Raw genomic sequence first — 72,089 nt, 5'->3', positions numbered from 1 at the left:
CAGTCATTCAGCCAGTCCTTTGACAAATTTATACTGAATACCCAGTATACTTACTGTGAGCTAAGCATTATTCCAGGCCTGAGGATACAAGAGTGACACAGGTTGGTTCTGCCCTAGAGAATTTCTTGTGGATTAACCAACTGTATCATTTCATTCTTGCACTGGTATAAAGAAATACCTGAGACTGAGTAATTTATTTAAAAAAAAAAAGAGGTTTAATTGGTTGCCTGTTCTGCTGGCTGTACAGGAAGCATGATGTTGGCATCTTCTTGGCGTCTGGGGAGGCCTCAGAAAACTTACAGTCATGGTGGAAGTCAAAGAGCCAGAACTTTTCAACAAACAGATCTCGAAAGAACTTACTCACTATTTCGAGGACAGCACCAAGGAAGATGGTGTTAAACCATTCATGAGAAACCATCCCCGTGATCCAATCACCTCCCACCAGGCCCCACCTCCAACATTGGCGATTACAATTCGGCATGAGATTTGGGCGGGGTCACAGATCCGAAGCTCATCACCAACTATGGTTTCCTGCTGGCTGGAATCTCATGAATTCTGGAGATCCTGGCCTGATGTGAATACAGTGTTTGATGAATGAAGGGAACACAACGGTTGTGGAGTTTGGGCTGCTTGGGGAAGGTGCCAGTGAAGGGGTTTGGTTCTTATTTCAAAAGTAGCTGTAGTGGCCAGGATTGCACTGGAGAATAATTTACCATTTTTACATCAACCAGTGCCTTTGGCCATGTAGAAATGCCCATGTCAGAAGTATCAGGATGGGCAATCATGGGCTGCAATAAAGATGTTCTGTTGTTAGGAGTTTAAATCAGGACTCGTATTTGCAACTACTGCTTATTTTTTCTGCAGCATCTCAATATATTTGACAGTTCTTTATCAACTGATATTGAAGGTTTCTCCATATAATCGGCTGCTCAAGAGGACGACTATTTCTTTGGGATCCCCTGTAACCACCCAGGTGAATATTGTGTGTGCCACATAGTGTGTATCTTAAGTTTGGGCATCCTGAATATATTTTCTAATTTAGAGAAAATCGATGCAGGCACATCACATCACGTGGGAACAAATGGGCAGAATGGTATGTTACAGAGATTTACTGTGGAGGGCTTCTGCTTTGTGCTACCTATTTTTCTTTGTTTCTAATTCATCCTTTCCCCATTAACTCCTTTCCTCTCTTCTCCCGCTTTCACTCTCCCTCAAATGCACAGTGATCTTTGATTTTCTGGATCGTTAAAGAATAGGGCATTCATTTAATAATAATAAAATTCTTTACTAAAGTTTTATCATTAGATTTCCATTATCATTCAAGACAAAAGAGTTTTGCTTTGAATTGAGAAATAATTTACTTCCAAAACAACAGTACAAGTTCCACATAGATGTTCAACCCTCTACTGGGCCATCAGCGATTTCTTTCTGTGAGTGGAAACACAGATGGAAAGTGACATTCTTGTTTTCTGGGAGTTTCACTGATACATTTCGTTGAAGAAGGAAAACTCCCGAGAAGTTGCTGTCCTCTCGTTAGTTTCATTTTCCACCTGACTACTTCCATCATGTTCCACAGTTTGCTGTCTCATGACATTCTGTGGCGAGTTCAGTATCTTCCTCAATGCGGGTAGTGATATAATGGGGTCCCTCCCTTAATACGTGTAGCTTACCTGATTTTTCCAGCCATGTACCTTATTTAATTGGAAACCAGGAACCTTTGAGTGATCTAATGGCATCATATGACTTTTATTCATTTCTGCCTGTTTGCTTAGCTGCCCATTTCTAAACTTGTTCTAAACATTGATGAGGAAAGTAAATGCTGAGCGGGCAGGTACCAACAATGTATTTAAGCAAGAAATGACATACTGGATGAAAACAAATGAAAGAATGAAATCAGCAATAAATGAAATCCACAAAAATATAAAGTCTGGTACTGAAGACCATCTCTCCTGAACGCCAACAATGCTTTTCTTTGAAACTGGAAAAGATTCCTGGGCTCTGTGTGGCATCCGGCAGAAGGGATAGGGAGACCCTGGTGCAGTGAGTGGCTCAGGAAACAGGCACACAGAGTTCTGGCCAGCCACATATCTGGGGCCAGTTATCCAGGTTTATGGGGTTTCCCTTCCCTTAATTATATGAAAGGAGTCAAAATTAATTCCTCTCTTTTAGGGCTGTGCTGGGCTTAAATGAGATAATTCATGGGACGTGCTTAGCACAGTGCCAGGCTCATAGGGAACACTCACTCAATAAAGGAAGGATAAATGCCTTTCTAATAACTAGACCCATTTAAAGATGGCACGGGCTTCCTTGGGGATGGGATGGTGAGTTCCCTGCCACAGGAAGTGCTTAAGAGGAGATAACAGGGTTTTCAGAGTTTCACATGCAGGAGCAGATGAATCACCTGAGGAGAGCATCAGTAGATTCTGATTTAAATAGGTTCTGGGTGGGGCCTGAGATTCTACATCTCTAATAAACCCAGGTTATGCCGTTGCTGCCAATTGGCCATATATGAGTAGCAAGGAACTAGATGGTTCCTTGAGGGATGTTGAAGAAGATCTGTGATCATCCATCAGATGGAGTGATGTGTTAGACCTCTGTTGTCCCATGCAGTGGCCACTCACCACAGGTGACACGGAGCATTTGAAAGGATGCTAATTGAATCCAAAAGGAGAAATTCTGTGAGTGTGAAATGCACACTTAATATAACAAAAAGAATGTAAAATAATCCAATAATTTTTATAGTGATGACATGCTGAAATGATAGTATTTTGGATATGTTAAATTGCTGTTTTTCTTTTTTTGCTGTGACTTCTACGGAATTTAAAACGATGTATGTGGCTTATATTTTCTTTCTGGTGGACAGTGATGAACGGGGTCATCTCCCGGGTCCCTTCTGAATGTGAGCACCCCGTGCACACTCTAAGCTGACATACAAGCTTGCCCACGTGTGCATCTCCTGTGGAATGTTTGTAGTTTATTTCCTCCCATAGCTAAAGGTAGTGAGCAGAGAGAGAGGGAGAGAGGCGCTAAGCTTTCCTTAGCTTCCTTTCTGCCTGGAGCGGGGGTGAAGCGTGAGAAGGGAGCTTGCCTGTTTGTCTTGGCTTCTTTCTCCCCTCTTTCTTTCTCAAAATTAATGGGTGACAAAATGCTTTGTCACTTTAGGGATATTCAATTTTTACCTCGAAACGGCCTTTCTGGACAGAGGCAAACCTTGTCTTCAGCACAGAGCTCCTTGCTAAGGGAATTGGAATTTTTACATCACCGTCCAAAATAAAGATGACTGCCCGGAGGAGGCGTTTCCTTTGAGAGTTAAGTGGTTAGGAACGTGGCGGGTAGAGGGCCTGGCAATGCCCATGGACGCAATGCTGTCACCTAGAAAGTCGTCTGGTGGACCAGGCTGTAATGTGCTTGAAGGATTGGGGAACAGACCTGTAACCCTGCAAACCATGAGGCAATCGGAGTCGTGGGACAGGCAGCTGCTAGTTCAGGTCCCACCGCTGCAAACTTAGCATCATCTCTTTTTTTTTTTTTTTTTTTGAGACGGAGTCTCGCTCTGTCGCCCAGGCTGGAGTGCAGTGGCCGGATCTCAGCTTACTGCAAGCTCCGCCTCCCGGGTTTACGCCATTCTCCTGCCTCAGCCTCCCGAGTAGCTGGGACTACAGGCGCCCGTCACCTCACCCGGCTAGTTTTTTGTATTTTTTAGTAGAGACGAGGTTTCACCATGTTCGCCAGGATGGTCTCGATCTCCTGACCTCGTGATCCGCCCGTCTCGGCCTCCCAAAGTGCTGGGATTACAGGCTTGAGCCACAGCGCCCGGCCACTTCGCATCATCTCTAACCTCTGCTACCCACGTCCAGCTCCTCATTGTCTGTGAAATGCATATTTTTGCAATGTGTGCTTTTTGCATGCATAAAAGTGAAGCTAAAGATAAGCTGCTAATGCCGTCTCCGCCATTTCCATTTTCCCTTTTTTTTGTCCGTAATGACAACTGGATATGAGTTTCTGATCTTTGCACAAGTAATAGGCTAAGAACCTTCTCATATGGCTTTGCGTGAGACCCTGCAGAGTGAGCCCTTAGGAGCCTGAATCCAGTCCTTATTGCTTTCTAGCTGGATGACTTCAGATAAGTGATACAAACTCTTTGTGCCTTGATTTTCTTATCTGTTAAATAATGATGACAGTTATATACACCTCATGGAGTTGTGATAATTAATGAGTTAATATGGTAAAGGGTCGAGAATAGTTCCCAGCACAAGGTAAGGCTAGACATGTGCTGCCTGTTAATCTGAGATAATAAGAGCTCCCTGAATGGCAGCCTCTTTTTTTTGGCTAGCAAATTATTCAGAAACCACCCCCGCCACCGCCCCCCGCCTAAATTGCACACTTGTTTGAGTAAGAGTTAGGTTCTGTGTGGCGATGATGTAACGTACCTATTTTTGGCAGACTTGGCAATTCAGGGAGTGACCCATTTTCCTGTGCTTCGTGGAGGTCATTGCAATGGGTTTCATCAACCGGTAGGCTTGGAAATGAGCCATAGGGTTAGAAGGAGGTTTTTCTACCACTCTCAACTGCTTTCAGGGTGGTGCAACTTATGTCAGGATTGTGGAGAGGATGAAAGGATGCTTCCATGATGACACCATGTTCAGAATGATGGCCATGGAGATGGGTGGAGCGGTGGAACACACGTTCTTCACCCGACTCCCCAGGGGACATTGGCTGCATCACAGGAGGCACAAGTGTTTTTGTTTGTTTGCTTAGTTTTTGTCTTGGTCAATGAAAGCTTGAGTTTCTAGGTGTCCATAGGACCTTTGGAAGATTCATGACAGCAACACGGTGTTGTGAAGCTCCTTCTCTGGTGAGGCCCCCAGCTCCCAACAGAGGATCAGAAGGTTCCAAGTATCCCCAGGACAAGAAGTGAACTGTGTGGTTAGGGACCCTTATCTGCAAGAACTTCTTAAAGAGTCTGAACTTCTATCTTGAGAAGACATTGTCATAGGATTTCTGTATCACCCATCTAGTTGGAGTAGGGGACTCTGTTTGAAGGAGACTCTGGTAAATACAGGAAATCTTGGGGGGGGGGTGCGGTGTTCAAACCATTTTTGGAATGAGACCAAGTATGAGTAATAATGTTTAGACAACGAGCTAATTAACTAACTGATCCAGTGTAAATTGTATGGTGAGTATTGGTAGCTGATGAATCAATCAAGGGTCAAATCAAATAAGGTCAATGCTAAGAGCACAGGCTTGGGGCCAGATGTTCCTTGATTCAGATCTCGCTTCATTGTTCTTGGCTGTGTGTTCTTGATCAAGTCAGTTAACCACTCTGAGCCCCCGTGTGCATGTCTGTGCAGTAAAGGATAACGCCAACCTGGCAGGGCTATTAGAGAGGGTAGATAGGAGGCAGCCCAGGCCTCCTGAACTGCCCAGTGGAGACCCAGGCTCTGCTGGTCCCACCCGGCCTTCAGATCCCTGATTCTTCGTTCTCATCCTTCTGGTTTCAGCTAAATTGTCAGCTCTTCTGATAGACCCTCCCTGACCATCCACATAATGCACCATGGCTTCTCTTCCCACCTCCAATTACTTTCCCATCTCTTTCTGTAGTTTGGTTCTTTCCCAAAATGTGACACCATCTGTGGTTCTCTTGTTTGTTTTTGTTGGTTGTTCTTTCTTGTTTGTTGACGACTGGCCATCTTGGGTCATGAGACGGAAGTTACTGAAGGCAGGGGCTCGATGGGGGTTATTCAGGGATCTAGAGTACCTTGAACAGTGCATGGCTCACAGCAGGTGTTTGAATGAATATCTGTGTAATAGGAGCAAGCTTCTGACCCTGGTGAGTTCTCAGCTTTTCCTTCTCTTTAAGGAAAAGTTCCTGTAAAGGGTTGTGGTAAGGATTCACTGAGATACAGTGTGGAGTTCACTGAGTACAGGAAGTGAGTGACCCAGAGTGGGCATAGAATCAATAGTGTTCATATCATGAGATGGCATATGGAATAGTGGGTGTCTCCCAAATAATAAATATTTTGATTTTTTTCTCTGCTCTTTTATTCTGTGTATGGAATTTATATTTCTTTTTTACAAATACAAGTTACATGGAATGCAAAGTTTGGAGTAACAGATATAGCTCTGAAAAATGAGAACAGGAAAAACAAGAGTTTTCAATTTCTGAGTTTACAAAACCAATGATTTCATTTATAATGTCAGTGGAAGTGGCCAGTGGGTGAGTTCACACATTAACGTGCAAATTGGCCGAATGAGTCAGTCTAGATGGGAAAGTTAGCATCTTTGGTCTTGCTGGCATCTTTCCTCAGGAAAGGGGCACAGTTCCTCTCCTCTGTGAGGTTACATAAGAACATTTCTTTGTGAAGTAATCTCTCCGAAAAAGAATGGATGTTTCCTCATCAATGAAAGCTATGGGACATAGTGGGTTTCTCTTTTTACTCAAGTGGCAGGAAGCTCAAAATTAATTTCAACATTTAATAATAATAATATTATTAAATAATAATAATAGGCTGCAGTCGCAGTTGCTCTTAGTAGCTCTCCTATTTATCTCTGTTTTGAAAAGAAGCAGGATATAAGTGAATAAGTACATTTTGGAAATGTGATTTGCTTACAAAAATCCTGTGTCTGAGCTGTCTGGATGGACCACCAATACTGAAACTTCTGAAGTTTATCACTGGACCTTGCCAGGAACATCTCTGTGACCCTGAGCATGCCCTCCCTTGGTCTGGTCTGCAATTTCTGAGCTATTAAAGGAGGTGTTTAGACCGAGGTGGGTTGTTCGGAACACTTGCGGATTTTTCAATGCTTTCACTCTTACAGTGAATGCTTTCACTGTTTCCAATGAGCATGAAGCCTTCTGTTCTCATTCAGCTCCATCTAAGCATTGAAGCAGGGATTCCCCCTCCACGCCACCCCCAGACTTTTATTTTAAACCACATTATCCTTGTCCAAAATAAACCTGATGGGGAATCTAAGTGCATGAAAGAAAACATTGCAAACAACTGGTTAAAGTGAGGGATGGGGTTGTGGGCCTAGAATCCTCACCTCTTCTTCTCCTTCTTTCCAGAGCCCCCAAAGCACCTCTGAGGCATCCCTAGAATTCCAGAGAACAGTTTGAAACCAAAGCATTGTAGGACTGCTCAGCATCTGCAGAATTAAATTTACTTTCTAAAATTTCCCTGTCCTAAACCAAACCTGGATTGTAAACTTTTCGAGAGCAAGCAGTACTGCTACCTGTTGAAAACACAAGTGTCTGTCCAGTGAATGAAAGAGCTAAACAGTTTATTTTATTTCGGGGATCGGGCTTCTCCAGCCCCCGAGCACACCACGCTGTAATCCTTCATCATCTTATAAGGCAACAGTCCACAACTGCTTGGGGACTACAGAGCTTGTGTTTTCATTCCCTTTGTTTCAGGATGGTTTGTGACTTCTCAGGTGGATCTGCTGGTGATAAAACTAACATTTCAAAATTTTGCAACTGTGAATTTAATTTCTTTTGAACATTAGGGCATGTTTAAAAAGTAGCATGGGTATTAAATTTGTACTTTATGGGAGTTGGGAGGAGGAACAGGGAAAGTAGGAGCGGAGAATTTCCCAAAACCATATGAAAGAAGGATGGAAAACACTGTTGAGTTTTTGCTAGGAAAACTACTTTTTTCCCCCCAATTGAAATATTGCTTTAAAGCATTGGCAGGCTTACAGAAATGAAATGAAAAACAAATCCCACAAAAATCCTGGAGTACCATAAAAATAATGAATAAAGTAGTGCAAAAGGCTTTGATTTCAGTAATATTTTTCAATAAAGTTGGTGCATTCCAAACGATTGTGTTTATCTTAAAGGAGGCCCTCTGCATAGTGGCTTAAGAGTTTATAACAACTTTTTGGTGGTCTTGGTTGTAATATGATATTAGAAAATGCTCTTGTAGTAAACAAAGTCATGGGCTTTGAAAGTGGGCTGACCTAGGTTCAAATCCCTTTTTCCTCTGCATTCCCTGGGTTTCTTTAAGTAAGTGGTCATCCTTTCTGGGCAGTTTCTCTTTATCTGTAAAAATAAAGAGTAATGTCAACATCAATGGGCTATTGTGAAGTTTACATGAGCAAATTTAAGTGGAAGGTGCTGGTAGAGTGTGTAAGCACCAGAGCGGAGTTTTTCTGGGTAAAAATAGTGATTCCGTATTTGTGTCCAGGGTTCTTTGCAAGATGTCTCTAAGATTACACAAGGTACAATATTCCAGCAGCATGGAAAACTGTAACTGTTTTCCCTTGTTTTCGTTTTCATTTTCCTGGCTTTTTTCCAATTATAAAATGAATATATATTTACTGAAGAATGCTTAAAAACTGAAGATTTATATTAAGAAAGAAAGCAGAAGTAATCCACAATTTCAGGATTGGTGTGCTTTTCTATATATATAAATATGTAATTTTTCTTTAGCCAATTTATTTTTCCTTCCAAGAACACAGCTTTATTCACTGAGATTTTCAAATGTATTAGGATGCGGTTGTATGTGCTATTTTCTTATAATTTCTTAAAATATTATTTTTATTAGTATAAGAGTAATACATGTTCATTGTTAAACATGTAGAAAAAGTGAAGGCCCAAAAAGAAGGAATGAAAACATCATTGGTATAATTACACAAAGATAGTCGCTGCTGACATTCTGTTTCATGTCTTACCATTTTTTCTCAATTAATATATACATAAATTAAAAAGCTTTAACTGGGATCTTGTTGAATGACCACTATTGTAGTCTACTTTCTTTTGCCAAATATTATATTGAGAATACTTTCCTATATAATTAATTTTTCTTTTATGCCATAATTTTTAATAGTTGACATTATTTCATTGTTACATACCACAGTTTATCTTATTAATTCCCTTTAAATAGGTAGATTTCAGTATTTTATTATCATAGACAATTTTTCAGTGAACATTTTAATAGTGAAATCTGTGCTACATCAATGATGAATTCTTGGCTGGGTTCAGTGGCTCATCCCTGTAATACCAGCACTTGGGAGACTGAGGCAGGTGGATCACTTGAGGTCAGGAGCTTGAGACCAGCCTGGCCAACATGGAGAAACCCTGTCTCTACTAGAAATACAAAAATTAGCTAGGCATGGTGGCATGTGCCTGTAGTCCCAGCTACTTGGGAGGCTGAGGCACGAGAATTGCTTGAACCTGGAAGGCAGAGGTTGCAGTGAGCTGAGATTGTGCCACTGCACTCCAGCCTGGGCGACAGAGTGAGATTCTGCTTCAATCAATCAATCAATAATGGATTCTTTAAAATAAATTCCTGGAAGTAAAATTTTGAATGAACTTACACATATATTTTTAAGTACTTTGCCAACTTGCCCTCTAGTAAGGTATACCAGTTTATGCTTCCACTAATACATAAAAGTACTGTGTCCTTCTACCCTACAGTTATTATACTGATAATGTTATCAATAAAGGAAAATTTTGTTAATTTGACAAAAGGTTTAACTTATTGTAATTTCTATTTTTATTAGTAGTGTATTTCTTTTATTTTGAATTGTCTGTTCATATAAATCAAATGCTTTCTTTTGCATACTGGCGTATTATGGTAAAACAAACATACAGAAAGTGAATAAAGTGTACTAATTAAGATTACAGATTAATTAGTTTTGACAACTGTATATATCTGTGTAAACAACACCCAGATTAAGATTTAAAACATTTCTAACTCTCCAGAATAGAGTAGAATAAAATTTCCATTGGTCTGTGTGTCTATCCTTATGCCACTACCACATGTAAAAAATGTAATATGTAATATAAATTTATATATTATATAAATACAATTATAAATTATATATTTATATTATAATTATAAATCACATATTTATATAATATATAAATATTATAAATTATATATATTATATAAATATAATTATAAATTATATAATATTTCTATAACAGATAAATATTTTTGTTAGAGTCAATCTAACAAAAATGTGTAAAATCTCTACTGTGAGAACTGCAACACATATTGGAATAAATTAAAGAAGACATAAATAAATGGAAGGATATGCTATGTTCATGGATTGGAAGACCATATTGTAAACATGTCGATTCTCCAAAAATTCATTCATAGATTAAATACCATCCAAAATAAATTCTAGCAAGACTTTTTCTGTGGGGTCAACAGGCTGATTGTAAAACTTATACAGAAATTCACAGGCCAAGAAAAGCAAAGGCAATCTTGAAGAGGAAACCTAGAAGTGAATGACTTACATTATCAGAAATCTAGACTTATAAAACTATAGTAATTTAGGCAAAGGAGCATTAAGGGTGAAAAATTTGAACAGACACTTCAAAAGGAGGATATTCAAGTGGCCAATAGACATGTAAAATCATTCTGAGCTTCATTAGTCGTCAGGGGAATACAAATTAAAACCACAATGTGATATAACTACACAGTTTCCAGAATGACTAAAATTCAGGACAGACATAACAAGTATTGGAGGAAAATATTGGAGCAACTGGAACCTTCGTATATTGCTGAAAGGAATATAAATTGGTTTAATCACTTTAAAAAATTGCTTGGCAGCATCTATTAAATTTAAACATATGTCTACCCATGATGCAGCAATTTCAATTTTAGGGATATACCCTGCAGAAATGCATATACATGTTCACCAAAGACATATTTATATAATAATGGCCATTATAGTACCACTTGAAGCTAATGTGGATTAGCTGGAACGTCCACCAGTAGAATGGATAATTGTAGTTTAGTCATACAATGGGATACTGTATGGCAATGAGAACGAATAAATCACAACTACATGCAAAAACACAACGTTCAAAAAAAGAAGCCGGACACAAAAGACTATACACAGTATGATTCCTATACAAAGTTCAAAAATAGGCTAAACTATCCTACTGTAGGGGCATGAGAGGTGTCCCAAGCTGATGGTCGTGTTCTGTTTCTTAACTTGGTGCTAATTATGTGGGTGTTTTCAAAAATTCATTGAGCTGTACTCTTATTATTTGTGTGCTTTTTATTTTGTACATTATTTCTCACTTTTTTCCAAGAAGAAAAAAATAATCTCAATGGTCAGTGCTAAATTTCCTTTTACTTTATATTTCTGAGAATCTTGAGGTCAGACACATTGTCTTTCTTGGGTAGAATTATAGGATTTTCTCTTACCTAAAATTAAAATTTAACTACCAGAATATTACTACGTATTGGCTATTTTAGTTAATACTGCCTGATCTTCATGAGACCCTTTGGATCTAAAGACATTTTTTAGTTTTATGAAGTTTTCTATTACTTGTTAGATTGTTGTATTTTCCATCTTTTTGCCTATCTCCATTGACATTCCTAATAGATAATAATTGAGTCTATTAAATCATTAAAAATTATTTTAAAACATCTCCTTGCTCTGGGAAAATTTCTTGACTTTATTTTGTATTTTATTGATTTAAAATTTTATAAGTATTCAAGCTGCTATTCTTTGCTTTCAATTCAGTAATTGTACTTCTCATCATTTTATAAAATTTCCCAATCTCAGATGTTCTTTTTATGCTCTTGATATGGTGTTGATACAAATTAGACAATTCCTAAAAGCTTCTCCTGCTTCTTGTAGTACCAGTTTTTCCAGAAAGCATATTCTCTGATTCATCAGCATGGTCCTCTCTTCACACATCAGAAATTTTTCTCCTCTAGCTTCTTTTCTCCATCTGCACATCCTTGCTGAGATGCTCAGAAATGGAAGCTAAGATGGGTTTATCTATACCGAGTGTGTTCTATTTGTCATTCGTGTTTCTAGATTCTAAAGATAGAGTAGTGGACTCTCTAGAAACCATCCCTGTTGCCATGATGCTTACTCTTTAACAGGGAAGACTGATATTGAACAAGTGATTTCAGATATAGCAAATTCTGTGAAGGAAAAGAGGAGGGTCTTACAACAGAGGGTTTTCATCTAGTCTAGATGGATGGCACATGGAGTGATCTGGAAACACTCCCCAAGGAGGTGATGCTTTAAGCTGAAATCCAAAAGTGAATGGCAAGTGGGGAGGGGGGGGGGGTTGCATGAAAAAAAAAAAACAACTCCCATGTACAAAAGAACTCAATAGCTGGTGTGATTTCCTGAGCTACAATAGGGTGTTTGACCCTTCCTACATTTTAATGTAAATGTGTGTGTCACATATATGCACCTCTAAGGCAAACAATTCATGAGCTAGGATGCTCTCCTGACAATGAAAATATTAGCTGTCTCAGATTGTGGGTACAATTTGAAGTCCTCTCCCATTATCATTTGTCAAAAACCTCTGAGGGTGGTCAATAGTACATTGTATAACAGTGGCCAGAATTCCAGCTGCTCTCCAACCAGACAGGGGACCTGGGACCCTGACATCTTGACAGGTATCTTCCTCCAGCATTGTCCACTTTTCTGTGAGGGGACAGATGCCTTCCCTGGGAACTATGCTTGCAGGAGGAGATTCCATTGTGTGCAGAATGTGCAAAATGCAGAGTGAGCAGCTGGGAGGTAGGCTTGTGACTGAGTTAGTCACATAGCTGAACCACATAATGGGTTAAGTAGGCTGCTATGGGCTGGCCTGAGACCTTCAAAACCATTCAAAATACATTTCTTTTAGAAAATAGATCCTGTGGTTCAGACAAACCTTGGGAAGATAGTACACTTGGGATCTGGACACTTCCTGTGAAGCAGGGATGGTTTTCATACTGAAAATCATGTTTTCAAATATTATGTGAAAGACCATACACAAAAATATTGTATGAGGATGCTGGGATTATGGATGGTTTTCTTCCACTATTTTACAGGCAGATGGTTCTAAATTATGTTTAGAATACAAATATAAGAAAAGTTAGCTTTAGCACTGAGGCATCATTACCTTTTCTGTTTCTTTTAGCCCCTTTTAGGCCAGAGAAGCTTTTCCAGTTTCTTGAGCTAGATCTTCCTGTTTCTGTGGGGAATTGCCGGCATTCTCAGGGGGAACGACTCACATGTGCCCAAGCAATAGGATAAAGACATATTCTAGAGTTCCAGTAGAGGGAACATCTGAACTGACCCCTTCTCCATTATTGCAACCCATTGAGAGCTGATGGAATTTTAGAAGGGTGGCAATGTGGGTCTTAATCCTTGCAAATGCCAGTTATGAAAAATGTTAACTCTCAGTGGTTATAATTAGGAAACTCACTGTTCAATTCATAGACCCAGACTTCAGTAACTACTGGGCCAGTGTCATCCTGAAGAATACATTTTGGTCCCATGGCTCAGTCAATACTGAAGGACAGCCCATCAGTGTTGTTAGGGTTAGCAGAAAAAGAAATTCTTTCCATTCCTATTCCTTAGGGAAACATTGCTGAAAAAAAATCAGCAAATGGGAAAGGGGAAAATTAAGAATCACCATACATGATGCCTACATCCTAAGTCTACCTATTGGTTCATTTTGCAACTCATTTGCTTTGGAGAGCTCTCAGGAAGTTAATTGCCCAAATGTAGACATGGGGACATTACTGAGATACAGGTATGACTGAGGTGGGGCTTGGTTTCCACATGCTTTATGACACTTGACCAAAATTAGTATCCATGTTAGATGGTGGGCTTGTTGAATGTGTACTGCTTATCTGCCTGGAACCAAACTCACATTCTAAGGATACTCCGTCCCTGTTGTCGGCTCTCCCATGCTCACCTCTAAACAGATGTAAGATGACTCCACTTTCAGGAATGTGTTTTAGTCAGGGCCTCAGGTATCACAGGAGGATATTGGTGGGTCTTCTTTCTGCTAATCTGTTAGTTAAAGCCCCTATCTTGGACCCAACTGTCAATCTGGAATAGTGGGTACCTGGCAGGGAATAAAAGCTCAAGCTGATGGCTACTCACTGTCAAAAATTATACCAAGGGACATCATACTTAGAGCAAACTATCTGACGGGTGTGCAATTTATCATTCGGACCCTAAAACAGTGCTGTCAAATGGAACATTCTGGTGAAAGTTTTGTACTCTCTGCACTGTTCAATATAGTAGCCACTAGCCACACGTGGCTATTACACACGCAAAATGTGGCCAGTGTGACTGAGAGATGCATTTTTAGTTTAATTTCATTTAAATTAAATAACAACAGGGGGTGGTGGTTACTGCATTGTAGAGCACAGCTCTAAAACCTACTTCTAAATAAAGGCAGATCCACACATATCCTTGAGCAGCATCATTACAAAAACCACCTGAATTTCATTACCGGAGTTGGTTGAGGATGGTGTTCTTTATATCACACCTATAACTTTCTATGAGGATTCATGGGGGATATTATTTCTGGTTTGGAGATCAGGAAGAACTGAGCCTTACTTAGGCTGATTTTTACTTCAAGGATTCTACAATTCACCGTATCATCATATTACTCTGTCCACATCAGTTGTTGGAAGATGAAGATCCAAATTTGCGACCCACTCTTACAAGTAACTACAGGGGGCTCTGTAGCATCCATCTTATGTTTTGCTTCATTCCTAACTTAATCCTACGTCTTCTTTAAGTGGAGGGGCACAAAAGGTTGTCTAAAAATCACTCTGGGTGTTCATCTCAGAGAGTCTGGCAGACTGCACGCCCCCCAAATTTCCCACCTCCAGTGGGAGGGGTTTTACCGACTTAACTGATTGCAGCCAGTCCTCTATTAGAAGGGGCTACAATTCCCCACAGGCCCCCACAGCTTCCAAGTGCTGGGTGGTGGCATTTCCCAGCAACTGCTGCAAACAGTTGAAGTCTGAGCTCAGCTATATACATAGTCTGTGTCTTCCCAAGCTCTATAGGACCATGCCCATGCTTCTATGGGAAGAAGGCAGACCAGAAGGGTCCCTCCCCTGGAACACAGACCCACTGTATGCTCAGCAGCCTTGCCCAGGCCCTGACACTCCTCTAGATGGAATAATAAGGACAGAGGAGACTAAGCCCCTCTATTTGTAAATCCCTCACCCCCAGTTTTCTTTACTCCATATGGCATGACACTGAGGTATTTGCTTTTCTTCCTGTTTTATAGCTCACCTAATTTTCTTATTTAACCAGATTATTTTCCACTGTAGTGTGTCCAATTTTGCAAGCTGCATTAAAACTCTTTGGGAAAGAAAGCAACAAGGTACCATTTAGATTTATCAAAATAAGTAAAGCATGGGAGAATGGGCTCCCCTTCTCCTGCCCACTAAGTCCTCACTTCCCGGAGGATAGCCGGAGAGGAAAAAGGGGGCTCTCTCTGTTCATTGAGACTCAGGTGAAAAGACTTTATAGTCCAGCAATCAGCCCAAATCCCCACCAATCTGTAGACTCTCTGCGGTTGGATAATCTTGCTTCAATCAGAAGTAAGGAACTAATAGCATAATATTTGGATGCTGAGTTTGTTTTTGTCTGACCATGGAAAGAGGGCAAGAGGGAAGGCCTCTTCTCTAGCCTTCTAACCACCCCCAACCATATTCCCATCAGAAGCCTGGCATTTAGGAAAAGTTCCGTTAATGTTGTCTGTTATGATTAGTACTTGTTATGCTTTGTCCATTTCAATGTCTATCACAGGAAAGGCCATTCCAGGAGTTGGAAACTTTCTTTTCTTCCCAAATCTCCAAGGCCAGGATGTGGCATTGACATCATGTAGGACTACACTGTGATCTTTAGAATCAGATAAAAAATATAAGATTTTCTGTTTTTCCCCACCCTCCCTGAGAGTCCCTGCCTCTCCACTAAAGAAGAAACTGTTTAGATAGAAAAATCAGGCCAAGATTACCCCAGAGAGAAAATATGTTTCAAGTCTAGTGAAGGCCTTGGCTGAGTGACAGTAATTACATTCGTTTAGGTTTGACATTATTAATGAACCTTCTCAGATGTTTATATTGTAGCCTCTTATTAAAACAATGTGATTAAAACAAATAATTAAAGAATATTACTACCACCTTAAATATGTACATCATGTTAAGCTTGGAAAAGGCTTCTATCCACAATCTGACTTGATATACACACTGATTCTATGAAGTTAATATAGCAAGACTTACTCTTTTTTCCTTTATGTTTTTATTGTGATAAAGTACATGTAACATAAAATTTACAATTTTTAGCCTTTTTAAGTGTGCAGTTCAGTAGCATTAAGTACATTCACAGTGTCGTGAGACCACCCCTATTCATTTCCAGAACTTTTTCATCATCTCAAACAGTATTCATGAAATAATAACTCCACATCCCCCTTCCCCTCAGACCTTGATAACCTTGAATGTACTTTCTGTCTCTATGAATTTAACTATTCTAGGTCCCTCATATGAATGGATCATACAATCATTGTCCTTCTGTGGTTGGCTTCTTTCACTTAGCATAATGTCTTCAAGGTTCATCCATGTTGTAGCATGTGTTAGAATCTCACTCCTTTTCAAGGCTTAATAAAATTCCATTGTATGGATATACCACATTTTGTTTCTCCATTCATCTGTTGGTGCATATTTGTTTTCTTTCTCCTTCTTAGTTCTTATGAATAGTGCTGCTATGAATATTGCCAAGCCTTATTCTCATTTGACAAGTGTGATGAAAGAATCCCCCTTGCAACATGGAGGTAGAGCAGTGGTTCTCAATCCTGACTGTAAATAAGAATGGCTTGGGAAGTTAAACAAACAAATGACAAAACATATCTTGGCACTACTCTGGACCAACAGAATGTCAGATTCTCCAGAGGTGCAGCCTGGATGGAACAGTTTTTAAAAATCTCCCAGGGGATTCTTCTGAGTGGAGGACCATGAAGCCCACAGCAACAGTGCTCCCCAGCTGGGCCACTCAGGACCATTTGTGGGCTGTCTCCTTTGTATCTCCCTTTCCTTCACTAAAGCTGCCCCCATAATCAGTGGAGAAACGTGAATCCTCCCTACAGCATTTTAATCTGTAATTTAGAGCAGAAAAAAATAAAGCAAAGATTTTAAAATCAAAATTCAAGCTTAAAAAGTATGCTCTCAATACCATTAAGCCAAGTGCTGGTTTGTTGGCTAAATATATGGATCCACTTGTTTGTTGCATTTTAATCATCTCGTTTTAATAACACCACAATACAAACAATTGTGTGGGTTAATTCAGCTCCATTTAAGAAGTCTTGTTTTGTACGCCAAAGCTTGTTGTTCTGTCTAGTTAAATGCTCATGCATTAAAATGCTAATAATTAAACTGTTACAATTGACTAATGAACTCTGCCAGCAATAAATGATGGTCTTGTTAGATTCACTGCACAGCCAGCCTCCCTTTGTACTGAGAAAGTTAAAGGTTAAAGCACTCTTGAAACCAGTGAGTGGATCTAGAAGCAATTACAATTTTTCCTTGAAACTAATAGTTACTACAATAATGTTTCAATTCCAACCCAGTAAGAGTAAAAAGAATAAAAGGGGAGAGGGAGGATGACTCTGAGCTCTATTCATGGAGAAGGATGTGGAGCTTTCTTTAGCCCACAAGGCAGATGGTGTAGTTATTCAGACTAAAGCCTACTTAGTTACAAACATCTTCTTGGAACCTAGTCTCCCGAGATTGCAGACTGAAATGGTGATTTTTCAGGACACAGTAGCAGGTGACCCAAGCTTCATGGAACTATTTGGAGAACAATGGTTAAGCAAAGCAGGGAGTTTCTCCCCAACACTGTGTGATTTTTGGGAAAGTGAAGTGGCTTAATCTCTTTGGATCTCAATTTTCTCGTTTTAAAAAGTGGGATGGATAATAATAAGAGCTCTTTATGGAGAGCATTTACTTTGTCCTGTTGAACAGCCAGTTCCCATTCTTTCAGTAATAGCCTCTGATTTTCCATGCAGAAGCACTGCTCCTTGGCTCTCCATCATGGGGTTTGGGGGGAGCTGATTCATGCCCCCAGGCTCCAAGGGTGAGCATGTGACCTGGTCCTGGCCCTTCAGAGCATCCTATCTCTCCGCGCACTAATGGGACTTATGAGAACCTGGCAGAGACAATCCTGGGGATCAAGCCAGAGTAATCTAAACAGCAGCACCCCCTGCACTTGATCCTAGAAGCTGTCATCCTGTAGCAGTCAGGGCTACTACATGAAGAAGGCCTTCTTGTCACAGACAAAACAGAGCTGACATGGAGAGGCAGAGTCCCAAGGGGCTGGATACAGCCTTACCCCATACCTTTCAGTGACACGAGCCCATATTTCCCTTTTATCCCACCCATAAGCCAGTTTGAATTGAGTTTCTATTACTGGCCCCCAACAGAGTATCTCAGAGAGCGGCTGTGAACATTAAGTGAGTTAGTGCATGTATTGTTCTATAGAAGGGTAATCAGTAGATACTCAACAAATGGTAATAGGTATAATTAAAGAGAAATCAGGAAATTGACCACCAGGCCAGGGTTACTGTACTCTCTTCTGATATGCCCTTACACAGACCCTTTAAATGTGAGCTTGACTTTGTTCAGGTGTGGTAAAGATGCAAAACTGAACAAATTCAGCAGTGAAGATAAAACCACGTGGCTGGGTTGTTGGTGGAAAACCCCAAAGGCACTCAGGGCCTTCCCTTCCTGAGAACCTCATGCTCTTTTCCAATTATCCATGTTTTTCTAGAGGAAGCGATGCAAGAATCTGCTGAGAAAAATTAAACAAGGTTATGAACTTGAAGGACGTGCGACATATCTTAGCCGTTCTAATTATGGACTCAAACTTAACAGCAGCCACATTTAATCAAACAACCAGATTCTAAGCATTTGGTTGGAGCCTGCATTAGGAAGAGTCGCATGGAGGGAAAAGTTTATGACTGCAAATCAGAGTAGTATCCAGGTGACCTAAAGTAGGTCACTGCCCCTCTCTGAGACTCCTCATCTCTAAGATGGGGATAAAAATCCTGGGTCCTTGTATCAGGGATGTTGAGGAACTTTCCCAAGTTCTACTTATTTGGGGAAGAATAATAATTAACCACTTACATGGAAGGCTCTCCAGTTTCCCCAGAGTTTTTTTTTTAGATGGAGTCTCGCTCTGTCACCCTAGCTGAAGTGCAGTGGTGCAATCTTGGCTCACTGCAAGCTTCACCTCCCAGGTTCACACCATTCTCCTGCCTCAGCCACCCGAGTAGCTGGGACTATAGGCGCCCGCCACCACGCCCGGCAAATTTTTTGTATTTTTAGTAGAGACAGGGTTTCACTGTGTTAGCCAGGATGGTCTCGATCTCCTGACCTCGTGATCCACCTGCCTCAGACTCCCAAAGTGCTGGGATTATAGGTGTGAGCCACAGCACCTGGCCCCTTCCCTAGAGTTTTTACATCTATCTTTGGGTTTAGCAAATGGCAATGTGAATGAAATATATAAACATAAAAGGGGTAATTTCTTTAAAGTATTTTCTGCTCATCTCATGTATTTATTGTCTCTCTGATGAGTTCTTTTGGTAAATATTTACTGGGCATCTACTGTGTGTGTGACTGGTAGGTGGTAGACATATAATCAGGAAAAAACAGGTGTGGTCTCAGCTTTTATGGTGTTTATAGTCTAGTGGGGTGCCTACCAGTAAAACCACCACATTCAATATACAGTTACAAATGTAATGAGTGCTGCGATGAAAAAAAGATAGAATGTGAGAGAATAAGACAGAAATCTGTGTTTAGACAGTTGTGGCAGGGAGGGCAGCTAGAGCTCTCTGTATAAGATTTGTCCTGAGATGTGCAGAATGAATGAGAACTGGGGCCATGAGTGAGCAAGAAGAGAGGTCTAGGCAGAGGGAGGAGCAGGTACAAAGGCCTGTGGCAAAAAGAGGACCCAGGCTCTGGGCGCTTTCGGGAACAGAGCTGGGGTCTTCTGCTTCCCTCTACACTGTATCTTGCTCCCTCCCTCATCCCCACGACATCCAGGGCTTCTGGCCCAGTGTAGGGCACGGAGCTGGCTTTTCAGGGAGAATAACATGGTGGTCCTGGGGGCTGTTCCTCTGCAGTCCCATTTTCTTCCCTCTAAGGACAAGGTTGGGCTGCCTTTTCCTCCTAGATGAAGTTGGACATGAACAAATGACTTGCTTTGGCCGGTGGGATGCGACTCAAAGTAAGGAGGGTCACTTCCTGGCAGAAGCCTGAAGATCTGGTGCTCATTTCGCCATGTTTCCCTCCCCTGCCACAAACTGGGTATGTTCCACAGTGGAGGCTCTGTTACCTTGAGTCCCCAAAGGAGAAGAATGCAGAACAGATCCCTCAACCCAGACCGATATGGAATATGAGCTCAAAATGAATGTTCATTGTACTCAGCCACTGAGGTTTTGTTGTTTTTAACAGCATTGTACAAATTATAATATCCTATATACATTATTGTATGATAATGATAATGAGTGAGGGAGAGGGGCAGTGAAACAGGGAGGAAGTGCCCAGAGTGAAGGTGTGTTGTTGAGTTTGCTGCTGTAGGTCACAGGGGCTCAGCTGCCTGAAACTTAGAGAAGCCTGCAGACTGCCTTCCAGAATATTCTGGCTAAAGGACAGGACACCAGAGCATTTATCCACAGGCTCCATCCTCCATTGCTCAAGTGGTGCCCCAGCAGGGTTCATTCTCCCCCAATCTCACACTGAACCTGTAGGTGGGCTCCATGGGATTCCCTGATTTTGGAGAAGGTTCTAAAGCAGAGCCCGAGGTGGAGACACTCATCAGGCCCTTGAGATGGAACCCTGCCAGCATGCAAACCACTACCCATTGCTTTTGGTGGTATCAAAGACAAAGTCAGAGATAGCTTGAGGGGATGTGACACAGGACACAGTCAGCATCTGCTACAGTTTGGCTTGCTGTGTTATCACTCCTTCTACTATTTGTGTTTTGAGAAGAGCCTGGGGCATAAGGTCACACAGCACTGAGGACGCAGACCATGAAAGTGAGAGAAAGGTGCTGCTTCAGGGACTAAAGGTAGGTTCGCTCTGATGTCACCTCCTCTAAGAAATCCTCTTGGCTTCCCTCTACTGAAATATTTTTTCCTTCCTCTGAACTTCCCTCTGAAGTCTCTTTCCATGCCCAAGTAGAGCTATCTGCTCTGCCTGCAACTTCCCATGAATTTTCCTTTCTAGATTGTCATACAGTTGAAGGCAGGACTCATTCCAGGCTCATATTCGTGGCTTTACTATGCCCAGCACAGTACTAGAACATGGAAAATACCCGAAAGTTTTATTTTTTTGAGTGAAAGGAAAAATACATTTGAACTGGCACCAGTGAACCTATCCAGTTTTCTTTTTCTTTTCTTTTTTTTCTGTGAAGATCATTGAGCACTAGTAATAAAAACAATAAATACGTACACAGTTCTTACTGGCTTGTGTTAGAAGACACTTTCACAATTATCACTCCCATTCCACTGATGACAAAATGGAGGCCAAGGAGGTAAAATAACTATCCCAAGTTCACAGAGCTGGGAACGACAGAATGAGGATTTGAACCAGGTAGTGCTGACTCCATTTTGAGTGTTTGTCCTTCTCTGTCAGGGAGCCAGTAGAAAACAAGATACTCAATTGATTTTAAGGCCTTCACCAGCTCTGTTCAAGCCCAGAGATCTCTCACTCTGGCTGGCACCACCGGCTCAACATCATAGTTTCAAGTTTGCATTGTGATCCCACCATGGTCTATCATATCCAGCAATCACTGGGAGGAAGCGGGAATTACAAGCTCCTGTCTCTCTACTCTGGGAGTCATGACTACCAGCTGGTAGCCCATGGCCTCCTGAGAAACCTGGGTTCCTGCTCATGATGCCTTCATGGGGGAGAGACAGGCAGAGAGGGTGACATGAGAGCAAGGCTTACACAACTTGAAACTATGTAGAGGGACAGTTTGCATCTGCTAATAGTGCCTTCTCACTACCCATCTTAGTTCAGTTCTCACTTCCTTGAGGCAGGCTCCCCTCCCAACACTAGATCAGGCCAAAGCCCTTTGTTAAAGTCTTCACTGACTGAGTTTTTCTCCTTTGTGGCACTTGACACAATTGTAGTTTTACAGTTTTCATGACTTTAATTCATAGTCTCCTTCACAAAGCTAAAACCTCCACAAGGGCAGGAACCATGTCTGTTTTCCACCCACTCATCCATCCATCCATTCTTCCTTCCATCTAACCATCCATCCACGCATCCATCTATCCATCCATCTATCCATCCATCCATCCATCCATCCATCCATCCATCCATCTATTCATTCATCCATCCACTCCTCTGTTTAATTGTTCATTCATCCCCATTCCTCCATCCATCTATCCATCCATCCATGCATCCATGTATTCATCCATCTGCTCTCTCATCCATCCATCCATGCATCCATCCCTCTATCCATCTACCTACCTATCCATGCATCCATCTATTCATTCATCCATTCAACCATCTGTCCTCCCATACATCCATCCATCCCAAATATTTTTAAGTGCCAACCATGTGTGAGGCACCGATAAGGCTAATAGGGAAATTGCAGTGAATAAAACAAAATCTCTACATGTATGGAGCTTACATTTTGATAGAAAGAGAGAAACAATAAATAAGAAATCAAATAAATGTAGACTCTGTCAGGGACAATAAATGCCATAAAGAAAAAGAAAAAGAAAACAAAGTTAGGGAAAGTGATAGGCAATGGGGCCCCTTTGCCAGGACCTCTCAGAAGCCTAGATTGTTTCCCAGAAATTTCTCCCAAAGGACAGAAAGTCCTGGCACTTCCTGGTCACCAGCTGGCCGCTCACTCTCTCTGGAGACCCTTGGGCTCCTGCTTTTGTCCCCTTCTTGGGAAAGAAAAAAGTGAAGAGAAATAAAGAGTGGAATTCTCAGTATACAGTCAACTGCCTGGCATGCAGTGGGCACTCAATGAACACTGGATGAAAGATTGTATAGGTGAAGGGATGGATGGATGAAAAAGTATCAATGGGAGATTTCTGGGTGGGCTGGAGGCTGAGGGCAGACATGCTCCCTTCTAGAAGAGGTGGGCATGGGGAGTATGAGTGTCTCACCCTGACATCAGACCACTGTCTATAAGGGATGCTCTGGGAAAGATGAGGCAGGTTCAGGTGGCACCTAGAGGACTCCCTGAGTCTCCTGAAACCCCCTCACACTCAACCCCATTTCTTCACTGGCATGGAAGGCAACTAAGCCTGATCCCAGGGTTCACATCCTGGCCCAAAGCCTTGAAGCAAGGGGTCGAGTCCCAGGATGTGGTTCAAACCTGGGAGACTACAGAAATTCCTCTTCCTGGATCCACCTGAGTGCAGCAAAAGGCCAACTGGAATCCACAGAAGTTAATAAGAAAGCTGCACTGTGTACTTAATGAAGTTTTTAAGTCAATTACGAAAGCCTCATTGATCATTTGTTAAGGTCTTGAAACCTTTACAGATTAATTTTATTAAAACAAAAACTCTCAGTCTGTTAACTCCATAAATGTGTTTTAAATTTATTTTTGAATGCAATGATAAGCAGTGTGTGCACGTGTTTGTACACGTATTCAACATCACCACTCTAAAACAAGCTGCCCTGCATTTGAACAGCGCCCATCTGCCCATTCACAGAAATGCTGTCTGTTTCTGTGAATGTCAGTGTCAGTCCTCCTGTCCTGGGAGCAGCAGTGCCAGCACAGTTGCCCAGTGTATCTGATCCTCCTGGACAGCAGGTTGGTGCCTCTGGATATGCCACCTGGCTCAGTGGCAGCTGTTTTGGTGAGGCAGAATTCATGGCTGCTGACTGCAACAAGCAGTGATGATGGGACCATGTGAATGCCACCATCCTGAACCCCTGGATGGATGGATGAGAGGACAGGTGAAGAGACCCAGGAATCAGAATTTTGATGCCTTGCTAAGGAGGGACATCAAGGTAGTCCTCAAATGTCAGGCTACCTGGAGAATCTGACGGTGGTCTATGGATAGGGAGTGGCTGTTTTCTTTCATGCCAGTGACACGGGGAGAGTTCCACAGAAGGGAGGCTCTGCAAGACCCATGAAGTAAACTGCTCAGCTGTTTCCACACTGGCCAAGTCCATTCTTGACGTTGGTTTTATGCCACCTGTTTGGGGAACGATGCAGAAACCCTGGAAAGAGGCCAGAGGGAGGTAACAATCACGTGGAAGTGTTGCAAAGAAGGGTTAAAGGAGCTCAAAGTATTTTGTACTTTGTGGGGGAGGCGAAGTGAGGGAGAGGGCTGGGATGTGGAGAGACGGAGAAAAACCATGTTCACGTCTGTAGAAAGTTTTTATAAGTATGTGGCTTGTCAGAGTCATTTCCACCGATAAGAGTGGTGGAATTTTTATTCATTCATTTTGATGAAGCAGGAGGAAATTCAGTTAGACCTGAGGAAGGCTGTCTTGAAGAAAAGATTATTTATCATGACAACATGCAGAATCTGTCTTATCCTGAAAAATCCTCATGACTCTATCTTTTGAACAATAACTGACGCCTTCACTGAGGACTGAGACACAGTTTGAACTGACAATTAATAAAAACAAAAACCCCTCTCTTCTTGTCTCCTATCTTATTTTTCTGCATAATCATGTTTCTCATAAATATAGCTACAGTAAAATTTTACTTTTAAATAAACTTCTTTGATCTGACTATATGCTTACTTAGGTGATTTGGAAAATACAAAAAAGTATAAAGCAGAAGGAAAGAATTGAGATAAAAATCACTGTTAAAGTTACCTCCTAGTTTTTCTTTTTTGTACACAATTATTTTGAGACAGACTGTCACTCTGTCATCCTGGCTGGAATACAGCAGCGTGATCTCGGCTTACTGCAACCTCTGTCAGCTTCCCGGGTTCAAAGCAATTCTTCTGCCTCAGCCTCCCGAGTAGCTGGGATTATAGGTGTATGCCACCATGCCCAGCTGTACCTTGGTTTTTTCCTTTTCTTTCTGTTTTTTTTTTTTTTTTTTTCCGAGATGGAGTTGCGCTCTTGTCACCCAGGTTGGAGTGCAGTGGCACGATCTCAGCTCACTGCAACCTCCACCCCATGGGTTCAAGTGATTCTCCCGCTTCAGCCTCCAGAGTAGCTGGGATTACAGGCGCCCACCACCACGCCCGGCTAATTTTTGTATTTCTTTTTAGTAGAGATGGGGTTTCACTAGTTGGCCAGCCTGGTCTCGAACTCCTGACTCAGGTGATCTTCCTGCCTTGGGCTCCCAAAGTGCTGGGATTATAGGCGTGAGCCACCATGTCCCGCCAATTGTTTTTCAACTTAAGCTGCTGCAAAGTCATTACATTCCTTGTCATTACAAAAATCTTTAAACTTTTTCCACATCAAAACAAGCTTTTTTTTTTTGTCTTTACAAATTAAATACTGTCCAGAGTAACACAAAATTGAAATATTCCAGAACTACGTATTAGGAAAAGGTAAAGGTCTCATCCTTCTTATAAATCCACCCTCAGAGAGAATCGACGTGGACACTTCTGGGCACACGCCATCATCTAAAGCATTTTTGATGACTATATAGTGTCTGCGTGGCTGTACCACACTTTATTTCTGGCCCTCGTTATCTTCGCTTATTCACTGTTTATTTGTTCACTTATTAAGTCACTGTTGAGCAGTCCCTGTGCACTGTTCTAGATAATAATATAGCAAAGAACAAAACAGACAAACAGCCATGACTTTAGGGAGCTTTCACTTTAGTGAAGGGAAAACAGACCACAACGGAGTAAAACACACATCAGGTCAGAGGGTGTTGTGTGTCCTGGAGAAAACTTGGCAGGGAAGGGCATGAACAGTGGCGGTGGGGCTGGGTGGAGGGGCTGCCCGGTGAACGCTTGTGCCTGGGCAGAGCTCTAAGCCTTGACCTCAGCTGAGGACCCCGGCTGACCCCCTCGCAGCCCTGTGGCAGCCTTGCGCCTTTCTCTCTGGGACAGCGGTTCTGGACTTCTCGTGCCTGACCTCAGCCCCTCTCCTTCCCATTTCAGTTGTCAGAGTTGAGTCTGGAGAATTTTGCCTCATGCTTTTTCTTTCACATGCAAATTTCCTGGGTATTAAAACTAAGGTCGGCCCTTTATTTTGCCCATTTTCTCACCTGCTCAGCATGATCACAGTCAACAACCCCAGCAGACTGGCTGAAACCAGAAACCCCCACAAGCTGAGCTGAGTCCCTCGCTCAGGACCCTGAATCTGCCTCCTCACAAGATGGTGCCTTGGACTGAGCCCCAGGAAATGTGCTATGTTGGTCTTGTCTAGCCACCAAAGGACCCCGAAGGGCATATTTCCTTCCCTGGGCCTGCAGGAGGAATGCGTTTCCACCAGTACCACATCTGGGCCTCACTGAGCCTCTGACAGGAGACACCTGCAGCCCCTCACCCAGGTTACCCGAGGCGGGTCCCAGCTGCCCAGCTAGGGCCTTCCCCACACTCAAGGACAGCCGGCAGCTCAGAAGGCCACCTGTTTGGGCAACAGAGAATTACCTGATGCTTCACTTAAAATCACCGGAGAATGAGCACAATGGAGCATTAAAAACTTTGACAATTTGATACTTTGCAGAATACCTCCCCCACAAAACATCAGTTTTTAAAGCATTAAGTGAGACAAGGCAAAGATGCATAAAGAAAAAGCTGACTGTCTTCATCACCTCCACCCTCCCCTTGAGCATGCAGGCCCGGGCTGGTGTGAGGCTCCCACACGGCCGTGACAGATGTGTGCGGACTTAGGAATTTTGTTTCATGAAGATGGAACCCTGCTGTCTAAATTTCTCTGAACCTATCTTGCTTTGTGTGCTTGATGGCTCTACAAGTCAGCGAATCTGAGTCTACTTGAACCATTTTCTGTGATATTTATATATACCCACATATATATAATTTGCACATTTCAAATCTTATTCCACATGATGTTTTTGTGCATAGCTTTGCTTCAAACTTGCTTCCTCTCACTAGTTCCCCCACCACCCAGCTCCACGAATTCAGGTTCACAACCTGTTTCATGTCCTTCTCTCCTCTATGCTGGGCTCATATAGTCATATACAGGCACACAAATAAAAACACACATCCAACATATAGACATATTTTATTTTTGAGACAGGGTCTCACTCTGTTGCCCAAGCTGGAGCCTAGTGGTGCAATCACGGCTCACTGCAGCCTCCACCTCCCTGGGCTCAGATGATCCCCCCACCTCAGCCTCCCAAGTAACTGGGGCCATAGCCACGCACCACCACACCCAGCTAAGACATATTCTATATGCCTCACTGCATCTTGCTTTTCTCACCCACCAATATGTCACGGAAATCACCCCAAATCAAATAATGGGCCAGGCGCAGTGGTTCATGCCTGTAATCCTAGCACTTCGGGGGGCCGAGGTAGGCAGATCATTTGAGGTCAGGAGTCCAAGACCAGCCTGACCAACATGGTGAAACCCCATCTTTACTAAAAATACAAAAAATTAGCCAGGTATGGTGGCACACACCTGTAATCTCAGCTACTCAGGAGGCTGCTTGAACCCAGGGGGTGGAGGTTGTGGTGAGCTGATATCATGCCACTGCACTGTAGTCTGGGTAACAGATTCAGACTTTGTCTCAAAAAAAAAAAAAAAGAAAAAGAAAAAAGAAAAATCAAATAATGGAGCGCTCATTTTCTCATAGTGGGAATTAACCCTAATTTATTTGAACATTCTCTCATTAATGGCATTCATCTTATTTTCTTTTATGGCCCTGACACTAGTGCTATACTAAACACCCTTCTGTGTGTGTGTTCCTAGATCCACACCTTTAGGTCATTGTGCTTCTATTTTTATGGACTAAATTCTTAGAGGTGAAGATTCTGAAACTCTGGGAAAATTTAAAGCTTAAAAAATTTAAAGAAAAAAAGAAGGAGAATAAATGGTGCATGTGATGTAAGCCCTAAGCTCGGAACTTGGGAGGTTGGGACATTGTCCATGGTTTAATTTTTCCATCCTCATTCCTAAATGGTTCTAAGTGTTCCTTCTGCCTCCTATAGTTAGAGTCAGCACAGTTGAACTGCTCTGACCTTCAGCTACTCAAATTCTCACTGGAGCTAGTATAGGAAAAACAAATTCCGTAGCAGGAGGCAGGGTCCCTTACTTGGAAAGTCACCCAGCCTCTCCTCACATTTTGGTCTCCCCATCTTCAAAGCAATATAGCAAGTGGGCTACAGAGGGTTGCTGTGGGATCTTCATGAAACTTTTAGAAGATGAAGGTTTTGGAGGCTGTGAAGTGTTATGTCCAGGTGAGGGCTGGACACTGCACCGGGTTGAACCTGCTCTCTTGGAGGCCTTGGTGGAAGCTCAGCTCCAAGAAGGTCCTCTATCTCCTAGCCATATGTATTGCTGTGGCCTCGCCAGGATATTTAGCTTCACTTAAAGTGGATGCTTGAAACATAGGTTTTCTCTTTTCCTTGATGGAAATAATTACTGCAATTGAGCAAAACAGCCACCTTTCATTTTAACATCAACAAATGATTGAGTCATGATGGGCGAGAAGAAAAAAGCCACAAATGCTTAAGGCGAATCTTTGTTTAAAAAACCGCATGTTCTCACTCATAAGTGGGAGTTGAACACTGAGAACACATGGACACAGGGAGGGGAACATCACACACAAGGGCCTGTCAGGGGAGTGGAGGGCTAGGAGAGGGATAGCATTAGGAGAAATAACTAAAGTAGGCAAAAGGTTGATGGGTGCAGCAAACCACTATGGCACATATATACCTATGTAACAAAACTGCATGTTCTGCACATGTATCCCAGAACTTAAAGTATTATAAAAAAGAAAAAATAGTAATTAGATAGAACCATATCATAAAAAAAAAAAAAAAAGGCTGATAGAATCTCAACCTATTCATTTGGCAATGTTGTTCATTACCCATGTAGCTGGACCAGTCTGAGCCTAGGGGTAGGGCGGGTTGAGGTCAGGCTAGTGTTCAAATACTAGCCCTGCATAAACAATGGTCTTGGTCCACTACTTAGGTAATATAGCAAATATTTCTTTCTCATGATTCTGGAAGTCAGGAAATCCAAGATCAAGGTGCTGGCAGATTCAGTGTCTGAAGAGGACCTACTTTCTGGTTCCTAGATGGTACTTTCTTACCATGTCCTCACATGGAGGAAAAAGTGAGAGAATTCTCTGGGGTCTCTAATGTAAGAGTTCTAAGTGCATTCATGAGGATTGTGCCTTTATTAACCTAATCACCTCCCAAAGTCCTCACTTCTAAATACCATCCCCTTGCGGGTTAGGATTTAAACATATCAGCCAGGGGTGGTGGCTCATGCCTGTAATCGCAGCACTTTGGGAGGCCATGGCGGGCAGCTCACCTGATATTGGGAGTTTTAGACTGGCCTGGCCAACATGGTGAAACCCCATTTCTACTAAAATACAAAAATTAGCTCAGGAGTGGTGGTGGGCACCTGTAATCCTAGCTACTCAGGAGGCTGAAACAGGAGAATAGCTTGAACCTAGGAGGTGGAGGATGCAGTGAGCAGAGATCACACCACTGCACTCCAGCCTGGGTGACAAGAGCAAAACACTGTATCAAAAAAAAAAAAAAAAAAAAAGGGCGGTATGAGGGTGTGGAATTTCAGCATATGAACTTTAAAGGGACATAAACATTCAGACTATAACAAAATGAAAGCTAGGCCAAGCATCATGTGCTGAAATCTGACATAACCCTTCTTTCCCTCTCCTGGTACATACACAGTGATTGGTGCCATTGGTTTTTAACCATGCTTGCTAGAACCTGGGGAGAGGGAGACACAGATGCAGGATGAGGTACATTTGCTTTAGATCCAATTGAGAAATGCTTAGTTTCACTGAGAAGAAAAGTGGTTCCATGCAGTCAGTTCCATGGAAAAGGTCCCTGATACATTTACAGAAATCTCAGAGATGTCACAGACATCATGGAAAGAACAGGGATAAGGGAGAGGGCCTGGGTCTGATTATGGCTCTGCCACCAAATAGTTTGAAGACCTTACTTCTTACTTCTCTGGACTTCAGTTTACCTGCTTGGACTAAAACCATTGTACTAGATGCCTTCTAAAGTCACTCTCAACTATGAAACTCTAAGGGAATTTTTTAAAAATAAAAACATTTTAACATAACAAAAGAAATCATGCTTTTAAAACAGAGAAATCAGAAAATACAGGCAGGCCAAAAAAAAAGACAATTGAAAAAATCTTAAATCTGAAAACGTATTTCTAAGCAGTGACGATTATTAACAAACTTATGTACAGCCTCTTGGACCTTTTAAAATAGGCATACATATCTTTTACATATAAAATATGTACTTCCAGTAAATAAGGGATCATACTCTCTCTCTCTCTCTATATATATATATAAAACATTATGATATACTTATTTTTAACTTAACATGTTATATGAGTTTCTTCATGTTACTTTCAATCTCATTTAAAATGCTTGATTTGTTTGGTATATGCATGCCCCACATTTTATTAACGCTGCACATTTAAGATGTTTTGTATTTTTCACTCATATATATAACACTGTGATAAACATCCTGGTAATTACCTCTTCACTCGCATCTTAAAATTGTATCCTTAATTGTGATGATTGGAAAAGTACAAATGGGTGGCACTTCCTAAAAGCAGAGAGCAGGCAGAGGCCAGGCTGCGTCCAACATGTTTTTTGAGTGTGTGGGGAGGAGTGGGTGTCTGAGTTAAAACACTAACCGTGATTTTCTTGAAGGGCATCTCTGCTTCAGGGTGGCTCTGCCTGTGAGCAGGGAGGGGCAGGTAGCAGGTGAGATGCTCACACTCTATGTCCCCTGAAGATCCCACCAAGTGGTGAAGAACTCATGAGCCATGTCCCAATTTCAAGTGCTGCAGAACCTGCAGACGCTTTCAGAGATGTATACTGGGTAGCACACATCTACCCAGATGTGGTATCGAGGCGGGAGGTGAGTAATCTTGTGTTGCCTGGAAATCAAGAGAAGGTTCTTTGATAACAATCGCTACTGAGTCATTCCCTGAAGAAAAAACTAAGGGGTTCTCCTTCATTGACTCTTGGAATGCCATTTCATTGCCCTCCTCATTAGCAAAGGGGAAGAATAAAAATCGTGGTCTCATAAACAAGTGCTTGCAAGATGACTGAGATAATACACAAAGACCATTTGAGGGCCTCCCTGAATTTAAAAAAATGTGGGATGAGGCTGGGGCCAGTGAGCCCTGGTCGCTCAGCTGTTGTCAGTAGAGCTAGTTCCTAAGTGCTTCAGAGACAGCCTGTCTGTGCCCATTTCATAGATGGGTGCCCTCGGGACACAGGGGTCCAAGGGCTGGGTCCGTCACTACGCAAAAGAACCACAGCAGAGCTGGAAACTCATCCTTTGTCCACGGGTGACGCTTTACTGTTGAAAGGTTGGAATGAGGTAACGTCTCAGAATGTCCTTTGTAAACTATAAAATATTATATGTCTATGTGAGAGATGACTATGACTTATAAAGCTAAGTTATAGCAAATTTTAAATGAAAATCTCAAACAGCCAAGCTGCAGAATGCTAACTTTTCATACTCATTTTTCCTAACGGGACAATAATAGGAATTGAGAAGACGGATTGAATTCTGCTGTGGGATCTAAGTTCTTCTATCATGTTAACCCATTTAATCCTCCCCCAAAGCGTGAGGTAGGTGCGACAATTATCCCCAGATTACAGATGGGAAAACTGGAGCACAGAGAAGTTAAATAATTTGCACAAAACCATGTGATCTATATGTGCCAAGCGTCTATACATACCAAAAAAAAAAAAAAAAGTGCCATGCCCCCAAAAAGAGGACCTGGGCTTGACCTGACCATTAATGTTCTTCCAGAAAAATCTAGCTGACTCAGAGATTTGCCCCCTTTTTGTCAGCACAAGGCTGACCATGCTAGTTGGGGTCCTGCAGTGTTCCATGCTGGGGTCTTTTCCAGAATAAAAAGGGTTAAGCCGACCCATGACCTAAAGGACCCTGTGATATTTTCCTTCTGTGCCACATATGTAGATGGACTCTGAAGACGATCATCTCCCCTCATTGGAAATCATGAATTTTTATGAAGCCAGCCCAGAATTCCCAGAATTCAGTCGGGTGCACTTTGCAGACCCTAAAATGCTGTCACCATGGAAGGTTTCATTGCTTGCACCTGCTATAACATTTGAGGCATTTGAGAGGCAGTGAAACACATTTGCTTTTCATTTTATCTGACTTTGGAAACCTTTGAAGTGTTTAATAGTAGAGCCCAGGAAAGATCTCCGCCTCTTAATCATTTACTCGTAAGGCACATTCTCGGCTGGTAGCCTGTCAAGCAGAAACTGAACTGAGCCCAGTTTTATTAAGTGTCACATGCCCAGTCACTGTTCATTAAAGGTGTTTTAAGGTTTGAATTATGTAATTTATGAGAAAAATAAAAATTCCATTGTTTTATTAATATGCAGCCCAGGATCTCTTGCTCATAACAAACTGGAAGGAAAGTTGAGCTAAAGGGCACGAGGGAGGCTGGAGGTGGCCTCCTGGGCTCCTGCCTCCCACGTCCACACCGTCCAACCCCGGCAGAGCTCTGGGAGGGAGCCAACCACCACCCCGACCTGTCCTCCAGGTCTCTCTATGTACACCCGATGAACAATGGAGCTGCATTCCTCCTCTTTCCATCTCCCCTGTCCCTTTCTCAGAAAGGCCTAAGACAAACAGGATGAAAAAGCATTCCTAGAGTGACCCCAGGTGCCCTGGGTGTCACAGTCATTGAGACACCTATGCTTGCCTCTCAGAAGAGCTGGGAGAGGGCTGGATACCAGGTGCATCCCTGGAAGCCAGGCCCTCGGCCACCTGCTCTAAGTAAATGATTTTATGGAATTTTGACAGTGCCTCAGGGGAAGGAACGACTGTCCCCATTTAATGGAAGAAGAAACAGAGGAGCCCTGGTTGGGACCCAGGGCTGCCCATGTCCTTTCTTCTCAGGAGGAGGCGGCATCCTAAGCCCAAACCAGCCTTCTTGGAATCATGTTACTGAACCTGCCAGGGGGTGTGGGTGGACCGAGCAATGTGTGCCTTATCTGGACTTGCAGCTCGGTGCAGAGACCCCCAGCAAGGTTAGCTGCCTTCGCCAGGGACATTTTCCTCCTACAGATTCTCAGTGCATTGTCCGACCATTTACAATGCCCAGTTTACCAGGGGATTTGCAGGAGGGGTTGTTCCTGCAGAGTCACCCTCATCTGCCACAGTGGGACCCCAGTTCCCCATTTCCCTCCCCAACTTCTGAACAAAGGTGGAGGAACCAGCCTTACCTACTAGAGGAGGAGGCTTTGAAATCCTCCGGCAGGTGTTCCCTTCTTCAGTCTCTCTCTGGCCATCAAATAAAACACTAACGGGAAAAAGTCATTTTCCAAAATGTGGACAGCCCCAGAATATTCAGACCTTTGTTAGGATTTGTGGGTTAGTGCAGCTGAGGTATTTTTCACCCTCCACATGCCCCCCACTTTCCTGCCCACACAGAGAGAATCACAAACTTGATATTTGAGTATTTCTTTAATCAAGTGACTCATGTGTTACAGGTGCAAAATTGTACCAGGCTTTTCCCTTTTGGCTTAAATTCGTGAGTTTATTTCTTTAAAAGTGATCTCAGGTGCTAAGACTTTTCTAAGACATCTAACAGGAATGGTGTAGTTTTAAGAACAGAGGCCCTTTAAAACCAGGGTTGGGAGCGGGGGTGGGCAGGGTATGGCTAGAGCTCAACCAACTTCCATCTAACCAACTTCCATCTGGGAAGCTCCGTTCTCCCAGCTGACCCAGAATAAGAAAGGCCCTGTTTGCAGAAGGCGAGTTGGTAGACTAGGTTTTACAAATTGACGTCAATCATTAATCCACTTAATTTTGAATTACCAATTCAACCGATATTCTGACAGTGCTGGCTGCTGGCAATCTGGGCTGTAGGAGACATTGCCTTTGATCTGCCAGTTCAATTTCCATTAGCAATAAAAACCACAGACCTCTGCTGGGCCACAGAATGGAGAGTTCTGATGTCTCCAGGAGTCTTGCGGGAGCTCTAAGCTGCTTGCTTGTCCTGATGCTGAAAAAGATCTGGGTAGCATCTCCAGAAGGAGCCATCACCAATCTGTTAACTCATTAGCTCTGCACACATTTCCAGCATTGGGCTAGGCACTGAGACATTGGGAGGAGTAATTTATTTCAGCCAGTCAGAGAGACAGTTATGTGAACAGGCAATTGCAGCACACAGGGCTTGATACATGCCTGAAGGCAGAAGTACAGGCAGCCGTGGGCACTCTGAGGCGGGGCAATCAAGGAAGACTTCCCAGAGGTGGTGATGCATAAGCTGAGACTTGAAGCTAGGCTAGGAAGTAGCTGGGAGATGGGCAGAAAAGCACAGGCAAGCTGAGACGGAACTTCTAAACCCTAGGAAGGAGGTTGGAATTTTGTCCAAAGGCAAGAGGAGCCATTGATCGGTTTTAAGAAGGGGTGGGTTACAGGAGTAGATTCATATTCTAGAGGTCAAAGCGTGAAGAGGGCGGGAGAATGGGCAAGAATGGAAGCAGGGAGACCAGCTTGGAGTATGACATTAACAGGGATACTGCTGGTGGGGGCATTTTGTGTTAAATAAAGCCTAACGTGGGTGTATGTGCTGTCAGGGGGTGCAAGGGATATCCTGCCCTTACACCCCCTATGAGGAACATGAGGAGCCCCCAGGGCCACTAAAGGCAGGCCCCATGACATCTATCTGAGCCTGAGCCCACTGAGCCCCTCCTCAGAGATGAAAACTCTCAGGAAATTAAAGATAGCTGGAGAAAAAGATAGAGCTCAGAAGACAGTGGGAAGGCAGAGTCCTCCTGTCTTAAGTCTCATAAGATTTAATTAAACTCTTGGATAGCTTTGGGGACAGAAAATTGAAGAAAGAATTTCCCTTGTATCCTAAGTGAAATAACTCAGAAAAAAAATTTCCCCTGGACTCCAGTCATGCATCAGGTAAGAGTTGGCCCAGGGAAGCCATGGACAGTTGTGTAGGCTGGGCACAAAACCAAGTGGCCATGGTGGGTGACCTTGGGTAGCATATAACTTCTGTCAAGTATCAGAACGTCTTGGCCTTAGTGTTAGAGACTATATTTTCTTTCACAAAAATGATTTTAATGCGAATATCATGTATTGATCATTTTAAAAAATTAATTGAACACTTACTAAGTGCCAGCTCTGTTGCATGCGTTCACATGTTAGCTCGCTTAATTTCCCCATCCCTGACAAGTAGGCTTCATTATGTCCATTGTCAATAATGGGAAAATTGAGGCTCAGAGACTGTAAATCACTGGGGCACGGTCACATGGCTGATAAGTGTCAGGAATTGTCAAAGTGTGACAGGTAAATCCAGCCATGGCTGGGACATCCTTTAAGGGTTGCAGGGGTGGAGGGGCATAGATTTGGGAGCTGGTGAAATGTCAGGCTCTGCAGGGCAACACGAACAAGCAGGGAGGCACCTGAGAGAAGTTAGAAGCTCTCTGTGTGCAGAGTCCTGCTCTCTGGCCCTGCCAGCTGGCAGCTCTCTTTACCAGGCTGTTTAATGGGAAGGCACTGCCCATCAGCTGAGGTAGCACATTCCTGATTTCTGCACATCTTCCCACCACTTTTACAGCACTTTTCACTCAGATGAATCTACTTACCTACCTTTTGCAAGAAACCAAGTGAGATGCTACCTGCATGGAAAGGCTGGAAGGGGAGAGATTGTCTTACCTGGCTGATCTCTAACCACTTTCCATGGAGAGTCTGTGGCAGGTGGATCGGAGGAGTGCAGCGGTGAAGGAGCTGCTGAGAGTCAATGGGATAGACACGGCACATTGCATCTCTGCCATTGTTGTCTGCTCTATAGGGATTCCCAAGGCCATGGAGACAGGAGGTTGCCCCAGGACAGATGTTAGTAAATGTTGGCCCCAGAGAAACGGAATGAAATGGTAAGAGTGTTGCTTATTATTCAGTGCACACAAACCAAACTGGCACCATCTCCAAAAAGTTGACATTTAGCATCCTTTTGGATGATGCATTATCCAGACAGACTGCTTTGCCCTGGGGGTGGCCAGAAAGAGAGTGGACCCCCCCTTCTGATTTCATAGTGAGTTACAGGGGTGACAATGGGTGTGTGGGTGGGAGGTAGCCTGCATCCTGTGCTGAGCCCCTTGCCAGGCACCTTGGTTATTTTATGTAGCCTTCCTGGCCACCCTCTGGGTTAACTAATATCACCCACATTTTATAGAGGACACTATGGCTCAAAGGTTGAACACATTGTCCAAAATATCAGCAGTGGAGTGGCATGCCCACTCCTGACTCATTCCAAGGGGTGTCCTTTCCATGTGGCTATGGGGCCTTACACAACAGAGAAAGTTTAGACAAGTAGGGTCTATTTTAGATGTGTTGGAAAGCAAATTTTCATCATTTTAGATGGATTCTGTTAATCATAAAAGCAATATCTACTTTCTAATTTTCAGGACATGGAATATTTCCAAAGTAGCCCAGTTGGAAATTCAACCTACCACCATTAAGATTTCGATCCAGGGATGGCATTTATTCTGGAGGGATAAAACAAACAGGCAAACTCTACCTGCACTGAAATGAGAACGAGGACAGGTCCTGGCTTGCCAAGCCAGGGGGGCAGATTTTGCACCATGAGAATTAGCTCCAAGTTGCCACCCAAATGCTGGGGGTAGGCAGAGGGGGGCCCAAGCCAGGTGTCTCTTCCCTGAGGATGAGAGGTGACAGGGTGAATGAATGAGACAGGGGAGGCTTGGGCCACTCCTCCAGGCTGCCCTGCCTTTTCTGAATGACCTCCAACACTGCAGTTCTCCCTAATTCAGTGACTCCCCAAGCACAGACCATGGACAAAATCTCAGGAAGCCGCAAATCTCATACACACTTAAAAAATATACAAATAAGTCTTTAACCAGACATCTGGACACACCTCTGTTGCAATGATAATTTACTTTGTTGTAGAGTAAGACTCGTTTTGCTGTGTCTCAAATCGGGATCCAAGGTGAATTAATTCTCTAGAATCTGTGAATTATTCTTCCTTGAAATGGAGTCCATGCATGTTGGAATCTGAGCAACACAGCACTCACATAAAATTAAATACCCAACTCCCCAAGATCAGAAATAGCGAGTTACAAAGGGAGATCCTGGCTACCCCACTCCAGGCCACAGGCTGTGGGGCGATGGGAAGGAAGGAAAATTCCCCAGCCCACATGGCTCTTTTTGCCAGCTCTCCACAAAGCCTGGCTTCAAACACAACAAAACCCAGCTGAAACAGCAGGTCTGCCAAGCACGGGGATGCAGCAGGGTCCCCGGAGACCCAGCCCCGTGTTAAATGGGAATAATTTCCGGACCAACCCCAACTCTCTCTGGGGGTGGTTCCTGGAATATTACTGAGTCTCTGGTTTGACTGCCTTGGTCTGGAACGTCACACATGTGCTTCTACTTTCATGTGCATTGTGAAACATGTAGGACTTGGGGGGCCCAGTGTACCCCAAGGATCTGACTTCTCCACCACTCTAGGGCTCTGGTTGGACATAACTGCTGGGTTCACCAACCACAGTAACGGAAAGGTGGTAATGGTCACAGCTAGTGTTTACTAAGGTCTCATTGTACCCTATGATGTCCTTGTATCCTTGCTGCAGCCCAGCAAGGTGACGGTCATCATGCTCTTTCCAAGATACACAAGGCCTGGCAAGGGTCAATCACATACCCAAAGTCTCAAACACAAGAGATACACTGCACAATCACCCTCTCGATTTTAAGCTGCAGCAGGAGGGGCTTACCTACTATGTGCAAACCCCTGTTATGGGTGCAACTGAAGAGTAAAGTATTTGCTCAGCAAAGTGGTCGTGGTTGTACAAATTGGGCAAGGCAGTTTACCAAGAGCATCCAACACAGTACCCAGCACCTGGGGGTGGTGGCGGGGGCACATAAGTCCATCCATCCTTCCTCCTGTCTTCCCTCCAAGTGGGTCCAACAAACTGCCTGGAAGAAACAAACCAAACTTAGCTAACCGGTTTTTGCAGCACATTAATTTCAGGAAGTCCTAGAGGAAGCCAGTGTTGGGGAAGGGATGAGGGGTGGGGGACTGGCGTGGGTCACCCTCTGGCCTGAGGAATTTGATTCTCTGGAGAGCTTCAGATGAAAACATCTGGGCCAACCTGGAGCAGACCTGCTGGGTTGGAAGAGCTGGCGGGGGTGCCGTCTTCAGGAGGTCATTTGTCTTTTGTCTCGGAAGGCGATGAACTCCGGGCCCCCTGAGCAATGGGCCCGGGGACAAGGAGGGATGTCCCTGCCCCTTCTGCTTTCTCTCACGCAGCTTCTAAGGAAATTCCATTGCATTGTATTTACAAGGCATCCACAACTGTCAGCTTCCCTGAACACAATGTATTTAATAAAAAGCCATTAAGCCTTGTAAAGCTGTCAGAAATCTAAATGACACTTGTAATAAAATCTTGTGGATGACCTGTTCCGGTTAATCAGGCCCAGTGACATCATCACCCAAGGATCTGTCTGATACCCAGGGCGTGAGGTATATTTAGACAGCTTTATGATGCACACGGATTTGAGTTATTAAAATTGTACAGTTTTGCAAGGAATTGGGGACTTAATAAAGCAACGGAGAAACTACAAAAGGAGCAAAAACCTTCCCAAACAGGCGGTCCTCCTGTGTGCTGGGGGTGTGTGTTCAGGCCAGTTGCTGGGACCAGATCTGATGCCAGGTGCTCGCATGGGCAACTTTATGTATCTATAATACATTGATCTGGCATCTGCAAGGCTAGCAAATAAATTACATTGTTCCCAATGACTTCAAGGTGGTGAGTTGTACTTAAATGTAGATTTATGAATTAATTCAGATTACAAGAAGATAATACCACCAATGGCACATTGCTCTAATAAGCCATTTTTGAGCAAATAGAACTGCTGGATTGTAAATATCTTTGGTCCTGCTTACCACCTGGATAGTTTCCGGGCCTCCAGCCCTTTCAGGCATAACTCTACTTATCTTGAACCATACAAAGCCTGGCTTCATGTAACAATCAGGATGAGACAGACAGACGGACACAGGGGATATCCACTTGCCGGATCATCTATAAATTTAGACCAATGGGTCAAATATCAAAAACTGTGTTGGACACAGGTAAATAAATCACACCTGATCCCCTGGCATAAACTGGCACAGCGTTCCTGATATTTCAGTCAAATTATTCCATTTGTTTCTAAAGATATTTTAATCCCACATGACCTCAAACTTCCCGTGAACCAGGGCCTGGACCCAAGGCCGCCCACGGCCTTTGCAATAAATCCGTTGTCTCCCTTCTTGGCCCTCAACCCAGGCCCATAGATCACCCCTCCCTGCATCTTGCTTCAATTACTCAATTAACTGCAGTAAAGTTCTTGTAGGTTTTGCAGATGTTGCTTTATTATCAAGGCCTCAGACGAACACGAGAGTTCAGGAGCCGAGGTTATAGGAAGGTTGCTGGGGGAAGGGCCAGGATGGGGCACAGGGAATATTCCCAGCAACTGTAGGGGCCAAAGCTCCGGAGAGGGGCCCTGCATCATTCCCGGTGCTTGTTACATGCCCTTCCCTTCACAATTTGGGGAATTCATGATGTTATCTCACTGAAAAACTGCTTGAGAGAGAAGTAGGTATTCCACCTTCCGATGAGATAATGCCGTGATTAACAGATGCTTAATTGGGCCATTTATCAAGAGCAGGACCTGCCCCCAAGTCAGTGGGCTAAGTAAATTATTACCCACCCTGCAGGTGTTGGACTGGCAGACCTATTACTCTTCTTGAAATGGTCTTCAGAAGACTTTATATGAAAAGATGATTTATTTCCACAAGGAATTCTATTGTGCTCATATTTATCCAGAGTATGGCAGGGTTCCGCCCGGCCCCTCTTCCCTCGGGCACCAAAGAGGATTGTGGAGAGTTGGAGTCATGGAGTCCGAGAGGGTTAGGGCCTGAAGAAAACTTAGAAATCAATTCATACAATCTGGCCATTTTACAGATGACAAAACTGAGGTATTAGCAGACTAAGTCAAATGACAGCCAGTTAAGCAAAAGGGCAAAGGTATTTCCTGTTTTCAAAAGGTGTGGTTTCTTGAGTAGATGTAATAGAATTCCTAAAAAGCAAGAATTTAATTCCAAATAAGATATTTTTTATACCTTAAAGCGGGGTTTCTCAACCTTGGCATTACTGATATTTTGAATTCTTTTTTTTTTTTTTTTTTTTGTGAGGCAGAGTCCCACTCTGTCACCCAGGCTGGAGTTCAGTGGCGTGATCTCAGCTCACTGCAACCTCTGAATCCCTGGTTCAAGGGATTCTCCTGCCTCGGCCTCCTGAGTAGCTGAGATTACAGGTGTGCACCACCAGGCTTGGCTAAATTTTTTGGTATTTTTAACAGAGATGGGGTTTCGCCATGTTGGCCAGGCTGATCTCCAACTCCTGGACTCAAGTGATCTCCTTGCCTCGGACTCCTGTAGTGCTGGGATTACAGGCGTGAGCCACTGCACTTGGCCTTGATTGTTATTTATTGTGGGGGGATTGTCCTGTGAATTGTGGGATTTTGAGAAGCATCCCTGGCTTCTACCCACCAGATGCCAGAACCCCCTCCCACAGTCTTGACCATCACAAATGTCTCCTGGAAGGCAAAATTATCCCTGGTTGAGAACCACTGCTCTGAAGCATTACTGCACTCATCATCATCATGACATTAACAATATGAATAATATTGGGAGGCTGAGGCGGGCAGATCACGATGTCAGGAGATCGAGACCATCCTGGCTAACACGGTGAAACCCCGTTTCTACTAAAAATACAAAAAATATTAGCCAGATATGGTGGAGGGCGCCTGTAGTCCCAGCTACTCGGGAGTCTGAGGCAGGAGAATGGCGTGAACCCAGGAGACGGAGCTTACAGTGAGCTGAAATCGCGCCACTGCACTCCAGCCTGGGCGACAGAGCAAGACTCCGTCTCAAAAAAAAAAAAGCAGTAAACATTTATTGAGTGCTAGAAATGACTGAATACTTAATACGCATTCTCACATTTAAAATCCTCCCAATAACTCTATTATCTGGGATTACCATTACTCCATTTTACAGGTGAGGAAGTCTGTGCTTAGAGAGGTTAGGCTGCGCCTGAGTTCACACAGCAAGTACCAGAGGTGTGGTAGAAACCCTGAAGCCCCTACCCAAGCCATTAAATAAAGGATGAAGCTGCTGCATTTGGATTTGTTGTTAAGCAGTGAAACTGTACAATTTCATTTCCTGTCGTCTCCAGGAGTGAACTTGTCTTTAAGAATCTGTTGGGATAAGAAGTCATCTTGTTCCCACTTTTAGACAGGAAAAAGGGAAATGCTCCACGTGCCTTGTTGATGAGATGCACTGGTTTCTCTGTAGATTACAGAGTGGGCTCTTGCTCAAATCCAGAGGATGCACAAGCCTAGTCCACATGGATAAATGCACTCAGACCTGTAAGCACGTGACAGAATTAGGAACATCTGAACAATATTTCTTTCATGGAGTAAATATCTCTTTCGCTGTGTCCAAAATTTCCGAAGATGCTTATCCTGACCTTCTTCGATAGGCTGAGGCATATCGCTTCCCAGACCTGGAAGTTGTTTGATACCTGGGCTAATTCCCAGGGGAAAAGTGGTTAAGGCCATGACTCCTGAAGGTAGAATGTTTGGGTTTCATGCTGGGAAATAAATTCAGTGTAAAACAGTGATGTGAGGCGAGACATACCATGTGGATATCTGTGATCAGTGTCCGTGGTGTGTCCAGGCAGCTCTGGAGGTAACATTTGAGGGTGAAATGGAGTCTTTGCATGTTTACAAATGAAGCCCAGTTCCCCATCCCCCACAGGTTAATATCAGAGTTGCCCTACCTGTAGTTCCTCGTTCCATGGCCTGAATCCTTGATTAATCTGATTTTACTAGTTCTATTTTCCTTTCACTTTGATTTCTTCATGTATTTATTTTATTGTGTTGTGAACTCTGTGTGTTTGTGTGTGTATATATACATATACATCCTTTCGACTCTTTAGAAAGGATTTGGCATGTCTTACGTACCAAATATAGATATATTTATATCTATATCGAACCTCAAGCCATCTGACCCCAAACTCTGTATATATATGTATGTGTGTGTATATGTATATATATAGTCACTAAGCCAAGCCAAATCCTTTCTAAAGAACCAGGGTATGAAAGTAGACACTGACAATATAGCCGCTGGAACAGACAGGTGTCTTGATGGAGTTTTGGAGATTGGTAACCACTACATGTCCCTTCATTTTCCCCCCTGCCCCACACCCCCCAGCATTTCCCAAGGCCACTGGGTGCTGCTGTTGACACCACTGGCAGAGCAAGTCCAGCCCCGCCGCCAACACCTGGAGCCAGAGGTGCACCCCTGCACAGCCCGGGCTGCTTTCCCACTGTCAGGGTTTGAGCTCAGACCATGTATTTACTTCCTCCCACCTGTTTTGTGTTTTCCATTTCCAACAAGACTCCTTGTGGTCAAGTGACACTGTGCATAAAATTCTTTCCCAATAATGAAGCACTTTTCAAAACTCGGACTCTGCATGTATTCTCAGCCTAATTATTTACTGTAATTTTTCTATCCAGGCTAGTAAACTAAGAAGATGGGCAAAGGGACATGAATTCTCAGATGGCTTATAGTGGGCTCCAGGCTCAAAGACAAGGACAGGGAACACTGGCCTGAATCCTAGCGAGAAAGAAAGACAGACAGAGAGAGAGAGAGACAGAGAGAGAGAGAGAGAGAGAGATAGCCCTTTCAAGGCCATGGTCTCTTCTGTCTGCCCACGGTATGTTTTTGTCATTCTGTGAGGACGATGGCCACTGGAGCACCACAGCTATGTGTGGAGTGAACCCACAACTATCCCAACAACCTCATAGGGATGTCTTTAACTCCTATGGGAACATGAGGTGAAGAGAGATTAAGGGCTTGTTTAAGGTCATTTGGCCAGCAAGTAACCAAGTTCAGATTTGAACCCTGAGCCGTCTGACCCTGAAGTCAGCATCTCTTCATTATGTTACGCTGCTCCATGAAGCCCCCTTGTGCCAGGCCCTGACCCTAGTGCCGTGGATTGGAGGGAAAGACATTCAGACAGGGTTTTTATGGGTGACACATGTTTTCTTCTCCTGGTATCTGGGGGCTTTTGTGGGGACTGTCCTCTGTGGCCCTGCCTTGTAGCTGGCCACATGGTGAGCAGGGGTTTACTTGATCCTCTTTCACGGGTGCTATTATGTGCATTTGTCTCTGCAGAGCAGGCCCCTCCCGGGTCTCTGGTCTGGCAGCCCACGGACTGGCCCTTGCAGCTCCACTGAAATACCTGCTGATGGGCTGTGGATTGATCGGGCCTCAGTTGTGAGGGTGTGGAGGGACTTGCTAAGCTGCTCCTGACAATTGCGGGACTCGTTCCCTCTCTAGGCACAGCCTGAAGTCACCGGCTCATAACACACCTCCCCACCCACTGGGAGAAGAGAGAGAGGCAATCATGTCAGAGCCTGAGATGTGAAAACTGCTTGTTTGCCACCCCCTTCCCCCCTGCTGCCCTTTCCTCTGACCTCGCTGGATGTGACATTGGCTTTCATGGAAGTCAAGGCTACTCCAGTCATCCACCTGCCTCACAGGACGATGATGATTATTCGCAAAGGTGGCAAATGTCCGAAAAGTTCCCCCTGGGGAAGGAGGAGAGCATTATATTTTAAGTAAATGTTTGTTGGCTTTGGCTGTTGTTAAAATCTGGCTTGAAGATACACCTGAGTTTCCTGTGGGTAAAAGGTGTGGTGGTAGCTGAGGCGCCCTTGAGTTTGGGGCTGACATGTGGGCAGACAGAAAGCAGCCCCGTGCCTTCCTAGTGGTGGATGCTGCATATATCCTGGGCTTCAGGGTAGAACTGATGACTCTACCCAAACAACGTTGTTAACCCTTGCTTGTTCACTACTTACCAAATCTCTATGGAGTACCCATGATGCCCCAGGCCCTGGGAGAGCTGCAGAGACTAAAGAACCACTCGCTGCCTTCTTGACTTGTAAAGACTCCTGGGCGTGAGAGGTGTGTACTCATCACATATTCCCATAAATAAGCATTGGAGGAAAAACTGGGCCAAGGGCCATGAAGCAGAAGTCAAGGTTGCAGTGAGCACTGAATGGGCCCCCATTTGAACCAGGCAGCCAGAGACGGCTTCTCTGTGAAGGGTTTTTTGAGCTGAGCTCTGAAGGATTGAGGTAGAATTAAGTGATGAAGGGAGAGGAGGAAATGCAGCTCGTGTGGAGGGACAGGGACAGGAGCCATCACTTCATTTGAGGCAGTCAAGCAAACTAAATGTGGCCTAAGAAGGACTCCATACTTCCCTATTTGAGTCCTTGTGGATGAACTGTAATCTAGCTTAATAGTCAGACAAGGCTGGGTGCTGTGGCTCACGTCCGTAATCCCAGCACTTTGGGAGGCCGAGGCAGGCAGATCACCTGAAGTCAGGAGTTCGAGACGAGCCTGGACAACATGGTGAAACCCCATGACTACTAAAAATACAAAATATTAGCCAGGCGCGGTGGCACAGGGGCCTGTAGTCCCGGCTACTCAGGAGGTTGAGGCAGATGAATTGCCTGAACCCGGGAGGTGGAGATTGCAGTGAGCCAAGATCGCTCCACTGCACTCCAGCCTGGGCAACAGAGCTAGAATCCGCCTCAAAAAGAAAAAAGACAAAATTGAAAACCTAACTTAGGAGTATGCACCTATAACAATAACTGAGTTGGCCAATCTCAGCGGCCACACTTCAACCACTCATAGACTGCTAGGTGTTCAAACTGTTCAAATAAGGCCAACGCCAAGCTGTAACCAATCCAGCCGTTCTGTACCTCACTTCCAATTTCTGTACGTCATTTCCCTTTTTGTGTCTATAAATCTTCTTCCACCACGTGGCTGCGCTGGAGTCTCTGTGAATCTGCTGTAACTCTGGGGACTGCCTGATTTGCAAATTGTTCATTGCTCAATTAAACTCCTTTACATTTTATTTGGCTGAAGTTTTTCTTTTGTCAGAAGGTTTGGGAGAAGGGATAAGGTGAGGGCAGAGTCCCCCAGCGTGAGGCAGATAGAATATTCCAGAACTTGCCAAGATGGCAAAGGCTGGCTTTCCACAGAACTGTGAGGCGGCCTCTTTTCAGCATTCTCCACCATGTCTGTCTCCTCCGCTTTTTCTCTACTATCCCTGCTCTCAAGAAATGATCACAGGTCCTTAGCTTAAATTTAGAAAAAAAGTTCCTACTGTGTACCTGTGAGGGATAGAGATGAGTAAGATGTAGTCTCTATCCCAGGATGCTCACAGCCTCCTTAAACTGCCCCTCAGAACCATCTCCATGACCCCAGATGTAAGGCTCATGAGGGGAATTATGGGAATTCAAGGAAGACCCCATGGGAGGCAAGGGGAGGTGGCTTTCTGCAGATGGGGGCCTGGGGATAGGCTAAGGGAACCACCTGGGACAGGCAGTCCCCTGCCCCTTTCCAGAGAGGCTTGTCTTTCAAGCCTGATGTCTGGCAGGAGGACAAAAGGAATTTTAGGAAGCAGGGAAGAGAAGGTTTTTGGAAGGCCAGGGCCTTTCAGGTGGAAGAAGAGCCTGTGCTCTCTGTAAACAGAGAAGCTTCTTCCCTCTGGTTAGGTATTTTTTTTCCCTCCTGGGAGACCTGCACTGTGCTTTGAGGAAACCTGTCAGTACAGGACTCGCCTTTCGGCAGACAAAACTGGAATGGATCCCCAGGTCTGGTCTCTAAAGACTTTTTGAAGTAGGTGGGACAGAAATGTCACCGAAGCGCCCATTGCTTCCTTTTAATGTCTTAGAAATGCCTCTCAAATCTCCTTCTTTGACCTTTAAGGAAGACAGACCTGCCAGTCACTCAGTCTGCCTATGCCTCAGTTGCCTTCTCTTGTAACGAATCCACTAATCCCCGCCCCATTGTATGTTGTGGGAGCGAGGATCCCACACGATCATATGTGTGAATGTAATCATAATCCCACCAGCGAGCGTTGAGAAGCGGCTGATGCGGAGACAGGGACCCTCCTGACAGCCCTACAGTCGAGTTATCTTGTCCTCCTGTTCTTCCAGATGAGGAAACAAAAGTTAGAGAGATTAATCCCTTGACAAGTCACACAGCTCATATCGGTGACTTTGCAGAGCCTGCCCCCTTAGGCTCTGTGCTAGCCTAGGTTGTATTTCCAAGTGTTATTCTAGTGCTGTGAGTTTTTGCTCATGCGTGGAGTGTCCAGGAAATTGATTGCTCCAGTCACTGGGGGCATTCTAAGAAGAGTTCCTAAACCCCACCCCCTCCCCCAATCCCCAAGCCTCCTAGGTTCCATTTTACAGATGGGAAGGACATCACTGAGGGCAGGGGTGCAGAGAGAAGTGGGTAAGTGAATTACTCCAGCCCCAGAAGGAGTGCTGGTAGCTTGGAATAGTTGCAGCGCAGACCGGGTTTCCACTCGGCTGCCTCAGCCACACTCCTAGAGCCCAGCTGATAATTGCTCATTATGCGCTTAATCTGGGCACAGCCAGGCCTGGCAGCAGAATTGCATCACATCAAAGAGAGCTCTTCAAAGCAGCAGAAAGCTGGCCCCTGGGGTAATTAGCAGAGGGCCTATTCTTTCCTGCTTGGGACAGTTGGAAGGTTTCGGGCAAGGTCCAAATGGCATGAAGCGAAGCTCTGAGTCGTCAACTCTCTGGTGAACTCGGACAGGCAACGCTGATGACTCAAATTATGCTGTTTATTTATTTCTTCTTTTATAAACTGCTGAGACTTTTTTTCTGCCAGCCTGGCCCAGATACCCTGATCAACTGATTGTCCTCTGCCTCCTGGAACACCATGTACCGTCTCTTTAGGTCGCCGTGTTCTAGGAGGAACCGAAAGAAAATATATTCACGCACGTACACACATCACCACCATGACTCAAGAAGAAAACCTGGAAGAATGTGACAGAACCTCGCTTGTGCATAGAGGTGCTCTGAATAACGTCACCACGTTTCCCCAGTTACCTGAGCTGAGGGGCCCCAGGTGGCAGTCCTGGCTTGAGGAGTGTTGGTTCATCCATCAAAGTGGAACTTAAGGGGCAACAGGCCAGCTACAAGCCCCCTGAGAAAATCAAAGAACGTGACTGGTTGCTTGGGATGACCTACCTTCTCCCTCGCCCGGCTGGAGAGAGAGGCAAGATGATGTTATATCTCTAATCCCATTTGCAGTCCTCTTTCGCACAGCCAGGTATCCCACTGGCATGGCGTGGAAGTGCAGAAAGTGCTAAGAGACGTTATAATGGAGTTTGGTACCTCTTTTTGATGGCCTGTGGGGCACTCAGGCTAACAGCCTGAGTGAGTTTGACATACGAGCTGAACAGTGCTGAACTGGCCGGTGGTGTTCCAGAAAGCCACGGCGAGTCTGTGGCCTGGTGAACACTGATTCCAGGACTGCTTGGTGCAGACGGATGTGGATGGTTTCTCAGCCCGGCTTTAACAAATGACAAAGTTTTAACTTGCTTGCAAATTTGGATGAGAATTACTCTTACCCATCTGTTAGCCATATTTAAAAAGTGGGCATCTTAAATAATGAGGTTATTGGAGTGGCAGCATTTCTCTGAGCTGGTGAGAGAGACGTTCTCAGATGTAGAAAAAAACCCATCAGACTGGGGGAGTTGAGTGGAGGCCATGGTAAACAGGGTCTTTGTTTCATGGAAATAATACCATGTACTTTACATTGGCTGATAACACAGACTTTAACATTGCCTTCATGCATAATTTCTGAGCATGGAATTTTTGGTATCAGTTATTTTATCAATAGTGGGAAACAAATGATTAAGCAGACACTTCGAGATTTGGTAGAGAGAGTGGCCATTATTATTCCCCAAAGAGGGGCCCCTATGACCCCAGAAACAGATCCAGACACAATTACTTCTAAGACAATTAAAATTAACCAGAGCTAATGTGGATTCATTTTTAGGAAGCACTTCCCCTGGTTTCAGGTTCTCTATCCCACACTCGGCTCTGCACTCATGTGCCCTTCCTACCTGGTGGATTTGGGAACCCCATTCTGAAAATGGAATCCTTTAAAGTTGCCTTACAAAGCACCTTCAGCCCTGGCTAATGCTCAGATGTGAATATACTATGTTCAATATTCCCTTGGTATTTGTGTTAACGCTATGAGAGATCATATAGAGTGCTTCTGGGAGTGGCATGGCATCGTGGAAAGAGATGTATGACTGGGCTTCGAGCCTGTCACTGACCAGCTGGCAGAACTTGGGCAGCTTGGCCCGTTTCCTTATCTTTAGAATGGATATGGAGTGGGATATGTGATTGAGGCTGGTGTGAAGCCATCTGAATTGAGGATCCCCCTTCCCCAGTACTCCCATGGCTTCTGCCTCCTCCATTTGTCGGCACAATCTACAAGACTTTTTCTTTCTCTTCAGGTCAGGTCCTCAGAGGGCAAGATCTGAGCCTAACTCTTTTCTGTGTCTCAGAGCAAAGTGTCTGGCACACAGCAGGTACTCAATAAATACGTAGTAAACAAATGAGTATCTATTTGCTCTACCTTGGAGAATGGAGACATGCATAGAAGAACGGATACAGTCCGGACCGACTAAATAACTTATTGGCCAAGTGGAACAGCAGAGCATTGAGAATGTGCAGGGCCGTTCTGAGCGCTGGGTTTTGCATAGCTGCATGGGTTGCCCTTTCATCAACCCCACCGTGAGTCCACTGAACTCTGTGACTGAAGCATTTCCTAGGGCTGCTGTCACCAAGTCCAACACACACCGAGTGGCTTGAGCAACAGAAATGGATTGTCTCGCAGTTCTGGAGGCTGCAAGTCCAAGATGAAGGTATTGACAGGACTAGTTCCTTCGGAGGGCCTTGAGGGACAATTTGCTGCAGGCCTCTCTTCTTGGCTTGTAGACGGACAGACCCTGTCTCCTGTGTCTTCACACCATCTGCCCTTCTCCGCATGGCTATGTCCAAATATCCTCTTCTTAAAAGGACATTGGGTGTGTTTAATTAGTGCTCACCCTAGTTACTTCATTTTAATTCAATTACCTTTTGAAAGATCCTATCTCCAAATAAGGTCACAGACTAAGGCATTGTGGGTTAGGACCTCAACATATGGATTTGAAGCGAGAGGTACAGTTCAGCTCTTAACAGGCAGCATCAAACATAGACACGCCTAACATTATTATTCCAAATTTGTCTTCGACCATAGAGCTATGGGAAACATCTAGTTTTTTTATTATAAAAATAAAATAAAGAAGTAAAGCTCAACATTCAACCCACCCCTCCGCAGTTAACATTTGGATGCCTGTTGTTTGTCTAGCCTTGCTTCGACACGTGTGTACCTTGATGGTACTATCTGAGATTATGCCATTTATGATGTACTTTTTTTTTCAGTTTAAGAATGTACGCCTCTCTCCCATCCCACTGCATATTTTGAATCTCTCTTTAAAAAAAAAGTTCTAAAGAGGCCATATCATATTCCAAATGCATTCATGGTTCTCAAATGAAGTCACTTTCCAGTAACTTTTCTGCCTGGGTGGTCACACAGATGTGGCTACCTCTGGAGCTCACCTTGGGGCACTCCTTCAGACCGTAGGGCCATGAGCCCACCCAGCCCTTGCCAGTCAAGGCATTTCTTGACACTTAGTTGAGTCAGCCATGTGAAGCAGAAGGGAGAGCTTGACGAATAGGATTCTGGCTTCGAGAAGGAGTTTCCGTGTGTCCACAGTGGCTGAAAACTGATTACTGTGGATGCAATGGCTCAGCACTCATTTTTTAATATAGTTCCCTCAAGAAATAGCCATTTAGTCCACCAATTATTTTATCTCTTTTAGGGATACTTCCTTAATTGCAGAAGTACCTAAAAATACAATTGGCATAGTTGGTATGTCCTGTGTCTTGTTTAGAAAGACTGGTAGAAAGGATGCAATTAAACTGTCAAAATGTAATTGTTGCTCATATTTAATTGAAAGTGGCTTATTCCCATTTACTTTTCATGGTTTTAGAGTTACAAGCAAAGAAAGCTGCTAGGACAACTGGTAGTTACAAAATGAAGACTGGAGGCTCTGAGTGCATGGGAGCAGCTGAAAAGCTGCTACTCTCAAATTACTTTGCTTAATAACACGATGTGATCCTCAATTTCCTAGATACCTGAAGCACAGAATTAGCCAGTTTGGGGCACAATGGGCCATTTTGATTTAAAAAGTACACCCTGAACTGGATAGTAACTCCATATCCCCCCAGAACAAGTGTGTGTGTGTGTGTATGTGTATGGGTTTCTGCTGTTTGTGTGGCTGTCTGCCTCTTTATAATTTAAGGATCTATCTAAACAGAATGAACACTCTCAGACAATTTTTTCTAAGTGAAAAGTCACCTCTCCACACTGAATGGTTATCTAAATGCCATTTATTCTGGAAATGAGTACTAAACACTGATTTGGTACGTTGGGGAAGGTTCCCTGGAGCCAGAGACAGATGCAACATGGTTTTTCTCCTCAAGCAGCTCAGACACAAGTCAGGGAGACAAGAAAACAGATTGTTTTAACTGTATGTCCTAAGTCCTGAGACAGAGGTAGGAAGTAATAGCTGTGTAACCACCAAAGAGGCTGTACAGATTTGCTAGGATGAGGCAGGAACCTGTCATTCAACCCAGTGAATCTTTGACGGCCTGTCATGCTCAGAGCACCCAGTCTAGGCCCAGGATCAGCACAGAGCTTCTGCAGTCAAAAGGTTCAGCAAATGAAGGAGGTAAAATGAGAAAAAAGATGACTCCTACACACACAAAGCACATCAAAATGAGTAAAACATGGCCGTGGTGCCTGCCCTAAAAGGAGGTAGGGAGTGGAGATTAGCGAGTGGGAAAGAGGGCTAGATTCATTGATCAAGCCATTTCTTTTTTCATAGTTTTTTCCTTTTTATTTAAGAAAATAGTGCATCTTAGAAGGACACAATGTTACCTATGTGGTATTATTGCCCCCAAATGCATAATCTGTGTCTAATCATGAGGAAACATCAAACAAACCCAAAATGAGGGACATTCTGCAAAATAACTGGCATATAATTTTCAAAAATGTCAAGATCAAGAAATGCAAAAAATGTCAAGTTACTGTTTCACGTAAAAGGGAACTATGAATGTTGAATTTTTTGATTTGGATAAGTATATAATTCACAAATTTAGGGGTAAAGAGGTGCAATGTCTCCAATTACTCCAAATGGGAGGAGAAAGGAGAAAATAACAGAGCACATGGGGTCTAATGTACTGAATTGATGAATCTGGGTACAGGGTGAGGGTTTATGGGAGTTTCTTGTACTATCTTAGCACCGTCTCTGCAAGTTTAAAATTACATTAAAATACAAAGTTAAAAAATACAGACTCATTTCAGTAATTGTGGAAAATAACTGCTTTGGAAACGCACATGGCAGCTGATATGGTTTGGCTGTGTCCCCAGCCAAATCTCATCTTGAATTGTAGCTCCCATAATTCCAACATGTTGTGGGAGGGACCCGGTGGGAGGTAATTGAATCATGGGGGTGGGTCTTTCCCGTGCTGTTCTTGTGATAGTAAGTCTCATGAGATCTGATGGTTTTATAAAGGGGAGTTCCCCTGCACACAGTCTCTTGCCTTCTGCCATGTAAAACGTGACTTTGCTCCTCATTCGCCTTCCACCATCATTGTGAGGCCTCCTCAGCCATGTGGAACTGTGAGTCCATTAAACCCCTTTTACTTTATAAATTACCCAGTCTCAGGTATGTCTTTATTAGCAGCTTGAGAACAGACTAATACAGCAGCCAAAATAAAAGAAAATCACTTGTATTCTCACCCTTGAGAAACAACCATGTTGAACAATTGGTTTCCTCCCAGTCTTCTGTTTGTGCATCTTTACACAGCTGCAGTGCCCTGCACAACCTGCTCACTGTGAGTCACATGACATATTTTGAGAAATTCTGTGGTTATGGACACATCTCATCAAAGAGGTCTGACTTGCTTTCTAACATGTTTGGTTTGGCAATAGGGATTATAATCCTGATGTGTGGGCGTTTGACACAGAGTTTTGGCAGCAGCTGCCAACTGCTTTTACCATAACAGCCAGGTGCTGATCACGTCCTGACACTCACAGACTCTGGAAACAGTCCCCACACCACCCTCTGACTGCAGACGTCTCTTTTGGTCTTTGCTTTTCTTTGAAAATCAATTGAAATGTGAAACTATTTTAAGTTCCTGGTCCTCTCTCAGAGCTATTCTTAAAGCAAGGTTTCTCAGTACTATTGATGCTTTGGGTTGGACTGTTCTTTCTGGGGTGCCCTGTCATTGTAGGATATTTAGCATCACCTCTGGCCTCTCCCCACCAGATGTGAGGAGTATCCCCCCTGTTTTTCCCCCAGATATTGCCAAGTGTCCCAGTTTGAGAACCATTGCTCTAAAGGTAGGTACAAGAGAGGGGATGGGACTCCCTCCATGGCCTCCTTTCCTCATTGGAATGGGTGGGGTTTGATCAAAGGGGAAAAAGAGTCCCGAGACTAGGTCTTAACTTCTGACTCAGCTTCCTCAATGGTACAATGGGGTTAGTATTAATATATGTCCTGTCTACTTCTTAGGAGTTTTAAATGATGAATTGTCTGCAATGAATCTACGTAGGGCTTGTACAGAGTTGGTAATGAAAAACATTTTAGGGCTCTCCTGGCATGAGAGTAAAACATACAGCTAGGTCACTTTGTAAACCTGAAAGAATACTTAAATGAACTCAAGGGGTTGCTATTCTAATATCCAAGTTGCTTGCTGGCTCTAAGATGTCTAGATCTAGAAAATTGTGGCAGGGACAGAGAAAACCATGTGTTCACCAAGCCCATTTTATTTTTCTTCTGGATGCACAGAAGGCTTACTTCCCAGCCTCCCTTGCAGCTAGGTGGGGCCATGTGACTGAGTTCTGACCAGGGAAATGTCCATGGAAGTGAAGTTACTACCTCCAGGTCTGGCCCCTAAAACCTCCTGTGCAGCTTCCGCACATTCTTTTCATCCATTAGCCAGATGCAATCCAGTGGAATCCTCTGGGTCCTGAGACAATGAAGTCATCAGACAGCAGGAGCCTTGGCCCCTCCCCACAAACTGTGACAGAAACAAGAAATTGAACTTAGTTGTATTAGGTAAACTACTGTTTGTGAGGCTGTTACACAGTAATTTACCTATCCTGACTAATATAGGTGTACCAGATATCAGTATTGAGGAAAACCCCATGGAGAAGGCAGAATAAATCAGATTCTCTGAATAGTCACTTGTGGGCAGAATCCCTGGACTTCTCTGAGTAACCAGGGGATTCCTGCCTCTGTGCCTTTGGTCATCTCATTCCTACTCCTGGAAATCCTCCCTTCACTACAGCCTCCATTCATGGCAATCTTGTTTATTCTTTCCAGTCAACTGAAAGACCACCTCTTCCAGGAAGCCTTCCGTAACTGCCTGGTGAAGAAGTTATCTTTCCCTCCCAAGAATCGCACTTCCCCTCTATAATGCTCTCATTTTTATAGCTATTTGTCAAGCTTTTCTTTTTATCAGAATTGACCATTTTAAGGGCATATTCCATCTGCTATTCACCTTGGCAGCTATGCCCCCTTAAACATAACAGCATAATGAAATCAAAACATGAGCATACTGTTCAGTGTACAGCCTTGGTCAACAGCACACCAAAACCATCAGGAAGCAAATTATAATGACTCTACTCACACTTACACCATTTGTGGACCAAGCAACCAGTACAGGGCACTGTGACAGACCCTTACCCTAGATCATCTCATAGACCCCTCAGTGGCCCTGTGGGGTTGGAATCTTTATTTATTTTTTCACTTTTTGAGACAGGGTGATGCTCTATTGCCCAGACTGGAGTTCAGTAGTGCAATCTGGGTTCACTGCAACCTCTACCTCCTGGGCTCAAGCAATCCTCCCACCTCAGCCTTCCAAGTAGCTGGGACTACAGGCGCATGCCAACATGCCCAGCTAGTTTCTGTATGCTTTGTAGAAATGGGGCTTCTCCATGTTTCCCAGGTAGGTCTCGAATTTCTGGGCTCAAGCAATCCTTCTACCTTGGCCTCTCAAAGTGCTGGAATTACAGGTATGAGTCACAGCGCCCAGCCTGGTATTTTTATTATCTTTATTTTTCAGTTTGCCCAAAGCCACACCATAAAGCCGATGCTCAGTGCACTACAGAAGCTCTGCCTCCCAACCTACCAGGTGCCAATGATTCCCCCTGCCCTACTGCCTATGAGGATTATCACAGGGCTCCAAGGAGATGGTTGAACAGTGAGACTTGACCCTCATCTGGGAAGTGGGGAAGAGGATGGAATGAGCTAATTTACGGAGAGTACTCAGCACAGCTGATCCTTTGCGTGTGCTTTAAAACACTCATGACCGGCGGGGCGCGGTGGCTCAAGCCTGTAATCCCAGCACTTTGGGAGGCCGAGACGGGTGGATCCCGAGGTCAGGAGATCGAGACCATCCTGGCTAACACGGTGAAACCCCGTCTCTACTAAAAAAAAATACAAAAAACTAGCCGGGCGAGGTGGCGGGCGCCTGTAGTCCCAGCTACTCGGGAGGCTGAGGCAGGAGAATGGCGTGAACCCAGGAGGCGGAGCTTGCAGTGAGCTCAGATCCGGCCACTGCACTCCAGCCTGGGCGACAGAGCAAGACTCTGTCTCAAAAAAAAAAAAAAAAAAAAAACAACAACAACAAAAAAAACACTCATGATCATCATGATTCGGGATCCAACCCATTCATGCTTCACCCCAACCAAGAGACACAAGAAAATGCCAGACATTGATGGGGATGGAAGGTGGAGATTGTGAAAGAATGAACCACCATCAGCAGGTGCAATCGGAATTTGATTTGGAATGAAAAAGCTGTGATTTTCCAAGGTTTCATCAGACAATTTCCTGCTATCTAACACTGGGCTTCAAATAGCCCTTTATATAGCCCTCAGAGTAGGATAGCTCCTGTAAACACCTCCTTTGAAGCCCTTTCAGAAAAAGTAGGATTGCATTATTAAAACTTTTTTTTTTTTGCCTTTATGCTTAACAGGTATGACTACATTTGTACCAAAATATTTATTGCCAGCAGCTTCCAAGACAGACAGATGGACAGCCTGCAAACTTGTTGCTGGCTTCACTCTTTAATGACTGAAGAGCAGCCTTGGACCTGACTGCTGTCCTTATCCATTGAATGGTCTGAGGATGTCAGTGTGACACATGTAGTTGACTCACTTTCAGACCCTGGAACCCCATGGGGATGAGCAGAACATTGGCCCTAAATTGCCAAAACCCTAGCCAGCCCGCTTACCTCTTGTGTTCACCAGCTCTATTTCTTTTCCAACTAAGACATTATTTCAAAAGAATGTCACCTAAAGGGAGTTTAGACTCCTGGCTAAATATCTGTCACCTGGAATGTTTTTTAATAATGATACCAGCTGTTTGGCCAGTCAGAACTAGTATTGAACTCTGGCACTACCTCTTACAGCTGTGTGAACTTGAGCACATAGCTTAAGCTCCCTGCGCCTCAATTCCAATCTCTAGTATGGAAAAATAATAGTTTCAACTCTACCTAGTTATTGTGAAGATTGAGATGATGCATTTAAGGCTTACTGCAGAGGGGCTAGCACATAATAAGTAGTTAGTAATGATAGTTATCATCATTGCTGCTGCTATTATTATCACTGATATTTGTTGTGCACAAAAGCTCAAGATGCTTTTGTACCCCTGAGGTTATATGCATTGGGTCCTTTAGTTGAGGACTGCCTGAGTACACATGCACACTTAAATGTGTGCTTGTGAATGTGCCGGCACACACACATGGGCATGCACATGCACGCAACAGAGTCTTCACAGGACGTCTTGTCCTGATTCTCAGGCTTATCAGTTGGACCACACTGGCTAGCAAAGCTTGGATTTCTCTCACATGCTCTCCACCCATCTGCATTCCCCTTGGGACTTCATTACCTTTGATCCATCTGGTTATTGCAGCAAAGTGCTTACCTCTCCTTCCACATCGTCTGTCTCCTCATTGTCCACTCCAGCTCTCAGCAGCCCATAATCTTCCATCACACTTCATATGTCCACTCCAGTCTCCACACACTGTGCTTCCCCCAGCTCACTCCAACTCTCTTTCTGGAGCTCCCTCTTTTCCCCCTTCTTATTTTCTCATCCACTCCATCATTTCGATGCGGCCTCTGTAAGCCTTTCCCTTCTACATCCCTGAAAGATGCAGGCGTCTTCCTGCCAGCTCTCCCAAATGTGTTTTCCCTCCCTGGACTCAGCTGGTCTGATGGGTCCCACAGTTTTGCTGGCAGAAGTCCACTGTTTGCGTCCCACCTGGTCTATTTAAAGCCCTAAAGAACCGGCTTGCTATTCCCAATAAAAGCGGCTTATATGTATTGAGCCTTTATTATGTGACAGCACACTGCCTACATTATCTTATGTAGAGGTATGGCAGGCACTAATGTTGTCCTAACTTTGTAGGTGACAGCAGGGAGGCTCAGAGGGGCCAAGGTGCTTGGCCAAGGCCACAGGACTAGTAAGCGGTGGAACAGGGATTCCAATGTGGTGTGCCTGACTCCAGGCCCTCATTCTTAACCCCAGGCAAAATCCCATGGCCAAGATGGTGGAACAATCAGGAGTTTGGCTCTCCTTGTGATATAGTTTGGATATCCCACCAAATCTCATGTTGAGATGTAATCTCCAGTGTTGAAGATGGGGCCAGGTGCAAGGTGTTTGGGTCATGGGGCAGATCCCTCATGGCTTGGTGCTATCCTCAAGATAGTGAGTTCTCCTGAGATCTGGTTGTTTAAGTGTAACACTCCCCCAACCTACCACCTTGTTCCTGCTCTGCCATGTGAGATACCAGCTCCCCTTCTGCCATGATTGTAAGTTTTGTGAGGCCTCCCCAGAAGCCAAGCAGATGCCAATGTCATGCTCCCTGCACAGCCTGCAGAACCATGAGCCAATTAAGCCTCTTTTCTCTATAAATGACCCAGTCTCAGGTATTTCTTTGTAACAATGCAATAACAGCCTAACACACTTCATTCCCTGTGCATGAATCACAACTCCCCCTCAACAACTCCACTGTGCATGGAAGTAGGGCAAGAAAAGAACTGACGCACAACCTCAGAGATGCCTTCTCCAGGAGCTCTTTCTAACATCTTGCCTGCTCCCTACCCTATTAGCTAAATCATTCCCACTTGTCTACATGATTGTAATTATTATTATTATTATTATTGAGATGGACTTTTGCTCTTGTTGCCCAGGCTGGAGTGCAACGGTGCAATCTTTGCTCACTGCAACCTCCGCCTTCCAGGTTCAAGCGATTCTCCTGCCTCAGCCTCCTGAGTAGCTGGGATTACAGGCATGCACCACCACACCCAGCTAATTTTGTATTTTTAGTAGAGACGGGGTTTCTTCATGTTGCTCAAGCTGGTCTCGAACTCCCGCCTTCAGGTGATCCACCCACCTTGGTCTCCCAAAGTGCTGGGATTACAGGTGTGAGCCACCATGCCTGGCAGATTATAATTATTTCTTTATCTGCCTTTCTTCCCTTCCAAACTGGGGGATACTTGGCATTCAGCCTATAGTAGGTGCTTGAGAAAGGCTTGTGATATGAATGAATGAATCTGCTGGAGATGGTGTCAAAATAACCCAGGAATGGGGTTCAGCCTCCTCCTCACCCTCAGTCTGGTTTGCTTTACAGTTTAGCCCCAACTCCCAACCCCCCATCACAAAAATGTCAGCCCAGAATTTACTCTTGGGGATTTCCCCAGGACAGGTGCCACAGGTGGGTATGTCACTCAGGCCACCTTCTCTTCCAAATCCCACAGCCCAGAGCTGGCAGCAGCCTCTCTCCAAGGCATGGGGGAGCAGCCTCACTCCCGGCCTGGGAGTCAAAGGCAGAACAAAGCAGGGGTTCTGGGCATGGCAAGATGGGTGGCAGCCATTGCTGTGGGCTACAGGATTTCAAGGCAGTTCTGTGTGCATTGGGTCAGGTTTCCTGGTGGTTTGGCAGCCCATTAGATTTTCCTAGAGACAAGGTGGTTGTGTGGCTCCACTGGCAAATATATCAACTGCTGAGACCTATGAGCCAGGTCTCACATTGCTTTGTATACACTGCCTTACCTCATCTTCACAACACCTATGAGACACATGTCATTAGGCCCGTTTTGCAGATGAAGAAACCGAGCAGCAAAAGGTAAATGATCTGTCTGAAGCCAATAAGCCAAGAAGGGGCAGAGTGGGGTCCAAGACTAGCTTGGCCAGATGCAAAGCCTGTACCGTATGGCTACAGAGAAGAAACAGACCGCCTGGGACTGAAGGACACACATGGTATTCACCAAGCCATTGGTGCTCAGGCTCCCAGCTGACAGCATCATGACAAGATAACAACTTCACATGGCTGGGTAGCAAAATGGCAGCCACTTTCTCTGTGGGTTGTGTGCCTGAATGCCTTCCTGAGCTCATCCTCACAGAAGTCATTTTCTTTGCACCCATATGGGCCACAGGGTATGCAGGGCATATCAAAGTGAAAACCACCAGATTGTGGGCCAGAGTAGGAGATGACAGAGAAAGATGAATAAAATGCAGCAAGTGATCACCTCCTTTGGGCCCAGAGGAGAGAGGAGTTAATGCCAGCAGGGGCTCTGGGAAATCTTCCAGGAACAGGTGGCAGCTGAGGTGGGTCCTAGAGGATGGCAAGGTTTGGGATCGTTTGCTTCAAGAGTTGCTCATGGCCTGGTATCATTGGCTCCTGGACATCATGTGTTGGAGGCCCCATCCCTAAGCACTTAGGCAACAACCAACAATTTTCAGTATCACAAGCCTTTCTTCCAACAACTCCCCTGAAGCACTGTGGGGTAGTGACATGGGGCTCCCACTACGGGTACACTGAGTAGGTCCTAAGCCTTCCTAGCTATGTGATTTTCTGTGCCTTGGTTTCTGCATCTGCAAAATGGGGCCAATATTAGTAGTCCCTACTTCTAGGGCTTAGCACATAGTGAGTGTTGATGACATCAAAAGATTATAATCATTACTCATCATTATCATTTCTGCAGCCAGCTTCCTGGTACAATAGGGAGGCTAAGTTGCCATAGAACAAATCCCAGCCTCGATTTCCTCCACTGGGCATCTTTAACCTTCACAGCCCCTTTGTGTCTGAGTCTTCTCTTAGCTCCCTTCTGGAATTGTAGGGTGGATTGTGTGTGCTCCATAAAAGGCTGTGTGTACAAAAGCAGAGCTAAGAGGACAGGAGACAGATGCAAACCGTTGTGTTGGCTTCTTAGCCAGGAGGGATTTGATTTTTTAAAAATTGCATTATCTTAAATAAATCTGATCTCAGCTCTGATTTAGTAACTGGGTGATTTCAGGCACCTTATTTCTATTAATCTCAGTTTCCTCTTAACTCCTATGGGGTTAGGGAACATATAGGAAATATATATGTCAATTTCTGGCATGGTAAATTGTGCAGAGATAGCACTTGGTGTGCTAGCTACTGTCTTTTTACTCCTCATTCCTGGCCCTCCTCCCATTTTCTCTTCCTCTTCCTCCTCCTCTATCTTCTCTTTCTCCTTGCTGGAAGCCTCCATTCCCTGTTTTTTGTTCTGGATAGGTTAAAAGTTTCAATAGGCCCCCAAGGTGTCCTTCCTTAGGCATTATGAGCAGCAAGCATGACATCAGGTGGCTTTCCATGGCTGACCATCTGACTATGGGAAGAAGATGATAAAAGATGCTTGGGCCCATGGCTGGGCACAGAGCTCTTCAGATCTAAAAGTAGGAAGTTGAGAGTAAACAGAGATTGCATCTTGGGTAGTGAGACTCTGTAACCCCCATCATAGAGAAATTGCAGCTGTCAGGGCCACGGAGCTCCCATCCCAGGGAGAGATGGGATAGCCAGAGCCTGCAGTGATGCAAAAAGGTGACATAACTCAACTTGGAATGATTTGCAGTTACACCCATGAAGAGGAGAGCAATCACTCCCAGGAAAAGTATACTTGTTCCCTGGTGCTGGTTGCTCTCCTTATCCTATTGCAATGTCTGTGTGTCTGTTCTTTTTCATTCATTAAGCAAATGTTTATTGGGTGTCTGCTAGATATCCTAGGTAACAAACATAAACCAGGGATTAAAATAGATACAGATTCTGCTCCTACTGGAGGTTTCCATCTAGTGGGGACACACACACACACACACACACACACACACATACAAGTATACAAACATAACTATATAATTGCAAATAGTAACAAATGCTGCAAGGGAAACAGACACAGTGAAACACCCTAAGACGAGGGCATCTATTGAAGTAGTCAGGAAAGGACTCCGGGACTCTGTGACATTGATGCCAAGAGCTAAAGTATGAGAAGGGACGCACGGTGGGAAGAAAGGATGAACAGAGCTGAGGGAACAGAACCGCCAAGCCCAGCCCTGGGTCAGGGAAGGGGTCAATGTCCTGGGGAGACTGAGAGACAGAGGGCGGAGGCAGAAACAGGAGCCGTCAAGCAGAGCCCTAGAGGCCACCGCAAAGCGCCCGCATGTCATTCTCAGCGGGGATTGGGGCAGCCACAGCAGGATTTTAAGTAAGGGATGACATGGATGTCAATGAGCAGGTACAGCTGCTCACAGGCAATGGGAACTGAATTTCGCTGCTGTCTGGAGGTGGTTTTCAGAACCTACTTCACATTTGTAAGATGTGAAGGGCACTGGGCCAGGCTGTGGTAAGAATATCATAAAAACATTTGATCTCATCCGTCAGAGAGCAAGGGGCTGCAAGGAGTGGGGCAAGTGGGCTATCTAACCCAGATGAAGACTCGCAGTGCTGAAATTCCAGGTGCGTCTGCTAATTGAACACTGGAGTAGCACTTACTATGGGCTAGCACATCCCCCGTGGGGCAGGTAGAGTTGCTAGAGAATGCTGTCATTTTTCTAGAGGTCGTAGAAACCTTATTTATGAGCCTTACCCATTTGGAATTTAGAATCTACTTCTCAGAGGTTCTGTGAGGCTAATAGGAAGTGATGAGCGCTACATGCCGGTATCATTCTTAAGAAATAGCCATTTTCCACCCCCGCTTTTTTTTTGTCTATAGAAAATAGTTTTCCAAGCAGAAAAAAACAGAACAAAACAAACAAAAACACATGTAATTAGAATTATAGGCAATTTCAAACTTAGTTTAGGCACACATTTCAATCCTGCTGCAAACACCCATTCAGCACAATTGTCAGACTAATTATAAATCATTCCTTTTTATTCATTAAGCCAGAGTCCCTGAGGGCCCCCACAGAAGTGCGTTCTATTGGATGGATTCAAGGCCCTCTGTGTTTGGCGGACCTCCTTTGTCATCTGGTGTTGGGGGACAGGCCTAACAGGTGTTTTACAGCTCAGTCAGGCCATATCAGGTTCTTATTGAAAATGCTTAAATTTCAGAAAACACGCTTGGCCTCACACCATAGCCAAAACCATGAGGCAAAGAGATGTTGTCACAGTGCTCTTCTGAACTCAAAAGGATAAAATGTATCTTTCTTTAATATCAGTTCAAATTGGAAAGGTTTGAATGTTTAATGATTTTTAAAAACTGTTATTTCTTTGTGCTTGACAAGATTTCCCCTTTGAAATGGGTTTGTTTGAGTGAAAGCTCTTAACCACCGACTGGATTTTGAGGTCTGAGATTATATTTTCAATACCTACCAGAAGTTAGCTGGTGCAGCTGCTTTGCATGAAAAAATATGAATATGGAGTTTTGGCTAAATCGTAGAATTTTAAAACACTGAGTACTTTTAGAAAAAAACAACTATGTCTAAAAATACTACTTTAAAAATGTGAGCATATAAGGAACTTCAATGCTTCGATACGTGGTTCAGCCAGACTAATTCAAATGAATTTACAATTGGTCACAATATTTACATTTAAAAGGCATAATTTTCTGAATGCAATAATGATATCAAAAGGAGTTTGGCATCCTTGGGGTTATTTTTTCCAACACTATCATTGTGAAGTTTTGCTCAAGAGTCTTTCTTGATAGTTAGAAAAGAAATGGTATAACCTTCAGAGGGTCACAGCTCTGACGTCCCCTGTTTCGCTGGAGAGAGAACATGTGGCCCCTGCCTTTAGGGTGTTGAAAGGGCAGGAGAGGAAAGCCAGAGGAAACAGATACTCCAGGCTCCCCTCTGCTCCATTATGGGACCACATTCTCAAAAACACTCCTGTGTGTGTGTGTGTGTGTGTGTGTCTGTGTGTTGTGTTGTTGTTGTTGTTTTTAACTTATACTTTTTGGAATTTCATGATGAGATTGCTTAGTTTAACTGAAACTTAGAATGATTTCCTCACTGGCCAAGAATGATAAAACGAGATTCAGTTGTGAGTTCTGGCTTTCAAATGGAAGCTGGCTTGCTTAGAGATAGATAGGTTTGCTTATCTGTCAATGGGCCAGTGAACCTGGCCCAAATGCAAATGAGGCAAAGCAAAACAAAACAAAAACAATGATAGAGAAAGGACAGAGATGTAGATCAGTTGGACAGAATATAGAGTGCAGAAACAGACCCGCACATACATGGTTGATTGATTTTTTTTGACAAAGGTGCAAAGGCAATTCCATGGTGAGAGGATGGTCTCTTCAATGAATGGTGCTAGAGCAATTCAATATCCATGTACTAAAAATGAAGCTAAATCCAGGCCTCACTTCCCATGCAGAACTGACTCAAAGCAAATTACAGACTTAAATACAAAATATACAACTATAAGGCTGTTAAAAGACATCAAAAGAACATCACTTTGCCATAAAGCCATCAAGGTTTTATTCATTGGGCAGAAAATATTTTTTAGGTACAACACCAAAAGGATGATCCGTTAAAAAAAATAAATTTGATTTCATCAAAATAAAAACTTCTGTTTTTCAAAAGATAGTTAAGAAAATGAAAAATAAAACCGCCACACATCAGGAAAAGAATATTCACAAATGACACATCTAATAAAATACTTGTATGCAGAGAATATACATAAGGAACTCTCACATCTCAATGAGAACACAAAAGCCTATTTTTAAAAAATGGGGCCGGGCACGGTGGCTCACACCTGTAATCCCAGCACTTTGGGAGGTCGAGGCAGGCAGATCACGAGGTCAGGAGTTTGAGACCAGTCTGGCAAACATGGTGAAACCTTGTCTTTACTAAAAATACAAAGTTAGCTGGGTGTGGTGGCATGTGCCTGTAGTCCCAACTACTAGGGAGGCTGAGGCAGAAGAATCGCTTGAATCCGGAGGCGGAGGTTGCAGTGAGCAGAGATTGTGCCACAGCACTCCAGCCTGGGTGTCAGAATGATAATCCATCTCAAAAAAAAAAAAAAAAAAGAACAAAATATTTGAATAGAATCATCAACAAAGAAGATACACAATGCAAATAAAGTTATAACAATATGTATTAGCCGTTAGGGAAATGTAAATTAAAACTATAATTTAGACACCTCCCCACACTTCTTAAAATGGCTAAAAAAAAGAAAATTGACATACCAAGTTTTGGTAGAGATATGTGGAACTGGAACCCTCATACATTGCTCGTTGGCATACAAAATGGTACATCCACTTTGGAAAGCGGTTTGGTGGTTCCTTGTTATGTTAAACACACACTTGTCAGATGACTCAACGATCTTACCCACTTCTAGGTATTTACCCAAGTGAGAGGAAAATTTATGTTCGCACAACAACTCTATGTAAATATTTATAGAGGCTTTATTTATAATCACAAACAGCTGAAAACAACTCAGCTATTCCTCAACTGTGGCATAGATAATGGAAGATCCATACAATGGGTCATGACATTAAAGGCAGGCCAGATAACATCACTCATCATGTACTGTGAATATCAGGAAGTACCCACTGATGCAATGGGGGCGCCTCACCTCCGTGGCGTTCTCCCTGCCAAACCCTTACTCTAATTGAGGAAAATGTCAAACAAATGCAGATTGAGAGACATTCTACAAAACACTGACCAGTGTGCCTCAAAACTGTCAAGGCCATGAAAAACAAAAGACTGAGAGTTGGTCACAGTTTTTCTGGGACAGAGAAAGGACATTCATGAAAAAAAAAAAAAACGACTCTGGCAGAATTCAAATAAGATCTGGAATTTAGGTGAGAGTAATATATCAATACCAGTTTCATAGTTTAGACAAATGCATCACGGTAACGTACAATGGTAACATCAATAGAACATGAAGCCATGTGAAGGGTCTATAGGAACTCTGTATTCTTTGCAAATTTTGTAAATCTATAATTACTTCTTTTTTTGTTGTTTTGAGACAGGGTCTCACTCTGTTACTCATGCTGGAGTGTAGTGGTATGATCACAACTCACTTCAACCTTGACCTCCTGGGCTCAAGCGATCCCCCCATCTCAGCCTTCTGAGTAGCTGGGACCACTGGTGCACACCACCACATGCAGCTAATTTGTTCTGATATTTTGTAGAGATGAGGTCTCACTATGTTGCCCAGGCTGGTCTTGAACTCATAGGCTCAAGCACTCCTTCTACCTCAGCCTCCCAAAGTGCTAGGATTACAGGAGTGAGCCACTGCACCTGGCTGCTATAATCATTTCAAACTTAAAAATTATTTAAAAATAAGTATGCCAGGTGCATAGCAGGCACTCAACTGATGATGACTACTACTATTCTTTAGAGGAGAAAGCATTGGTAGGAAAAGCAAATTATAAAACTGCCATCTTACATTGCATAGCAATTCAAAGATGCTAAATGGCTCCTACCAACATTATTTCACATATTGAGTCTTAGAAAAGATGAAAGTATTATCTGACCCAATCCCCTCACTTTCTAGATAAAGAAACAGAAGGCCAAGAAAAAGAACCAAGAAGAGGAAAAGTAACAGTAATGTTGCAATAACAGAAATAATCGTAAGAGTTTTTAAAAAAGTTACAGTAACAACAGCAAATAATACCTCTATCTCAGTCACTGTCCTCGGAACTTTGTGCCCATTTATAACAACCCTACAAGATACATTTTATATAGTTTTTATTTTACAAAGGGGGAAGCTGAGGGTCAGAGAGGTTAAGTAACATGCACAGGATCACACAGCTAGCAAGGCCTAAGGCTGGGCTTTGAACCAAGGAAAAGAAAGGGAACTAACACTCACTGGGCACCTACCACATAGCACAGGGGTCCCTAACCCAGGTCAGGGACCAGTATCAGTCCATGGCCTGTTAGGGACCTGAACACACAGCGGGAGGTAAGCGGTGGTTGAGTGAGTGAAGTTTCATCTGTATTTACAGTCACTCCCCATTGTTCATGTTACTGCCTAAGCTCTGCCTCCTGTCAAGATCAGTGGCAGCATCAGATTCTCATAAGAATGCAAACCCTATTGTGACTGCACATGCAAGGGATCTAGGTTGTGTGCTCCTTATGAAAATCTAATGCCTGATGATCTGTCTCCCATCACCCCCAGATGGGACCATCTAGTTGCAGGAAAACAAGCCCAGGGCTCCTGCTGGTTCTATATTATGGTGAGGTGTATAATCATTTCATTATAGATTACAATGCAATAATAATAGAAATAAAGTGCATAATAAATGTAATGCTCCTGAATCATCCCCAAACCATCCCCCCACTGCCTGGTCCATGGAAAAATTGTCTTCCACAAAACCAGTCTCTGGTGCCAAAAAGTTTGGGGACCACTGACATAGCAGTCCAGGTGCCAAATATCTCCTCAACCTTAACTCATTGAACTCCTTACAGATCAGTACCTTTATCCTAAATTCACCTATGAGGAACTCAAGGCTTTTGTGATTGTCCTGCCACAAAGCTGCCAGATGGCAGAGCTGGGACTTGAACTTGGCTCCTAGTGCCCTCAACTGTAATTGGCTTAAGACTGGTAGAACAGGCCAGCAAGAGCAGACTGGAGGCTTTGCCTTTTCATTCACTTTTTGCTCTACGTTCAGGACAGCTTAGCTAACCTAGCTGTGCAGCTTTTAGAGTTTTCTGTTTTACATGCAGAAAAGACATCTTCTGTCTATAATTCCCTAAGACTCGGGGAACTGACCTAGGGCTTTTAAGATCTCCAGGACACAGAATGACAAGCATATTCATTTTCCAAATTTCCAAACTCACCCAATACCTGTATTAACAGAGTCAGTAAGATGTTAACGTACAACAATATTAGCTGAGGCTGACGTCTGATGCTCTGGCCAAGCCCTTACTGTCCGAGGCTGAGAGGGTATGAAAAGTGTAACATGTATTTAGACATATTGGGAAAAAGTACAAAGCAATCATCTGTTTGTATCCCCCTCCCATATGTGGCCACAAATGGAACACATTGAAAAGGTCATGAGAGATCAGGAGATTTAGTGAACTGGGCACAATACGGCTTTGTGGTCCAGTTTATTTTCTCATGACAATGTAAAATATAGATTGAGATCAACTAAAATCCCTCTTATTTGGTTTTATAGCTTAAATTCATAAATTCTCCACATTCATTAGAAAGTGATGTATTATCTGCACCCACTTGAAAAGATAGTATCCCAAGAGATGGATACAAGAATATTAAAAAAATTCCTGATCAAAGAAATATTGCTTCTTTCTTCCTTTCATTGAGCAGATGTGCAATGTGTCCAGAGAAAGAAATAGAGGAATTCCTGAGTGATTTATTTGATGAACCTAGTTTTAACTGAGGTTATTGCATGCTTGATATCATGACGGAGGTTATTAGTTTCTAGTTGAAAATGACCAGAGAGAGTCCCGTTCACTTCATCAATACGGTCCATTTATAGCTTGTCAGGGAGACGACATCGTGCAGCCACGGCACTTTGTCTTGGAGTTATTTCTCTATTAGATGCTTGCTTGTCTTCATCACGAAGACTTCTGGCTATTTAAGAAAACCCAGACCCAGGAAGATATGTCTGTTCTATCCCAGCATTTAAGACATTAAAAGCAGATGCATCACTTAGGAAAATGAGTCTTGTATTCAAAGAGGCATCACAAAAGCCCTTTTTTGCCACAGAAAAATAAAAACAGATAAAAAAAATGAACTGTTTCCTAGGGTGAGAGTTTACTTTGCTTTTGCTAAAAGAGGTACTTCATATATCCAGTGGTTCCCAGATTTTGTGAAGCAATAAAATTATTTTAAAAAATTGATGTACGGGGCTCTATGTAGGATTGACAATTCTTTATTTTGCCAAATCAAATCATTCAAATCTTTTCAGAAATTTATATATGGTCTTCATCATTCTGTAAAGAAAGGACATGTTAACACACATACAAAATTTTAAAAGCACATAAAAATTTTAAAAACGAACATAATCTCAGGGAAAAAAGCATTACTTTCTAGTAGAAACAGCATAAAGGTCTCTCTCTATAGACTCAAGAAGCTGCAATCACTTATGAGTGCTGGTCTGCAGACAGTCTTTGAGAACCCCTGGAAAATCTGGTAAAATCTGTAAGGAGCGAGATTGATGTTAGATATGAAAATGTCATGTTCTGAAATTTTTTTGTAATTCTAAAATACTTGACTAAATGGTTACAGCATGAACAGTAATAATGAGTAGGTAATGCCATTTATTAAGAACATACTAGATGTCAGCTCCTTACTACGTGGGTGACATGTGGGTGTCTTTTAATCCTTGCAGCAACTGGTAAAATCAGTATTATTATTGCCACTTTATGTATTAGGCACCCAAGGCCTGGAGAAGTCATACATTTTGCCCAAGGAAATTCAACAGAAGTAATGGAGATGGGATCCCAATTCAAGTTCCTCTGAATCAGAAACCAGGGCACTAGCCACTCAGTACCCTGCCTCCTTCTGATTGTGTTCTACTCTACTGGCTTATGGGCTTATTTTCCCACACATACTCAGTGTCTTTTATGCCTTCAAATACTCAATACTCATTGCAGACCCTGACCAACAAGAGACACTTAATAAATGCTTATTTTTAAAGAAATGAGTAAATGAAGACTTCTAGTTTTGGAAATTTGTTTTGCACATAGGGTGGTGTGAGGATTAAATCAGATCATATAACAAAGCACTTAAAACCATGCCTGACATAACACAGGAAGTCCCTTATATATATAAGTGACTGACTTTCATTACGGGTGTTGAGAAAATCAGCTCACCTTTCAGAAAGCTCTTCTGGCTTGGTCTGCTGGAGAAGTACTAGCAGCCTCACAGAGGAATCTTCTAGTAGAATATCTTCTACGGAAAGATGTAAGAAAAAAATTCAGAAATGATAATTTATAAAATGCCCATGTGTCCTTTTTTGTTCTTCTTTTGCTATACTATTATCATTATAACCTGTCATGACATTTTATATATATTTATCATAAATATTATTCTGTAATACATACTATGCATACTTATATAATTTTATAATATATAATTATATGAAATATATAGATTCTATAGAACATATATAGATTATATATAGATGAGAATATATATATTCTATATATGATATACATAGAATAGTGATATATATAGATGGGAATATATATATTCAATATACATCACATATATTGAATGTTGATTTTCTAGATAGGTCATAGATCATATACAATATAAAGTCCCTTCTCTTGTGGATAAAGGATTTGCAACTTAACAATAAATAAAAGCAGTCCTGAAGGTCTTCTTGATGAAAGGATTTTTAAAACAAACCTTGCTTTGTTAGGCCCCAAAGGAAACTTACAAGTGTTTGAGCATTGCAGTTCTTCTCCATAGAAGATTGGAAGTACAAACTCTTCCTTATTTGAAAAAGCAGAGTTGATTACTGGTATTTAGAAAGAACTCCCTGACCTTCTCTGTGGATATTCTTTATAGATACAGTCTTAAACTCAAGCTTAGAAATTTGTTTTCATTTATGTGTACAGTCCCATGGAAGCTGGAATTGCAAGTCAGACTATATTACTAGCATCAGGGCATCATGTTATTTTCCCAGAACTTTGCTGGAAATTTTCCAAGATGGTAATGAGAAAACTATTACAACAAGACCCTTTTGACTCTGATTTCTCTACCCTAAATTACAAGAGGTCCAAGGACAATCCTTCCCAAGGCACAATCCAGGAACAGATTGAGAAGGCGATGTCCTTGCTGTATTTTATTTCAGTTACTGATACTCCCCTGATTTGTCTGCCTTCTTGGACAGATGTTTCTCTGAGCAAAGCAGCCCTGGCTGATGAAATGATTTCTAAGTCTCTTCCATCAGCAGGATCAGGGGACAGGAGACTGGTTACTCTTCAGCCCTTCAGATGAGTAAAAGTGTTGAAAGTCAGGGTTACCGTAAAGCAGAACTTACAAATGCCTTCAGTCTACGAAGCTGCACTGTGGATAAAGACCTCACTGCATTTTGCCTTATAAAATGATGAGGGGTTGCCTCAAAATAAAAAGGACAAAAGGGAACATTTAGGGAAAATAAATTTCATGCCAGTTTATTTTTCCCCAGTCAGAAACAGGCTAATTTCTGGCACATGGTACCCTGTGTTCATGCTCGGTGTGATTTCAGTGTAGTAAGCTTTAGACTCTGGTGCTGGGAGGTAAACAACCATTTTCCAACCTTACCTGTAGATGGAAAAATATAAATGGCTTCAAAATAATGACTGATTAAATATTGCTTCTAATATGCTAGCAGATACATAATGTCTACATTGAGTTTTTCAAAAATAATTTTATAGGTATACATTTTAAAAAGAACTATATGTCAATTCATAGATAGACATATATTTTCATATATAGATATATTAAAAAGAGTATTTTTTCATAGATAGATGCTTTCCAAAGAATTATGGGTTAAATAAAAGCATCTTTTTATATCTTCATTGGGAGAAAATTATGCAGAAAAATCCTTCAGCAGCATACTTTTTTATCTCTACAGGCCACTTCCTTTCCTTCAGGAACAATATATTTGAGTGCCCCAGAGTATCTCTGCCATTTGCATGCAGAATGTTCCTTCCAACAGGAGCAATTGGATGTTATACCTGAAACCATGTTCAAACAGGAATGATGTTAAGGGCACAGAACACAAAGATGACTTTGCTTTGTTGTTTTCAACACAGATTCTCAAAGACCTATGGCTCACAGGCCCCAGCCTTTTTGCAGCAAATTAAAAACAAAACTTAAAAACAAAACCAAAAACCCATCTTTTCTATACTAGATCAGGCCCTAACAGTTATTTTATTTAGACAAAAACTTGATTCAGAACCAGCTTCTCTCCTCCTCCCTCTCACCGCCTCCCTTTCAGTTTGCTTTAAAGGTTTTTGTTTTTGTTGCTTTTTCAGCCAATTCCCTTTGCACTTGTGAAGGATAATGAATTGGTGCTCTTAGAGGAACTTGAACTTCTCCGATAAAAGATGTTTAAAGTCGTTAACATTGACATGATTATCTTCAGAGTTTGGCCCTATTAACTTGATTATTGAACCACTGTTTATTGTCATTGTCACAGTGCTTAACTGCGAAAGGTCAGATCAGAACGAAAGAACCCAAGATAGAATGACTGATCTTTAAATAAAATAGCTGCTGTCATATGCTCCCATTTCAAGACGGAAGACACAAAACGCTTCTGAATTCCACACTGGGAAATCACCAAGTTATGTTGAGAATCTGCAAAGGTGAGCAGGTATGTGTCCTTAAAAATGCCCATGCTCTTTGAGCCAGAAATTCTACTTCTAATTCCAACTCTGCCAAGGAAGCAGTAAAACACATAAAGAGTTATGTTCAAAGCCGGTCATTTTAGCTTTGAATAGCAAAAAATTGGCAACAATCTGAATGTCCAACTATTGCGGATGACTTAGGTAAATTATATTATCAAACGTAATGCTACAACTCAAAATCATAACTTCAAATAATATATCCTAAATATAGGAGAAAATTCATGGTTTATTAAATAAATTGTGCATTTCAAAAAATTACAAGGACTGAACCCGATTTCATGAGAAATTACGTATTTGTGTTTGTGTAATGACAAAATGTGAGGGCTTTACCAGGGCTAACCACTGGGTGGAGGGGGGTATTCTTTTTATTCATTCTAAATATTTTGCTGGAGTTCCTAAATTTTCTGCCACCATCACCTATTTCTTTGATAACTAAAACAATAAAAAACCAAAAACCAACCCAAAAGCCAGAAAATGCTATTTTTAAAAACCAGTAACGATGCAAGCCCTTGAGCTGATGTAGTTATCTGAAGCACAGATCCACAGTCCATACACAGGCAAGCAGAACTGCAAACCTCTCTCACGGCTCCACTATTCCAGGACCTGTATAGAGTTGTCAAAAGGAAGTCCCATAACATGCTTTTACAGCTCCGCATCCTTTATTAATGCCACATGTACTCCTGTAAGGTTATTAAGTGATGTACAATAATTGTCTGTATTCCAAAGTGGACATTTCACTCCACTCCTGTGGCTCTATTTCAGTGTCATTTCTCACAACTGCATTTTAGGAATCATCTCAGTGGGCTGTTTCTCTCGTCCCTCTCTTTTAATGCAAGTCGACCTAAATTGGCCCCGGTAAGAAATTAAATATAATTACCTAAGGAATCGCACAGGGCAAAATGAGATCGCACGGTCTTCCTAAGTGGAACAAGGCGTGGAGGCCCCTCATCCCCGGTCCTCCCCAGAGTTAATTTGCCTGTATTTCTTCCCTCATTGAGTGCGCTCACAGGCAGCCTCACAATGACCTGTTTAGTTGGCAGTGGAAAATTATGTCATTTGCAAGCTAGCTTTCAGCTGTGATATTTTATAATTGTTAAGATGAAAACCCGATAATCCTCTCCCCCTTCATATAAACTGCAATCCATCTTTAAACCTGTGATAATTCCTAAAACCTGCCGCTTAATAAACTAACAAACCCCAGGCCTATGTGATTTTGCAGGGAGTCAATCTTTGATCAGCCAAGCTGAAATGGGTCTGATAAGGGGACGCCCTTCCACTCTGGAGTCGCCACTTGAGTGGGTTATTGCTGTTTCCTGCCATCCTCAAGTGCCAAATAAGCAGAAGTCTTCCGAGCTTCTTATCTCTTTCACTTTCTTCTCGAGATCTCTGTCGCTTTAATCCGGCGTGTCTGCTGCTGGTTAACAAGGAAATCCTATGTCAATTATCGCCAACAACTTCCTGCTGCGAAGCAGCGGGGAATCAAAGCGTTTGAGAGCCTTTTCACACCGGAGAGTGGTGCAGGGCCTAATTAA

Source organism: Trachypithecus francoisi, unplaced genomic scaffold, assembly GCF_009764315.1.
Source record: "Trachypithecus francoisi isolate TF-2019V2 unplaced genomic scaffold, Tfra_2.0 Contig01579, whole genome shotgun sequence".
In the NCBI taxonomy this organism is placed as follows: domain Eukaryota; kingdom Metazoa; phylum Chordata; class Mammalia; order Primates; family Cercopithecidae; genus Trachypithecus; species Trachypithecus francoisi.
This window is presented reverse-complemented; position numbering follows the sequence as displayed.